Consider the following 60,015-nt stretch of genomic DNA (forward strand, 5'->3'; position numbering starts at 1 on the left):
GCCACGAGCCATATTAAGCTCGCAATCGATAAGAATCATCCGCTACGCCGGTATTCTTGAAAAACAATGTTTATATGATGACATCATGAGCATAATTTTGTTGCCACGTATATTTATACTCGTCGCATGAGCGCGTGCATTTTTCGCAGCTCGAAAATTCGCGCCGGTATTTTTGGTTCGATGATATAATCCACAATTATATCCCAGGCTGGTGCAATATTTCAACATCCTTTCGTTGCTGCTTGTAAGTTTGGGTAAAGCCGTTACGCGTGGAAGATTAATGATCATAATATACGATCGAATCAAGGATCTTTAAAAAGATTTCCGACATAAAATCTTGAAAAATGTTTGCAAGCTACAAGAAATAAATATTTTAAAAATGTATAAAATATACATATGATATAAACTCAACGCGATATAAGAGTATAATATAAAATGAGAAAGATATAAAAGTTATCTGCACATAATGATAATAATAATAAAACTTGCATTTAATTGACGAATCAGAATAAAATGGCGATGCTGTCGATAAAAATCCGGTTATTCGGATTCAACATGGGTTACATTACATTCCGCTTAAAATATCAAATAAATCATATCATTATAAATTATATTATATCTTTTGGCAAGCGATGTAGCAATAAATAAATAGCAATAAATCGTTGCAACGTACGTTACTCTTCAGTGATTTTTTTCGATAAATATTTTGCGATAAATGTGATGTTATTAAGTACATGTAATTTTATTCGTGTCGCGCGCGCGCGTTATGCCACCTCTCCCTCCTACTGTTGTAATTTATGGACTTTTGTCCTAGTTTGGACACAATGCCGAACGCTTTGTTCTTCGTCGCCATTTTGAAACGTCTGCAGTTTACTTTCTCTTTCTTCCTTTATGTGACCCTTCCCTCCACTTGTTTCTTTCTTTTTATCTCGATAAATAAATGTTATTATACCTGACTTGACATTTCCGTTAAAATGCGTCTCGCAAACGGCTTTTTGATGCGCCATACGCAGAATCTCGGATTTCACGTGTGTTGTAACGCGAAGCGTATTCTTGTTCAAACATCGACCGAACGTAGCCGATAATTTCATTTCACAAACTTGTTCATAAACGTCACATTTAGCTTGATTCACATAAGCAATCGCGTAAACGACGCAGTTATTTTTTCTTACCTTCTTTCCTAGGGTCGTTGAAAAGACATTAAATTCACGTTCAAGAAAAAACTGGAGAATATATTTCGCAGTTCAAGGAGACCTTTTATTTGGAACCTTCTCCGCGATCACGGTACACAAGTTTCGCAGCGAGCGTCAGCCAATGGGAGCGCGGGATGTGCGAGCGCGCGTGCGCCACCTGGGACGCGTTCGCTCAGCACGTCGGGAGAGTCGCTGATGTTCGATGCGTGTACAGTAGCGCTGTTTATTTACCTCGTCACTGGTACCTCCGATTAATTGATCGCGAATTCGCGCATATCCGCCGAGAGTGTCTCGAAATCGACGCGACGCATCGTGTTCCTCGTCGTGGGATCCCGAGGGGGAGGGGTCAGTTTACGCTCGACACTGTCGGGTGTGATAACACAGACTCACGTGAAATCGTCGAGGAATCCACTGTACATGCGTACACTGTGCGTGCGTCGTTATTGCGGACGTCGCGCGATCGTACCGTCGTCGTCGTCGTCATCGCCGTAACCATCGAGCTCCGCGGAGCGTTCTAACCTATCCGCTGCGTATCTGCGTGACATCGCCAGCTCGTAGCCGCGCGCGTATCGCCTCGGATTCGCAACGGCGCGGCTATCGATGTGATGATCTGGCACGATTCCGTGCTGTCGCTGATGACAACCCGCAGCGAGACCACGAGCATGGCCGAGGAAGACGACGTGTTGCCGGCGCGCCTGCGGAGGCTCGAGATTGATCGTCGCTCGACCAGCTGCCCGCAGTAAGTTCGCGCTCGTCCCTGCGTCGTTCGGCGGGTCTTGGAACCGCGCTGCTGATGCTGCAGCGCCGAAAAACGGCCGAGCACCCGTCGCTGCGAAACGTTTCGCGAAAACGGCGCCTGTGTTTATACTCGTGACCATCGGACGCGACGAGCGCCCCGAGCAATGCGCGTCGCAGTTCTTGCAACTTCGGAGATTTTTGACGAGACCGCCTTCGTCGATTTCCTTCCCTTCTCGCTTTCCTCCCTTTTCGATCCTTTTCCTCCATCCGTTTTGCGTCCAGCCTCGATCGTGTGACGAAATGGCCCTCGCCGACGTCTCGATGTGCTCGCGACACATGTGTGTTGTTTGTGACTGTGACGCGAAAGTGAGGTGAACGGTTCGATAATTGTTGCTCGATAATTTGCGATTCCGTGCGAAAATCCGTCGAGCAAAATTTTCTTTTGCTGTCAGAGCGACAGCAACACACGTTCGTGTCTCTTGTATCTCGATTGGCAGAGATTCGCATATTAATGAGTGAAGTTGTTACGTTTTTTATCTTGTGAAGTCAGGCAACGCGTCGCAAATTAATTGCTACTCAGTCGATAAACGTCGGTCTTGGAGATGTCAAGGTGATGACGAAATTGGTCTTTTTCGGCGCAAAAGATTTCTCAAGATACATTGTTGCTTGATGCTGCACTGGCAGTACTAAGTGTAGCAATACAACGCAATGTATGACGCAATCGAAGTCGGCAACACGTGTGCGTTGTTGCACGCGTTTGTATCTCTGTCAAGTATTTGTGTCGCAAAGTGTAGACCCTGGTGGAGATGACACTGATGGACGGGGATTGGATGTAGACGACAAAGTGACAATCAGTCCTCTAACTTTTTTTATAAATCTTTGCTTCTGTTGACTAATCGATTAATGGAAACAGCTATGTATTCTTTGTAATCACTGACACGAATCACTGGATCAAACATTTGGTCCAGAAGGTGAAGACATTAGACACTAGACACTCGAATGCAACAAGGAAACAAGTAGCAATTTTTTAACAGTCAAAATATATAATCTGGAGACTTCTTGGCGATAATCAACAATTGAAAAGAGTCACAGGCTTACGATTGCACCTTGTCGCTCAATTTGTATCAGATGTCAGCTTGAAAATTCTACCAAAAAGCAACACGAATGCTTGACCTACTTACATACATCGTCGTTCTTCGTAATCGCGGTCAAGGACTGCCAAAGCGACAGAGCAATTGCGACATATCACACACGCGTTTCACTTGTCGAAAATTGTCAGCAACATGCCAGATCTTCGATAGAATCGATGGGAAATCCAGTTCGATTCTGTCGAGGCAATACGCTTCCGTAAATCTTTAATTAACGCTTCTAATGTACTCACATGGCGCAACGTGTATTCTTACGAGATGACGTTTCGTTTTTTTCAGTATCGCAACGACAGACAAATCGAAACCGAATCTATTCAGGATATTCGGCGCAAGCTCCGACAGCAGCTGCTTATTCCGGAGAAGATCCGTGCCCAATAGGCCTACCATGTTCTCGCTCAATTCGAGGGGCATCAAGAGTACAACGAACTTCAAGCCGTCTAAGAACGAGAGAGCGGTCGAGAAGACCAAGCGCAGCGTCCTTAGAGAGGCTATTCTAAAGTTAAGCGCGCCCAGCACCGGCGGCCTTAGTGATAGCTCGGTGGACACGTTGTTCAGCAGCACGTGTAAGCTCAGTATTTCCAGTAAAAGTCCCAAGATGCTCGATCACAAGTCGGTCATGAAGGATCTCAAGGCGCTAAAGATTGGCAGGGACTGCAGGCATGCTAAGGACGACACTAGCATCCAGGACGACGACCTCGAGGCGGCCGGTACGTTTCAGCGCGCTCGCAGTAACACGATGCCGAACCTGAAGAGAGGTCCGGGTCCCGGTGGCGGTGCGGAGCAACGGACGGCAACAGGCAGTAGCGGACAGTCGGACGCGAGCGGAGGTATGACGGGGCAACAGCAAACGTCCAGCTCGCCGAACACTTGTTCGATACAGGCACGGATATCGCCACCGTCCTCGAGCGACGTGACAATCGGCGAACTCGCCGGCTACTTCGAGGAGTTTGTCCATATTCCAAAGAAGATGTCGCACATGGCGGAGATGATGTACACTTAATGATAATTGTAAAGTATCGAGTACGAGTCGCGGATATACATACATCCATACACCGGACATGCAGAGATCTTTCTTCGTACACAGCTGTCCCAGGCTGTGTATATATATATACATACAGGGTGTTTCCTAAGTAAGTAGACAAACTGAAGGAGGATATTCCTTGGCTTATTTTAAGAAGAAAAGGTCATATAAACATATGTCCTAAACTGCTTTGTTTTCCAAAAAAAGTACATCACTGTTTTCGTTCACTTTTCGGATAGCGTGCTTTTGCAGTACGAGTCAACAAATTTCAACAGATCTCAGAAATCGCATAATAGATGGATGTGAAAGAATACGTAACACTCCAGGTATTTTTGAGCGTGTACGTTAATCAATGGAAAGGAGAGTTGAGGCGTGTATCATGGCTGCAGGTGGACATTTTTCAGCAGTTACTGTGATGTTATTATTTTTCTCTTTAGTTACTATTTTCTTTTTCGTTATAATTTTTCTTTTTGGTTACTATTGTTTTTCATTTGTTTCATTTGCAATAACACAAACTGTTCTATAATAAACGAAAAGTGAACGAAAACAGTGATGTACTTTTTTTTGGAAAACAAAGCAGTTTAGGACATATGTTTATATGACTTTTTCTTCTTAAAATAAGCCAAGGAATATCCTCCTTCAGTTTGTCTACTTACTTAGGAAACACCCTGTGTATATATATATATATATATATATATATATATATATATACTTTCCTTTCCGCAACGGTAACGTGTATCTGTTTGTTATGTGCCTAATTTAATTCGCTAAATTATTTTTTGGTATTATGTGAAAAGAACGGACATTGGCAATAGGGGGATGTGGAAGTTCTTTCCTCGAAAGTGGTAGTCTTGAAATTATTGAATTAATTCACACGAACGTACGGGAATGTAGTAACGAGGTCGATAATGTATTTTTCCTTCTGTATTTCTTTCTTCTCCTTCTTTTTTATCGTCTGTTTCAGCGTCTGTCTGGTTTCCGTAGTGTATAAAAGGGAAAATGGAATATCTGTATTTAAAAGAACTTTTGTATTACGAGAAGAGTAATTGGTTTTAGAATAAATCGCATGAATTGAAAATTGCGTTAAAGTATATTTTCATGTTCATTCGAGCGTTAGAACGCACCCTTTTGTGGGTGCGTTTATACATCTTTGTGTATTATCATTGACATAAGAATGTATGGACGGAGCACATACTGCGAACTTAGGCAAGGGAGGATTACTGATAAATCAAGCGATTTCGTTCTCGATATCGTTTGGGTCCAGCATATCGAGTCTCTAACTTTTAATGACAATATCGTTATCGTTACGTGTCGTTGCGCAACAACGACACGTCAAGGCATGAGTGTAATGCAATATTGTAACTGATTTAACAAAAGCTCTTTTATTTAATAATGTAGTTACAATTTTCATCAATTGATGTATTTATTAATAATAATATATGCGATATATTTTATAGATATTTCGATAAATTATTTTTAAATTATCAGTAAATTATGCGTTATGTCTATAAGAATATGTGCTTCACGCTTTAGTTAGATGTCACTGCGAAGCCGAACACATCCGTCGAAATTACACGACGTGCCAGTACTCTCCCCTCGCCACTAAACTTGGCTTCCCCTCATAAAAGGCTCCGTTTATATATTCTTATGTCAATGGTATATTATATCATGTGGTAATAATATAAGAGGATATGAACTGGATATTTTTTAAATTTCCATAGACAGGTCTCTATGTTATCGACATCTTAGGACGCAGGAGTGCTTTCGTAATATATAAGCTTGTTTAAATAATATAAGTGTTAATAATACATGTTTATTTATTCAGAAATTTATATGACAAATGTACAAATATTTTTGTACACAATTCTAATTATTGCTATCAATTTAATTGCCTGATTGCAGCGTAATCTTGCCTTATTCTTCAGGTGAAACAATTTATCAACAAAAACTAATTTCTCAGTCGAGCATTTTCACTCTTTCCATTTTTCGATAACTGTTTCCCTCGATAACAGATGTATTAGCGTACCGATTTAGGAGCAGAGAGAATCCGTACTTACGCGGGGGATTAGTCACCCCCGACTAGTGTCTGCGTGCGGCTCCAGATGACGCTAAGGGTAGCTCGTGGCGTGGCGCGTCAAGGAACGCATGCCGGAGCACGCGCGTGCCACGGTCACGCGTGCACTCTCCCTAGGACAGTCGGCGACCAGTCAGCAACGGATCGGCGGAGGGAGAAGACAGGGTGGTAGGGAGCAGTGGAGGGAGGCTGGTTTTGACTGCCTTGGCAGGCTGGCTGGCGAAGTAGCGAGGGTTTTACCGTGCCGCGCAGCCACACCGGCCACTGCGACGGCCGCGGCAGCGGAGCGGGCGCGCTTGTTCCTCCCTTGTTCATACGTTTGCTTCTGCGCGCTATCCTGGACGGCATCGCGATGTGAGGACACGCGGAGAAACGCGACAATCCTTGCCGACGATCGCATATAATCGGATCGCGGGATCCGGCGCGCGAAGCGACGAGTCGCGATTAATTGCCAACAGGGGTGAGTCGATAGCTCGCGCTCTATAGGGGAAGAGGAAGAGGGAGATAGTAGGGCGGAAGAGGAAGCTAGAGGGAGAGAGAGAGAAAGAGAGAACGTACGGAAGGCTCACGTGACACGCAAGGGGTGCGAACTGTCTGACAGTCTACGTTGAGCGTCTACTACCACTTGCCGTAGTCGGTTGTTGTGACTGTGACAGCGACGGCAGCGGTGGCGGTGGCGGCGGCGGCGACGGTGGTGGTTAGTGGAAGTGATCGCGGCGGTGGTGACAGCGAGGATCACGAGGCTCGACCAAGGGTAGTGGCGGTGCTGTTGTCCGGAGAGTAGCACTGCGCTCTTGCCATCAGCGCCGGAAGGGTAGGAAAGTGGCCCTCGAGGTTACGAGGCCAGAGGAGAAAGTGGGTGTTGCCGGAGCAGCGGTGGCGGTGGCGGTGGCAACGACGACGACGGCGGGAGAAACGCCCGGGTCCTGCGGGACGTCGCCGGAAGTCCGGGGTGCTTCTCGTGACAAGGAGGCAAAGCGGGAGGAAAACACGACCGGAAGGATGCTGGTCGGTTGTCGATCCTGGTGTCGATGTTGTCAGCTCGTTGCTGGCCTCGTTCTCATCGACGACCTCGTGCCTCGTAAGTAACGTGTGTCGAGTGTTCCCTTCCGCTTCCACGGTTGTGCAATGCATGTCGTACGCTTCCTCGTCATCGTGTACACGTACATGGGTCACATGTACGCGAACCTACAAGTTCACCCCGCAAATGAATCATCCAACAGCGTACTTTCAGTACGGAATTATCCTCTTAAAAGTACTTAGGCAGGGAAGAGGAAGGGGAGGAGTTTTGATGTCTGCGTGACATCATTCTTGAAACGTTTACGTTTCCTTCATAATAGTTGTTTCCTCCACGTCGTTCGCTCTCGTGCGACGAGATCGTTTTGGACATTATGTCCCGGATCTTTTCGCGTTTCCTGAACGATATTGTTCGCCGATGTAATGAAAAAGCGCACTTGCGCAGCCTTGCGCTTGAAACCGCGGGGAAATAGAGGTCGGATGCAAATTATTGTACGTCGAGCATGAACGGGGGGAGGCAGTACGCGCCGGGCACGGTAATTGGGGCGAGGGGACGCCTGCGACGACGGGCACGCTCGGCGCGGGTGCGAGAGGGTCGGTCGCGGTAGGATATTGCCATCTCTCGTTTCCCTCGTGATTTCTCTCCCTCGCGCGCACCCCTCCGTCCCTCCTCCTTTCCCGTCAGCAATTCTCCGCCATCCGCAATCTCATCCCTTTGTCTCCTTCTCTCTCTCCCCTTTTCCTCTCCCTGTCATCTTTTCGCTCTCTTGCTTGCTTTCCAGTAAACCCGAATCGTCGGTGCGTGAAGCTTCTTCCTTGTACGAGTATAGCGAAGAGTTCCACTAGTCAGCGACGAGGAAAGGGGTCATTGTGCATGATGCGTATGCACGCGTCCTTTGCTCCTTCTGCACCCTCCTTCGCGTAACCCCTTGGTCGTCATACGCGAATATCGGGAGTAATATTCGAGGCTCGTCGACCCCTCGAGAGTCTTTCTCCTCTTTTATCATCTCCCTCTTTCGTCCCTGCCTCTACGTATGCGCTGGCCTCGATTAGTCATCGTTTAAGAGAGCTGTTATCGGATTATTCTCTTCTCTCTTTCTTTTGCTTTTCTCCTTTTTCCCCTGAGATTTTTCTGTCGATTTTTCTTCCTCTCATTTTCAGAAGGATGGAAGACCAACTATGTCATCGTGTGATGTCCCATCCTGAATTACGGCTTTTTAAAATTGATCCCTCCCCTCTCTCCCCGTTCGCCTTTTCGCTCTCTCTCTTGCTGTTATACAGCAAGAGCAGTCACTATTTCCGACAGAGTCGTTTTCTCTACGCGCGCACGTGGTTCGCTAAATTTCAGTTTGTTTAAACCACGGACCACCACGCGCGCGGACCGATTCAATCAACTTTCCTCTAACGCTTCATTCTCGACAGTACGTTTAGCGTTACCCCGGTTACACTCGTACCTACTCCTACGCATTGTCTTGGAAATGGGAGAGGTTTTACTCGTTATAAATCTGATATTTCCGTCACCACCTTCGATCGCTCCGCAAGACAAGAATAACTGCGAATCTGGATCATTACTCCCTGACATTTCCAACGTCTCGCTGTACCGAATTTGCTCTCCTCCTTCCCTTCGTCTGAAAGAGCTTGAAAGGGATTGAAAAGTTCGATTTCTGTCCGCCTTCTTTCATCTTGCTGCTCTTTTATTTTTTTTTCTTTTTTTAGGGAAGGGAGAAAATCTGCCTTGCTTCGATCGCGCCATCAGTGAGTCTAGACTCGTCTATAGGATTTCTGCTACGTCGGTTTTACACGAGCCGGAAAAGTATGTCCCGCGAAATTGCTCATGACCACGGCATGGAAGGCGTCTAGTATGCTCGTTTCATAATTTAGCAAGGTTACGGCAGCTGCCGACACGGTCGGTCCCGGTAAAACCACCGGTGTGTGGTTAAGGCCTGTAAGAAATGATCGATCATGCGATTCAACGATGCAACCGCGAGAGGCACGAGCATAAGATAATATCCTACTCTCGATGCTTCGCTTATCAATAATCTCCTTCTCGCGTGCGTGCCGCTACGATAATCGAAACCGATTGTACGGCTGCGGCATTCCGAGTACTTAATAAAATATGTAGACACAGCCTATGCTGGCATAACTATTTATGCCAACAAGAACAAGTTCTTAACGTAGAATTACGTAGGAGCTGTAGATGCTGCTTGCAAATCGGGTGCTGCAATAACTTTTTATTTCAATTGTGAGAATAACTGTATAATGTATTTGTTAATATACCTATTTAAGATTTATGCACTTTTGGAGTATATGTTTTAAAGTCTAATTTGAATTCAGAATGATTATCCGATGAAAACATTTTTAATATGACGCAGAATGATGACTCTTTGTGTAAACTGAGTGTCGTATAGTCTTGGTAATCTTGTTTTTTAAATTGAAATTGTTCAGAAGTTTCTGCGTTCACAAGTTTCAACGATAATGTCTCTTACAGTTAGTTTTGTACAGTTTCAAAGTACATGATAAAGTTTAACGAAAATCACATATTTAACGTACTAAAGTGCATATATAATATCTGATATATTATCATAACTTTATATATATATGCACACCCATACACAAATAATACAATTTAAATTTAATTGAAGAAATTTAAAGAAATTTGAAAAATTGAATAAATTTTAATTAATGTAATTAAAAATTCTAATTTTTGTATTATATTAATATGTATTTTGTGAAATAAGACAAATGACGAGGAATCTTTAAAAACAAATTTGAAATCAGAAATATAGTATTTATATTGGCATAATTAAAGCCTTATTTATTGCGATTGCTCCGAAAGCATTATTCATTTTGCGAATTACAGTCGTGAGAAGATCTAACAATAAATGACAAATTTGTAATAATCATGGAATTGTAAAACAATCGCAAAGGTCACCGGTTAAATGGATTTATGTTGATGGATCGTAACTTGTTTGATGGACTTAGTTTCGCAATTTACGTAGGTTTTCGGTATTATTTTCAAACATGCGTGGGCATTTCCGTTTGGTCACGTAATAATATGCATTGTGGATCGCGTTAATTTACTATTCACATTATTGCGATCGCAAATTCGGCTTCTATATATTTTCCATAAATTCGGAGTGTCAACAAATTCGTTGTATGACGTGTATGACATTATAACATCATATTATTCAATAATGCTCGCTATATTCGTGTCGAGAAGCTTAATTCAACGTAATGAAATTCCGCTTTCTTTTTAGGACTAGAATATCGTTGAATATTCGCTTTTAACACTTTCGAGTGAAAATAAATAATTAAATTAAAAGTACCAATATAGCGTCATGATACATCACCATCTCTAGTAATATCTCTTTGAAGTCGCAAGGAGCAGATTCCTATTAAAATTCATTTTCACGTCGGTATCATAACTCCATTAATAATTTCAAATATAAACTACTCGGCAAATGAGAAATATATTCTCGTAAGGAATAAACGAAGTCGAGACACGAGTGTCAACCTTTTGATCGATCTTTATTAAATCGTGCCTCCGTCGAAACGGACTTTCACATTTCACGTCTCCGACTGTGATCCTTTGGTGCCATTTGCTATTCCATTATCGATTATACTGCTGTTTGACCAGTAGCCGCATTCAATTAGCGGAAACGAGCGGGATAAAGGGCACGGAACCAATCTCTAGGAAAATTCCATCTCGTTCCCGTCCCCTTCATCGCCGCTCTCGCATCCCGCCCCCTCCTACGATCGGTCGCGCGCGGTGCGATGACTTGAATGGCGTAACAGATGTGTCGCCCGAAGTTTGTAGCCGCGGATAGTGGGAGCCTGACATTTGCGAAACGCCACCGTTTTCAGGAAAAGGTCAATCGATACGGAGCAACGCTCCAACGATGAGCAAGGACCGCGAGTGAGTTCAGGCCGCGTATCAAGTTTTCGAACGGCGCTACCTTCCACAACCCCCGCCATCCCTTTGCCAGTAATACAATACAATTTGTAATTTGTATAAGTGTATTAGTATTCGTATAATTTGTATAATTGACAAAAAATGATGTATAATACTTGTATAATTCTATTTATCATTCCTCAGGTAACTATTTAAGCAGTTATATCTTGAGAAGATAAAGATTTTACTGTAATGTACTTTATTCCTATAACCCATTTTAATCCAAGTTGTGTGAGTTATATAAGTAAGCACACCAAAAGCAAGAAAGTTTTAGTTACTCGTTGGCATCTCTTGCGTCTCTGTTTGCGTCCGGCGTTCTGACGTTACAATTAAGAACTCGACTTCAAATTAATTCAGAGAGCTGTAATCAAGATTAAAGCTGAAGGTTTTGGCGCATCGTGCGCCTCGCCTCGAAAAACGAATTTTTGTTCGCCAAGCGAGCTCTGTCCCTCTGTTCCTCTCGTCGCGACAGGTATTTCGGTGCCAACGCGCTCGTATTGTTGCCAAAATGTCTCGGTAGCTGCTCTTGCAATCTTCTTTCCGGAAACCTCGCTCCCGCGAGTTACAACTTTCCTGTTCTCTCATTGTCTTGCCCTACTTCCGGTCTTAGCAGCAATCAGTCGGAGTGCTCTATCCGACCTGAAATCTCATCTCGGGGGAAAAAAGCCCGGGTTCTCGTGTCATTTTCAATCTTTGATTGGGGATGGTCATTGAACCGACGTTGCTAATGCTCGCGAGAGAATATCAGAATGCAACGATGTCGAGGTGGTGGGGATGAGCGATGCGCTGACCGGGAAATGTTACATTTCTGCTGCACAAGATAGGCTGCGCAACAATCGCGCGCGAAGGATATCTCGCGTATACATGTATCAGAGTACAGAGTCACGTAATACTAAGGATTTCGTAATTGACTATTTGCATTATTAAGTAATCAACGTTCCGTCATGCAAGGAACATCGCGATTATTCAATCGCAATTATTGACCGTTGAAATATTTCATCTTTAATGAAAAGGTTAGTCTACTCAGTAGAACTCGGTAGTCTACCGACTTCTACTGATGAATAATAGATGCTCTCTTCGATTAAGTATGATTGCCAAGGACTTTTTGTCTTCTCTGCATTTATTTTTTATAATTGCGTTTGCGAGGATTACATAAATAGAACGAAACCATTATAATTTTATGAATTTAATTTCGTTATTATATATTTATAATAAAAGAGGAAAATGATTAGTAACAACAAATTATTAATAAGAGCATAAAATATAATAATTAAGAATAATATAATAATTACATTAATAATAAAATTTATTATTATTAATCTAATACTGTTATAATTATTGGGCATAGATGTATTCTGTTGTTATTAAAAATAGATATTAATCGAAATAAATTAACAAGTACATGAACATACGAATTTCATTCCATTTATTTGATAATAACAAAAGAATAATAAAATTATTATCAATAATAATAAAAGTAAGTAAACTATCAGATAAACAGATGCATCATTAATAATTTGTATCAACACATTAATTAATATTAATAAAAATAAGAAATATTTAATAATATATTATATATTAGTTATTTTTGATAACGCGTGGCATTTGCTCTGGAAACAAGAGCGATTGCAACAGTTAGGAATTGACAGACCCTCTCCAGGTTAGGGGTGTATTGATCTCGGCAATTCGAATCGCGGGCACCGATAGATCGCGACGCGTCAGCAAATCGACGTGGGCCATGACTCGCTCGACGAGCAGCAGCCCGGGAAATAATGAGCGGCAATGCGGTTTAGAGGAGTAACCCGGGCCACGATGTAGTAAATCCTTGGCTCGTTGCACCGCGGTGATTAGCGAGCAAATTGCGCCGGAGCTCGGCTCGGCCCGAACAATTTCGCTTGGAAATGGGATCCGGACGCGTGCGGGATTGCGATCGTCGTGAGGAAAGAATCGCGACTCGATCTGATGCGTCCATTTGTATGCGCGATTTCGTGCATTACGTTTGCGCGGAGTGTTCCCCGGATCCCCGGTCGAAATTTTCATTTCAAGAGCGAGCACTCTTATGTATCCACGCATGCACAGTCGCTCGACCGATGGCGACTTAAATATCGAAAGAAATAGAATTCTAATTGAGCAATATGGTCTCTTGTTCTTCATCTACACTCTGGAATTTTAAGTAGAAAAACATTTTGATTTCACTTCGAATAAGCTGACATTTCTCAAGAAGAATTTCAGTTGCAAAGTGGAATTGAAATCTCAAAGAGATTCAAAGGCGGGCTTCCGGTCAGAAGCGCACGAAGGTGTACGAGGTGTGCACTTCCTTGCGAGACGCCTTGTGATTTACGTCGTCTGGCCTGCGATACTTAAAACTTACAACCTCGATTATTAAAATGAATTACTCGTAAGATTTAGCCGTAAGCGACCGGAAGGGCGCGGGATTTACCGCCACCCTTTATCGTTATGCACGCAAAAAAAAAGAAAAAGAGAGAGAAAAAGCGATATGCGTGTACGAAGCTTACCCCGATCATTATCACAGACCTTCGATACGTTCGCGACCTGGCTGGCTCAAGGGGCAGGTGGCGGGAGGGAAAAGAGTTCCGATTTGCTCGCGACAATAAAGACTGCTTTATCGTCTTGCCGGGGTGAAATTTCTCGAGCACGCTCGCGTGGTTGTTGAACCATCACGGTAGCTTTATCGGTATGGGGAAAGGGTTGCGACTGGAAAACACGTGCACGCGGATATACGAGCGCACATGTATGTTACATGAGCGTGAGCGTTACATGGGGTGCCCAGCTAGACTCTAAACTGGGCGCCGTGTGTAGCACAACATCTTGTTTTATGGCTTCAAGTCCCAGAACATCATGTTTGCATGAAGCGTGGTTTACGGCTCCCCACAGGAGATTTAAAAATTTCAAGGTCATTAAAACCGTTAACCCTTTGGTTGCTATCGGTGCCTGCAGGTGCTCGACAATGATGGTCACCATGCACGATAAGTGCTCTGTGGTAATCGCACGCTGCGTATTATCAGCGCCTTAACTTCTTGCCTGACAATTTTTTCGAGCGCGAGCCAAAGTTGGCTGTTTCATTTGCGTGTTCGGATAAGCGGCTTGGTAATTTCGCTTAATTTTGTCAATTTATCAGATTCATATATTCTTTTTTTTTACAAGAAAAGAGAATTAAAAGAAGTGTAATATTATGTAGAATTTAATAAAAATAAAGAAAATTAAAAGAAAATAAGAACTTATTAGCACTCAAAAATTCTTTTGACTGATGTCACATAATCCATAAATTACCCGCATAACTCATGAAAGCACTTTTTACATCATGATGACTGTCAGCTCATTGTCAGCCGTATACAGTGAGCATAGTTTCGCGCGAATGGCACGCAATCGAAAGATTAATAAAATTTGCAATGTGCTTCAGAATTATGGAACGGATTTGATTGGTCTTCGAAGCTCCACGAAACACGCAATGGATTGTTCGTACCTATATTGGTGAGCCTCAGTGTGAACACGATGTATCGCTTTTATAACGATTACCAGAGATTTCCGTCGACAATTTACGTACATTTATTCGCTCGCCGAAGAGACGAGAAATTCTCGACGAAAAACGAAAGGTGCAGCAAAAAGGCACTATCCTTCGAACGGCTCGGACAGAACGGGAGAAAAAAAGAAGAATTCTTCCAGCCAATCGATTGCGAAGCAAGCGATTTTTTCGCTTGCTGGAGATCCTATGTATAATCCATTTACATTTGTGAAAGGCGGTTCAAAGAGAGAGAATTACGGTATTCTTTGAATATCTGTAGATATATTAAAATTGATAAGTGATTAGATGATTGTATCAGTGACGTAATTGCACTGAAAATAATTTATTTGTGTTTAAGTAAAATAGATAGATGTATGTATATGCGATAATATTATTAAATAACATTTCTTAGAATGAAAACAGAAAAATATAGTAAAATTTTGATAATTTATCAATGCAAAAAAGGGACATCTATTTTATAATTATTATGTTAAATATAAAATTATATAAAATTAATAGTTATATTAATTTATCAAAAATGCATCACTAACCCAAAAGAGAAATTGTTGCATTTTCTCATCTCAGGAACTCTGGTCGTATTAAGCCGCCATTTATTAAAGTGCACCGGATTTTTGGTGGCGGCTGTATTTTACTGGCGAAATACGCGACGATGAAATCTCCTCCAGCACTACCGGGTAAATGGATTTAACGTTTATCGCGCTAACTCGGCACAATTCGCATTTTTGCGCGGCGAAGTGGCAGAGATTGTTACTAGAGACTTTTTTGCAATAGCGTGTCTTGGATGTGGCAAATGCTAAAGTCACGTTTACAACGGGCCCTAATGTAAATCCAAGATGCAAATGAGAAGGTTTTTGCGATATCGTATACGGTAGACGCCGGTGTGCTCTGTGGACGAAGCAGCATGCTAATTTGCATCTTGAATTTACATTACACTGGATAACAATCTTTTTGCAATGGGAATCGGACATGATGCTTTTTATACGAAACGCCACTGGTTTCGCATCTGTTTCTCTTCTTATCTTATCGCGTACAAAATTATCATCCTTTTTTGCGACCTCTGATTTGTTAATCAATATTGTGTAGGTCAGATTAAAACGAAGCCTTCCCATTAAGTGCTACTAAACATTAAAATCTATAAATAAATTTTACAAAGCTAGTGCTGAAAATAATCGAATCGAGCACGATTTCTTCTCAACTTCTAATTCAGTAACAACTTTATTAGAATCTCGAACTTAAGAAACTCGATATAGCAAATGTGTGTCTGCACTGATAAACAATTTATAGCAGCTCTTTCGCTGCTTTTAGTTTAAATCACCAAGTTGTTTTTCGTTACATTAATACGACAATAATGTACGGTTCTCTATCGTTTTCTTGAGAGATGTTCCCTGAGATGTTTCTCCGCAATCTTACTTTATTACGTAATTTCAGCACGTTAGAAAATTCAGGATCGCAAACGACATAACAAAGTACGGTGTTTACCGTATTACGAGGAAGAATACCGTGTAAACGCGGCAAATTGAATGCATAAGTGTCAAGTAAATCCTCGCGATCAGTGGATAGAATTCGGTCTTGCTGCAAGGAATTTGCGGTTCCCGTTTCCTCAGTGGGCTACACACACCTACCTCTCGAGCACCCCGCGATATTTATTGCCGTAATAAGTGGTGCCGGTCGGTCGCAGGAGCCTGCGGTTCGGAGCGGACAGGGTCTTGAGATTACGGGGGTTCGATTCGACGCTGCGAGATGAGAAGATAAGAAATACTCGCTGATTACACGAGGAGGCCTCTTTTGGAAGACCGCTGCTTTATTGGATAGGAACCGTCTAGACGTCTATCCAAATATATCCACAGCTTCTACCAACGAAAACAGCAATCATTCGGACGACTGAGAGAATTTTCGGAGATTGCACGCAACCCTTCGAGGATTAACGCCCTATTTAGATTCTTTACGCGGTTTTTATGTTACATGAGTACCCCCTGTAATGCGGAAAATGATTCTGGCAAGATGACGACTTTTGGCACGCACATCTGTCGTGTTATTTAGATCTTGTCTGCTTTCTATAAAAATTTGCATTTGAATTTGATTTTTCTGGTTGGTTAGATATATTGTGGCGGTTTCCAGAGATTTTTGTAATAAATAATTTAATGGTCTGATCATGTCTAGTAATGGTTAAAGTAACTTTTGCCATGTAAATTTCTTAACAGTCAGAATTTTTTAAATTTCATTATCATTGAATGAAAATCTCAAATTTTTATGTGATTTTTTAATAGGTGTATTTACTCTGTATACATGTTCATTTCTCAAAATTATTCAGTGTGATTCGATATTAGAGAGAGAGAAACCTTATATTATTTTTAAATGTGTTGTATTGTAATAAAATTGAAACGCAAAACTTTGTAGGAATTAATTACGCTTGACTTTTGACTAAAACCATTTGCATATAGTTTTCATCTCAGTATATACATTTCTCATTTATAATTATTTTTACTAACAAGGCAAGAGTTTCGTAATATACAATATTAATATCGTATATGCGAAAACTGTTCTATAGCATTTCCCAAAAACAACTTTGCAATACTTTACAAAACTTATTTTTGTGGATTTAATATAAGAAAACTCTTCGTATGAGAATTATATATGTTTAAAAATGTCTAATTAACTATAATAATAATAGTTTTTCTTCTATACTGTTTCACTGAGATGCTTTGCAGCAGATCAGTGCAATTTACAAGTTTTATGCTTGTATGTTGCTTTACTTTACTTTACGAGCAATAAAATTAAGCTCTCATTAATGAGCGATGAAATCCCTCGGAGTCCACTTCTCGTAGCTTACCGACGAAATTGACCATCGAAAACCGTTCGCATTTCCTTTGTGTACCTCTCTGATTGCGCTTGATATTCGCTCTCTCGTTAATTCACTTTATACATGTATTTACACTAGGAATGCTCTCACGTGATATTCTTTTTGGAACGAATTTATGGTTAACGCTTTTCAAGCTTCTAACTGCGGCGCTTCTGGTAAACAGAACCATCTGCTATATATTTATATAATGTGTGACGCGTGTTCGTATAATCATTGAAAAATCCGAAATATTATATTAAATATTTTTACTTTTAAGATTATAATTTTAATTTTATACTAAATATTCTTTGTAATTCTTTGTAATTTTAGTTTGCAATATTTTAATTTAACAGGTGTCTTTGAGTTTCATACTGTAAAGAGACGTACACAGATTTAGCAAAGTTGCGAGTTTGCCTTCCAGCCGATCCTATTTAGCCCGAATTGGATTCTCCGGTGCCGCGAAACCTACAATAGTTTTGGAAAACACTTGTTCAGCACTGTGAAACTTATTGCGCTCGCGATAATGATAACACATGATACATGGAACGACGATTCGCAGTGCTGCTCGAATTCATTGCACGAACTCTAATCCCTTTAAACGACAAAGCGATGTTCCGTGCACCGCAACAATTCAGAGCGTCGCATGCAAAATTATTTCTGCGCCGGAAAATGTGCGATGTTCAGTAAAACGCATTCGTATGCGATTGATACTTTAATGTAAAATTCGAATAAACAATAAAAACGAGAAAAACTACTTCCCATTACAAGGATCGTTCAATTCGGCGATCAGTGTACAATTTCACGTTCTCAAATGTAAAATGTTCGGCTAATTATTTATACATCTACATTGGTGAAAAGATCAAAGCGCGATACGGGATAATAGTCTCGTATTCATGTTTATTCAAGGAATAATTATCACCCATGATCGCCACAGTAAAATAATCATTTTTCATTCGTATTCCTGATAGCTTCGATTTCTATTTTGAATTTTGATATCTCAATCCGAATAATAAAAACAATATAAATACTAAAATTAATCAAATGAAGTAAAAGTAATAGCTTGCCTTTTATCTTTATATCAGTTTTTCATTTTGCAAATTCGATTTGTGATAACACTCGATTCCAGAGTAGAACGAGAGGTGAATGCATTTTGCAAAATATCCTGCCTGAAGCGTCCGCGCTTTCTTGCGCCTGCCTATTGATCCCGGCGGTGCAATCCGAGTCAATCTTTAAATTTGCAACACTCATACGCCGTGGGCACAAGCAGTCCCATAAAATATCCAAACCTCCCTCGTCGAAAGGGGCGCGAGAGCGCGAGGGTCAAAGGGGAAACGTGAATATATCCATCGCGGGGAGAAATTTCCATTTATACGAAATTTCTTCGCCGCCTGGACTCGCCCTCGTCCCTGCCCTTCCTTCCACCCTCCACTCTCCACCGTTAAGATCATGCGGATTTCCCAGGAAGGACGACAGATTACGGTTTAATATCTTAAAGGCGAGTGCGCAGGCGGACGCGCGCAAATCTAGCGCGATAGTGCCACTATTTCAAGAGTAGAGAGAAAGAGAGAGGAAGGAAGTTGGATAAAAAATTCATCAGCGCGAGTATATAGGCTTTCGTGTCTTTGCAGCAGTGTTTGTCGAAGTTACTCCTGAGCGGCAGATATAAATATCGATGTGGAGATAAAAATACATGAGCGTCGCGACTCAGAAATCAGAATTGGACGCGATTTTATTTAAATGACGAATATCGCCAGGCTGAAAACCAGATCATTCGTTCGGCTTAAAATAGCGTGTTTGATACTAATAGGAACTAACGACGATGTCGATTTAGCATGAATGAATTCTTGCATGAATTGCGCGCTGACGAATCGTTATTACCCGAACAATTAATTGCGACAGAATAATTGGCCGGATAATTATTTATATAATTAATACAGAGAAGGGGGAGCGCGTCAGTTGCTTTCGGTACCAGATCGGATTTTGAGAACGGGTCAGAGGACGGAAAAGCGACGCTTTCCTTCTCGCGGAAAATTCATGCGGTCGGCGCATCGCGGGACGAACTTCGAGATTTTGAGATCTTGTCCAATAAAAGCCGCCCAAAACCCGGAATTGCTGGTTCGCCGTTAGCTTTGGATTTCCGCGCGGAAGCGACCTTCGAGGCCCTCATGTTTGAAATCGCTTTTCCGGAAACTGTGTGCCTACCCGGGGGAACGAGGTTTAATAATACAGGGATGTGCACGGGGGTCGACTAAATACAAAAAAAATACAAGCAGCCAATCCGAAAAAGGTCGGGGGTTAAACGTTCCGGGAGAAACGATCGACGGAAGGGTCAGAGACGCGTGGGGAGATCAGGAGGCGCCAAGTCGAGGTATCGAGGTGCTCTCGTTCGATCCCCGTTTGCGCGACAAAATGATTAATCTGCCATTTCCCGCAAAGTCACGGAACTCGGCGAATCCTCCGGTTACATTTTTACGAGCAACTCCCGTGCGCCTCGTAAGAGAAGCCGAATTGCGATCGATCGCACGTCGAGTGCAGTAGAGTGCAGCGAGATTGGGACGGATAGTGTTTTAAGAGAGCCGTTGAATAAATAAAATTAATAGTTCAATCTAGTAAACGAGTCTTGTTACGGTAACTAAATAAACAGATCTTATTATGTTATACGAGACACGTAAATATAAAGTGCACTGTTCTTCAAGAAGCGGAAGATTTTAAAAATATTTAAATCATACATTCTTTTATTCTTTTATTATTTTATTCTTTTATCATATCATAATTATATGACAATATGACTAAAGATTTTCCGTTAGATCATTTTAAAAATCCTTCACTCCATATAGGCCTTCTATCCTTTCTTTTCCTTTTTTTAAATCGTTTAATAAAATATACACTTAAATCGCATAATATAATCTTTTGATATTTCTGCATTATTATTTCTGCATTATATTATATTTGATATTTCTGCATTATTATTTCTGCATTATATTATATTACATATTGTATTCTATTATTTGTATTATATCACATCACACATTATTTTTATACTGAAGAGGAAGTGGAACGTGCGGTCACGAAGAGTGACGGTGCTGCAAAGTAGAAAATGTTCGATCCTGCCCGACCGAAGGGGCGGCGGTCGACCGATGGGTAGACGACCGATAGATGGTAGGCGACAGGGAGAGTCCGTGCCGCATGGAGATTCGTCGTGGAGTGGTGTGCTAATCGATACATTTCAATCTTCCTCGTTAGAGCTGGCTTCCTCTGTCGCGACCAACACACTGTGCGGCAACGCCGGATAATAAGTCTTGGTCTTCGTTCGATCGTGAAATCGCACGGGCGGCCGTCGGACGAAGAAGGCAGAACATTGAATCATCCGGCTTATTAGCCCTTCGAGTTTGCTTGTTCGTTCGACGATAAGATCCTTTGGCCTTCTCGAGCGTCTCTCATGGCGCTCAAAGAGCTGCTCTCTCAGAGACAAAAACTGTGCCTTCCGGGAATTTCAGAAAATTTTGCCCGATAATACACTCAAGATATCAATATTATCGCATATTACTTTTGTAAATTATTTTTATGATTATTATTATATACAATTATTATTTATAATTATTATTATTACTGTCCACTTTGTAACGTGATAAATAATTACTTAAACTTAAGATGAACTAAACTAATTGAAAAAATTGTGCAAAGTTTTTTGTTTTGTACAACATGATAATTAAATTAGATATTTTAATAAATTTAGTTTACGTATGTTTCTTCACATCATATTGCGCAGTATACAAGAAATGTTATAGAACTCGTATCGCAAAATCGTATTTATATTCTGGTACAAAAACAAACTGCTTAAATTACACGTCGCTATTTGTGCGTTATGTGAGACCCCAATGGCGATGATTATACGTCGCAGGAAAGCCTCTTTGACATTCATCTGATGAAAGCTTGTTGACGAAGCGAATTCAAAATTACCCGCCGTGTCCCAAGCGGATTATAACAAAAGAAAGTACAGACGTCCATAAAATTATGTTACGCACGCAAATGGCAATTTTACAAATTATAATATTATTTCACAACACGCGATGATAAAGTCATTTAATTCATACAGCTGAATGAAAACATTTATTTGTGCACATGAAACATTTCTCGCCGATTTCCATATTTTCATTATTTTGGAAAAATGATATCTCATAATTCTTTGTTTTTTGCGCCAGTTGTAGAACGGATAAACTTTGATATATAAGAAGTAATCCGTGGCAGTGTATTTATAGCTTCATATATTTAATTTAACCTACAAAGTCTATCGGGAAGAAAATCAATTTTACAGAAAGAACATCGCCGGAAAAATGTTACACAACAATCGGCGCTAACACGCGACCAGGAAGTTTTTGCTCCGTTGCGAACGTCGCAACTGCCAGCTGCATCTATTTTCAGTACGGTTCGCTGTTTTTCGTCTTACCATTTAAAAAGTAACTTTACGAAGAATTCAGGCGCGACCAAATTAAATTATGCATTGCATTCACGGTCAAAATAAAAGAAGAAACATTGCACAAACAGGAAACAGCGGAAATGCGCGAGGAGTAACTCAACTTTCAGTAATTTAAAGTTTGCGCTATATAAGATATACGGAGTGTGCATTTTCAATTTTAAAATGAATTTTACTTTTATTGGATCGTAAGATTTTGTGTTAACAATGAATCTTTTTTGAGAGTTACAAAATTCAAGAAATTCGGGATTAACTTCACAAATGTGCGGCACTTTGCATTCCGCGCGTGCTTCATATCTCGCGGGTGTTTCCGCGCACGAGAAGTTAAGTGCGCGCCGGGCGTCAGCCGTCGCGTCGTCGTCGCCGCCCGCATGTACGTAAATACGCATCGGTCGATGTAGGCCGGCATCGCCCAGAGGCATTAAACTGGGCCATGGTGCGTCGGCCTCGCCGCTAGAAATATCGCCAACACACACACAAGGCGTGTGCGAGAGACCACCCGAGCATGACCAACCCTCGTGTGATTCTGAAATGTGTTCGACATACATTAGTATGTACACGAGCGACTTGATCGCGTCTCGTAAATTGTCGCCAAATGACGCAGCTTTCTTCTCATGCTCGATAACGGAGCAAGCAGCGAGTTTGATTAAACGAACCCGGATTTGCAATTAAAAGTTTATAGCGTGGCGCTTAGTTTGATCTCTCGTATGCGTGCATAACTATCCTTAAAACAATTTCTTTTGTGTGATAAATTTTATTGGAGTTTTTCTAAATCGTACGATAATTTGATATTACTCTATGTAAATAAAAATTAATTTTAATGAAATTTTTGTTAAATCTTTGTTAAAGTTTTTAAAGTTTTGTTAAATTTTGTTTACATAAATTATTTTAATTGGCGCGTACAAGAGTGGTACAAAAATGATGACTTACTCATGCGCATGTTGAGGGAAACCTAGGCGCGCCTGAAGGCATAACTTCCAAGGCCCTCCCAGAACCGGGGCCTGTACATCCTGCAAGACTTTTCGAAACCTGCTGCTCTTGCGGGCCTATTCCAAATACAGAGAGGTGGGGTCATCCCTCCGTAACTTCCGATGTTTTGAAGGATTTTCAATCGGGAATCGGCTCCCCAGAATCAGGCCCAGCTCACCCTTGCCCTGAGGTATGGGTAAGTGGTATCGCGCCTTTACTCGTTGTCATTTAACACATCAAAAGTTTAATTAGAATCTAAGATGATGTAAATATTATATTTACATATATTCATACCATGGGTTAAGCCTTAACCGTTAAGGGATAAACGCTCGCGACACAGGTTGCACTCTCGCAGGATTACGAATATATGTATAGACCAAATGAAACGCATATGACTTATAAAACACATCAAAGCAATGGACTCATGCTGGCAACTCACCGAGAACGAAGTATTTTTCATTAGTAATGCAATCGGCATGAAAAAATGATAGTAATAAGAGAGAATGTATGATGCCGTTTATAAAAGATGCATCAAGCTGTCTCGTTGCTCCAATAGTAATTTAAAAGTTTATGAAAATCGGTGTGTCGTAGTTTATAAGATTACATCATAATATAAATAATTTATAAATGCAATAACATTTTATTTTTAACACATTCGTCGCCATGACAGTCACCCGTGACCGACACTGAACTTTCAGCTAATGTTTTGTCGGTCACCGGTGACCAATATGCAATGAATATTGTTATATTATATGTAAAAAAAATATAAAATGCAATTATTTACATCTGTAGGTTAGTGTTTGTTTAATAAACAGAAAGAGTTAATAACAGAAATAAAAATAACAGAAAAGTTGAAAATAGCAGACAAAGCGCGGTCGTAAATAAATTGGTATTTTTATTCATTAAAACTTAAAAAATAATTGTACCTTATATCTTATGATGAATCTGAATAATCCAGTTCCTGTAAGAATAAAAAATTATTATAGCGATAAATCGCGCGAGAGAGGGGGAGGAAAGGAAGCAATTCTACGGAATCCTCTTCATGATGTCCACGAAAAAACACGTTCTGTTAGATGTATTATCGAGTTTAATACCTAATCGTCGCTTTCGGCTGAGAGATGAACATTGCTGAAGATAGGATGAATCTGGAAGCACTTCCGGAATGCACGGTGCGTCGCCCGACCATTTCTCAACGGTTACACACACACACACACACACACACACACGTGCACGTAAACGGATTACGCGAAGCTAAGTTAAAAGTGGCAGCGCACAGCTGCCTGCTAGAAGCAGTCGGCGTTCGTTTCTCTCTTCTTCCTGTTCCGCGTGTCACGCTTTCAGGAAAATCCGGTCCTTTAAATTATTGCGCGAACTTTACGGAAAGTATGGAGACTCGAAGTAACCTGCGGACTTTCCTGTGGTTTATAGGAAAAAGGAAAACGCGGATTCTCGCGCATATTTCAGTATGTGGCGAATGATAAATCTCAAGCCATACTTTTTCGATTCCGAAGGCCATGCAACTTTGACTACAGTCACAGTGGACCGTAATTTTGATCAGAAAACGTTTTCTGTTTTATTATTTTATTTTATTTCTTAATGCGTAAAGTTTTGCGCTTGAAGTTTGCTAAAAAAATCCGTTCGGGCTTTCCGGTCAATCCAATATTTCAACAAGAATTATTTTTGAGTTCCATGAATAAAAATCTACTTCAATTTTTGTTAAACGAGATTGTCAATAAAAATCTATTTTTTATGGGAAAAGTCGACTCTGATTTCCGTCAAAAAGTTATTAAACGAACATTGTTTTCGTTAACCAAATCAATTTGTACATTGACAAAGTAAGCTACAAGTATATTTCCAGCGTGATAACTCGCACGATGATTCCAACGATAATCACTCTCTTCCTAGATGACGATAATGATGTTCACTATGACAAGCGCCATCATAGCGACGCCCCTTACGTCCTGCCCCGTTGGCCAGGGTCGTTGATCTTCGTTCGGGGTGGATAAACGTGCTGGAAAAGCCAGGCTTTCGAGCTATGCCCGGCCTTCGAGCGGCCTTGGCAGTGATGCGAGCGACGATGAGAGTTTGAGATATTAATCGCGCGCGTTAAAGCCTTCCTAAAGCTTCATCAAAGTTGGCTGACGACTGAAAATATTAATATTTGCGATGATCACGATAATTGACGTAATTGCGCGTAACGAAGCGAGCCAGTGACTCCGTTTCTGGCGCAAAAAATGTTTGAATTTTAATTTTACGCTATTTAACTCTTTAAATGACTATTTATAACTTTTACATGTATCCGTCAGATTTTCGTATAAAATTACTCATCCGGTGATTTAACATAAGATCACTCGCTTTTCAACATCTTCATTTGCGCAGCGAAAACACGAGCCTATGTCTAGGTAACTGCACGTTTTCCCGCGCCCAAAAAAGGACTGCAAAGAGCTTCACCAATTTCAGTGTACTAAGAGGGTGTCGTCCGTTTTTTTACTTGAAAAGCGCTAGAGGAAAAAAGAAAAAAAAGAGGGAAAGAAAGAATGAGAGAGAGAGAAGCGGCCGAGTGCACGCAGGCCTTTGAGCTAGCCTTGGCAATGGAGTGCGTTCGCCAAGAAGCACTTTCCGGCATCGTGAGCATCGTCGTGCACTCGCCGAGAAAATACACCGGCCTTGGGAATATCGACGAGCGTAAATTAAGAAAGTTTCCCCTAAGCGCATTTCAGAACGGCTTCCCGCGCCGGAGATTATCGCGTTCGAACGATCGCTCGTGTATAATATCTCTATCGATGAGAAGCGTAATGGAGGCGTGTAAGATTCATAATGAGATTGCGTGAACTCGGATTATACCATTCTGTCGGGTTCAATTAACTTATCGAGAATCACTCTATAACTTCGTTGCGACTCCGATTGTCTACTAGGATCATCACGCAGGGCAGTGTCGCAAAGCTAGTCTTTATTTTGATTATTATTTTTAAAGACTAATTGTGGACCGGATTACTCACGGTATGCAATTATTATACACGTGGCTCTCTGTGCAAAATCGTTCGACCGCGGCTGCGTCAAGTTTTAATACGCAGTTTTTCTCAATACAATCGATCGCACACTGCCCGAAGGCAATAAACTGTAGCGCGTTTTGTAATCAACGAAAGATAGAATAACAAAAGCGCACGGTCGGTATAAACAGCGGTAAACAATTTGCGATACAGTAACTACATAATCTTAAGCAAGATGTGAACATACAGAATATCGTTTCACAAGATTTCCCAATATTTTCAATATTTTGTTGTTGTTGACATAAAAGATCCCAATTAACGTTTCAAATGGAATTAATAAATTCAAGTGGAACTTCCATTAAAGTAGATTCCTCTTAGGGTGAAATGCAAAGCTGTACTTGTATTTTGTTATTTGTGCTTCTGCAAAAGTCCATCCGGGAAATGTGGAAATCCCGCGTACGCTTGGGGCTTTTATTAAAGTTTTGCTTAGACGTTTATCAGCCCTCGAGTGCGCTTTAACCCCTTGCCTTAGAATTCCTCGTGTCATTGTAGCACACGCGCGCTTGCATTTTATCTACTAATGTCAATTGATCAAATTCAATGTACGTGTATATTTTAACCGAAAAAGGATGAAGAAATAGTATTATATAAAAGTTAAATAAGCAAAAATGGTTTTAGCACATTACTAGTTAAAGAGGTTTTATTCTATCAATAATAAAAATTATATGGGGAAACAGAATCTGAGATATAATTTTGATTAAATATTGTTTAGCATAGGTCAATTGATACTCAATAGGTGAATGTAGCGCCGACAGCAACCGCGAATCTCACTTTCCAGATTTGCTCTTGATTTTAGCATCGCATGACAGTATTATAAATAACTCGTTATCTTAAGATCTAATATTGATATAATATTGAGTCAAAGTTAAAGAAGAAAAATAAAAATATATTTAACAATAGCATATATAGAGAGAGATCAATCAATACACAACAATTGAATGTAACGTCGCAGTAACCGTGAGTCTCACTCGCTTTCCAGGTTTGCCCTTGATCTGCAGTACCAGTATCACTCTTTATTGTAAAGCAAGAAATTCATCATTGAGAAAATGATCAAAATTAAAGAAAAGAAATAAAAATATTTTTTAATATTGGGTCGTCCGGAAAGTTCGTGCCGATTTTTAATAGATGGCGTTGGAACATGTCTGAATATATCAATGCTATTGAAAACATACGAGTTATATACATATGCTTAAAGGTGACATTTCAACGCATCTTTAGGAAAAAAGTTGTTTCAGATAAATTGATTCGTGTCAGTTTTGTACTCTTTTGAAGATGGAAGAAAACAAAGAACATTTTAGACACTTGATGCTTTTCTATTACCGGAAAGGCAAAAATGCCTCACAAGCAACAAATTCGATATGTTCTGTTTACGGAGAAGGCGCTTTAGCTGAAAGAACCGTGCGTAAGTGGTTCGCTAAGTTTAGAGCTGGTGATTTTAACCTTAAAGACCAAGAACGCTCGGGCAGACCCTCTACTACTGATGATGACCAAATCAAGACACTGATCGAGAATAACCCGCGCTACACGACACGTGAATTAGCAGAGATACTGAAAATATCGAAAACCACTGTCCACGATCATGTAGTGAAGCTTGGTTACGTAAGTCGCTATGATGTATGGGTTCCGCATAATTTGGCCGAAAAAAATTTAATGGATCGCATTTCCATCTGCGACTCGCTGTACAAGCGCAACGAAAACGTACCATTTTTGAAGCAATTAGTGACGGATGACGAAAAATGGATCATTTACAACAATGTAGAACGAAAAAGATCCTGGGGTAAGCGAAATGAACCAGCATTAACCACTCCGAAAGCCGGCCTTCATCCAAAAAAAGTCATGCTCTGTGTCTGGTGGGATTGGAAAGGAATCCTATATTATGAGCTCCCTACCACACAACCAAACGATAAATGCAGATAAGTACTGCTCGCAACTGGACGAATTAAAGGCAGCGATTCAGGAAAAACGTCCAGAATTAGCTAATAGGAAGGGCGTCGTGTTCCATCAGGACAATGCCAGACCTCATGTTTCTTTGACTACCCGACAAAAATTGTTGGAGTTTGGCTGGGATGTGCCACCTCACCCACCGTATTCACCAGACATTGCACCTTCAGACTTTCACTTATTTAGGTCTTTACAAAATTCTCTTAGCGGCAAGAACTTCAACTCTTTGATCGACATAAAAAACCACCTTGAGGAGTTTTTCGCCGAGAAACCTAAGAAGTTCTGGGAGAATGGAATCTTCCAGTTGCGTGAAAGATGGACAAAGGTTGTGAAACAAAACGGTGCATACATAAGTCAATAAATATTTATTGACATAAAAAAATGTTGCCTTTGAATTTTCCTTCAAAATCGGCACGAACTTTCCGGACGACCCAATATATATTTTTTAATATTATAATTTTTAATATCTCAATAGAGCATAGATCAACCAATAGGCAACAGTTGAATATATCTCTGACAGTGACCGCCAGTCTCACTCGTGCTTTCCAAGTTTACCCTTGATCTATCACCAGTGTCACTCGTTATCGCAAGGCAAAGGGGTTAAGAAAATCGAGTTACGTACGAGCACGGGCCATTGATCCTCTCCCCGCGGACGACGACAGGCAGGCAAATGGACGGGAATAATTGCACTCGCGTGTGCACGCTTTTGACCGTCCTTGACAGTGAAAAGAGGCTCGCCGTGAAATACTTTCCGCAGTTACACACAAGCACCACGTTACACGTTACATCAAAGCGATGGACTACCTCGGCCTTCGGTATATCGATTCGTGCACGCAAAAAGAACCGCTCATTCGAAGCCGCTTCCTGTTCCCGCTCCGCGTTCTTTGTGCAGTATCACAATACACGCGGAGGCACATCCGGCCGTTGTTCTTGCGCGAGTACTTGCACTTGTCGCCGCGGATCTCGCGGGTCTCTCGATGTAACTGGGTCGCAGGCAGGTCCCTATATCTGGGAATTAATTGGCCAACCGACTAAGTTTGTTGCCGAACTAAATTCGGGCCACGACGGGGGTTGCTCGTCGCCGATTTATTTATGGTCACGCAAACGTGGAGGAGCCTCTGCCTGCCTCAATGTTTTTATCATGGCGCGGTGAATATCGCGCAGGTAACGGTGAAACTTTAACGAGATGGTTACGACCTCGACTATTTCAAGCGTGTGTCCTGAAATATGGATCGCGTCTTCCGGGTTATCCTCGAGTGCCCTTAACGATGAGCTATCAAATATTTTGCAGCACCGCGCGCGTCTCGTATCAATATTGGAGCACCGGCATGTCGAGATACGCTGTTATCGGTATAACCGTCAGTCCAGCCGTGACTTTATTTTGCTTATCTCCGTCGCATTGTGTAACAGTGGACTTAACCGTCGCACTAGTGCAACAGCAATTCGTCATTTTAAAAACGCACATAATTTTATCTTCGCTGTTTTTCTACCGCTGCAGATATTCGTATTTGTCGATCTGAGCTGAGAATTGCGTTATTGAGAATCCGTCATCCGTCACGTAACAATTCATTTCAGAAATGCGTATGACTTTATTCTGCATATATTTAATGTCTCCACTTTCGTAATCTTCGCTTTCTGTCCCTGTAAATTTTAGTTTTATTATTGGAAGTAGAGTTGTTTGTCGACCTATATTCATTGTTCATTTCAGAGGACTTTCGGCGCTGAGGTTCCTCCTCAGGATGGCAGGAGCGAGCCGAGAGGATCGGCGAGACCCTGAAGATTTCGTGCTCGTGTGTCGCGTTAGGCGAAGCTGGTCTTCGCTCGATTAGGGGGCAGTGCGAGAGTAGCGCGGGACGCGGGGGTGGTTCCTTCCATCGCGAGGATCGAGATGAGCGATCTACAGGCCACCCTCGAGTTCTCCCTCGAGCTCTGCAAGTTCTACAATGTCGACCTCTTCCAGCGCGGGTGAGAATAACGCTCGTTTCTAAACTTTTCCATCTTTTAAACTTTAAATCGGCGTCTGTGTGACGTTGCATCACTTTATGCGGAAAGTACATAGCGCCCGGTTGCCGGAAAGATCAGACTGGCCTGCAAAAATACGTCAATACTTTTCGTGCTTACAGATATTACCAAATCCGAACTGCTCTCAGAGTGTCGCCGAAGATACCGGTCAAGGTGGAAATCAACCAACCACGAAGCCGTAAGCACTTCGATAATCAAAGTACAATAAATTTTTTCTGATATCAACATTTTATTTCACAGAATGTTTTCCATTAAATGCTCCAGCTGCACCAATATGTTTTATGAGTAGAGATACGTAACATTTTTCTCTTATCTCAACTCATAGAATATATATCAGCACAGTTTGATCATTTAAATGGAAAGAGAAACGCCCTGATACGTTATTTAAATATTTATATATAAACTCTACGTCGCGCCTAGCGAACTTCACGATGGCAAAATTTTTCCCAAATAAACACGATTCGCGAATTCTTCAATGTAATCTCCTCGTATGAAAAATTCATTTTGAAGACTTTAACATAGCCCAACACATTTCAGGACATCTCTCTTCAGTACTTTACGTTTTAACATGCCTACATTTCTCACGCGAGCGTCGCGTGAGTGTCGTGAATGTTTCTTTCACTGTTCAATTTTCGCTTCTAAATTTCATCACGCGATGGAGTACTTGCTGAATTCGTTCGACCGATTTGTTGATTGCGTTCTCGGGTCGCCAAAAATCGATTGGACGTGCTAGACGCATCGTCGTGTTACAGACCCTCTGGAGGCGCCTGGCAGGAGCAAACTCTTTCAGATCCTCTACAGGAATGAGGAGGTGACACTTGGTACTTCCGTGTTGTTCCGGGCGCACGTGCTCGTGCACAGTCACAAGATCGAGGAGGCTCTGTCGCGCACCCACTTCAACTTGGGTGTCGAGCTATGGTTCAGCGAGCCGACGCAGCCGGGCAACATGGCTTGCGTGTCCTCGAGGTGAGCATTCGACGCCAACCTGACACAGTTTTTTCCCCGGCAGCCACACGCAATCGTGGACTATAAACTGTAAGCGATCTGGTAATTAGTCAACCGCATTCTTGTGTTCTTTTTGACATATTACATGTTAGGATTGAGACCAAAAATAACATTTCTTTAAAGACATAGTTCCTTAAGCAGGACTTAAAGTCTTATGATATTTTTACGGCACTCTGACAATCTGTAATATTTATATTAATTGATTGCAAAAACCTTAAAATATTCAGAAAATCACATTTTCAGCTTTGGAAAATGAATAATCGCTCTGTTCAATTTCTGACACTCGAAGACACGTGAAAGGTGGTCTTTGCGATTTCCGCTCTTTTAGGACATCCGTTCGATGTTTGTCCAGAAATTGCAGCGAAACTGATCGATAGTGGTTTTCACCGGCGATGAGACTCGCCATCGACGAGCCTGTGATCGATAGGTGATTTGATGGTTAGGTGATGGACGGTTCTTTTTCAGGGCGTTGCAGCTGAACTTCACACCCACGAAGGGCCTTCACTACCATCTGCCGGTGCTCTTCGATTACTTTCACCTCGCCGCGGTGTCCATCACGATCCACGCCTGCCTCGTGGCACTTCATCAACCCTACATCAAGTCAGTATCGCTCGATCGCGCTCGCGCGTTTCACAACTCTTCTACAAGTACTGCTCGATTTATAATCGATGTTGTCCCTCACGAGAGTCCTTCTTTCTGTTTCATGGTCGCACACTTTCAACTCTCGGCGAATGCAGGAAGAGCATACTGCATGTAGTGCAGAGCTGGTGAGTTCTCCAGAGAGGCTCAAAGACATCACAAACGCTTAGGATCGCTTAAATTCTTGCGCAAGTAATTGCGCAACTCATTCGCAGTCTTGCTTGCTAAAAATTAACTGCATTTACAAATATACCTTATCATTTACATTCAATCACTATTGCAGCGCACCACGAGGAGGAAAACCATGGTTACAGTTTAAGCAATCCGCGGCGAATGGCGACAACAATACGAATGCCTTTGGGAATATCGTGAGTTTGTTCGTAACGATCATTGCGTCGATCATTATGCAGTGAATCTAAGATCGTGAATCGTTTTAGGAGACCACCACGAGATGCGTCGGGTCGACGACGAGGGTACAGCACGCGAGGCTGGTCCAGCAGGAAGTCACCAGGTTGCTCCTGGCCGCGAGGGAGTCCTTGCTTAATGATCTGTCCGACCTGGCACGGCTACTTCCCTCTTGGCAACAAAGAGCACTCGAGCTCGCACAGAACACGCACAAAGAGATCACGAAGGTTCGAATTCTCGCGCTGCGCCAGTCGCTCTTTAAAATTGTCGGACAATCTTTGAGATCGTGGGGTTCTTCTGTTGCAGCTGATGGATTCCGAGGAAACTGACATAGCCCAACTCTGCGCACAAAATATCGTCCTCTGGCAGCACTTCTTGGAGGCATTCTCCGGCCGAGAAGCAGTCCATCAGCATTTAGCGCGAGTTCATCATCAATTGAGAGTGAGGACATTGACAAATTAATAATTAAGCCAACAATTCAGGATATATTAGAATATTTGCAAATTAATTCAATGTGCAAAATTAAACAAATTTTTTAGAAATATATTATAAATTTTTCTAAATAAATGCGAAATTTATTTGTAAGAAAGTAAAACAATTTCAGTTATATTATTGAGTTTTTGTTTAGTTATTATTAATATTACGTCGTGTTGTATGGTATTTTATAAACAATATCAACGTAATATCAATTTTAACGTAAATAAATTCTACGCAAATACATTTACAAATAAATTTGCAAACAACGAGAAAAATATTTCTCGAATAAACCCGTAACATATTGAACTAATTTGCAGACAAAACAGCAATAAAGTTATATATCGATATTATATATTAATTACTAATTATTTAATTTAAGTACTAATATTAAATAAAATAAAAATATCTGCATCAAACAGTACTTTAGCTATTTAATAATCTAATTTTAATTAATTTATAGGTAAAGCGATTCGCGGAGGGTTTCTTCGTATTAGAGAATCCGAGAACTTCGGCAGCGGGCTGTTACGACGCGAATTATCAGTCCTATCAAGCAGTGAGCGAGGCTGCTCGAAGATCGCGTTACCTCGCGTCGTTGCCGCCTTTACCTGTCCATTGTCCAGAACTGGATGGTGATCTCCATTCGTTACCTTTGATCTTTGAGGATCAATACGCTGACATGCAGCAGAGGCACAGAAACAGTGGTAGGTCTGTCGCGCTGCGCTTGAATACGCTCACTCCAATATGTAACTTAAAACAATGTTTTTATTTACGCTTTAGCTTATATTTCCTATTAGGTTTTATATTCCTTAGATTTTTTCTGAAAATATATGAGTATAAAGTTTTAAATCCTTTACATACATCAATATTCTCTTCATATATTCTTTCTAAATATTCTTCTCAGTTCCCAGCATGGACGACTGCAGCTGCGGGATAGCAGCGATACTGGAGTCGCGATCTCTGGGCATCTGGTCGCCCAGGAGCGAAGGTGCGGCTCAGGATATTGGGTCGATTCAAGCCCGCCTGATGCTGACACCTTCCACGCTCCCGGCGAGACACAGCAAGTCCCTCGATCAGCTTGGTCCCGAGCTGACAGTGCCCCTGCAGCCCAGAATGTCGCCAAAGACCCTGCCTAGGTCTGTGTCGACTCAGCTGTTCCCGCGGGGGCAGCGTGGCAGCGGTCGCAACGTCACTCCACCCGCGACGGTGCCCTCCAGAGGGAGACCCAGGTCGACAGTACCGTCCAGTAGCACTCTTTTTCCACCATCGGGCCAGCAGGCCTGCTCCGCGCCAAACCCATCTCTTAGCTCCACGCCGGTGATCACCTTGCCACGAGCCAAGTCCACGCAGATGCTGGTGCCAAACAGACAACAGCAGCAATCCGATCACCAATCCACTTCCATTACCTCATTGCTGGCAGCGATATTCCCTGAGTTGCCTCCAGGTGGACACCTGCCCGGTTATCGACCGTCGTCCAAATCCTGCGACCAGAATCTCACTGTGCCAAGCTGCGTGGGTGCTCTGGACCTCAGTCAGCTGCCAGACTGCTTGACGGAAAGCAAGTCGGTGAATCTAGTGGAAGGTAGATATCTCAGATAAAGAATCTCTCAGATTTAAAACTACTACTAGATAAGATTGATAAGATATTACATTGAAAAAGATTTGTCGTATTTATCATAGAAAGAATAAAATTATAAATAATAAATTATAAATCTTGGTGACGATTAATATATTGTTTCCCACGTGTGTTTTTTTGTGATGCAGACTACCATTCTCTCGATACCAGAAGAATCCGGCTGGAGCCGCGAAGCCATCGTTTGGGGACACGCCAACCGCTGCCACCGACCACAAACGACCAAAGTAGTTTTCTGTCCACCAAGGCGAACGTAAATGGCGGCGATAATTTTCTGCAGGATCATCAGCCGCTGCACACGGCGACACTGGACAGGGTCACTTATCGAGGAAATTCCAGAAAGTCTGGCCACCAGACGGGTGGCAAGTACAGTCAGAGCAATGGTATCGAATGTCGCAGGTATCACACTCTCGGCAAAACATCGATGACGCAGGCGCAGAGGAGTCGCCTGGACATGTCGGATATCATGAACGGGAGCGCTCTAAGCAGTAGCCACTCTGTCTTGACGACCCCGAAGAGATCCAACTACTATGCGATCACAGACTCATTCTTCTATCGCACGAACGGCAGCAGCACCAGCGGAAGGACCCGCGAAGAGATGGATAAGCCAAAGAGGCCGAAGAGCACGGAACGCCTAGTCGACGAGGTAGAGCGCAACGAGTGCTGCGACTTCCGGCGAGACCGACCAATTCGCAGGAGAGTCGAGCGATCGGTCAAGTCACCCCGTAACGGGGTGAATCAGAATTATAGCGAGGAGAAGCATCGACGTTGCGGCCAAACGGAGAAGAAGAACGTGGAGACGCCGCAGGAGCCGATTTACGAAGTGATAGCCACGAAACCGGAACCGAAGAGAGAGTCGCGTGTCGAGAGGAGGAGAGACAAGCACAGCAGAAGACCGCACTCCGCGCCCGTTCTCGATACGGATCACCCAGTAGATGAAAGCAATCACCGGAACGAGAAGAAATGCAGTCACAGAAACAGAAAGCCGGCGCCGCCACCTCCGGCGTACCAGGATCCCGCTGTTGCCCCTCTGCCCAAGTATCGTCATCCCCCTCCGCCTGCGACGAGTGTGCTTGAAGTGGAGAACAATAACAAAATTATTCTAAAGGTAAAATATCGAAAAATAAAAAAAATATTATCTGTTATAATAAAAATATTAATATCAACGGATAATGCAATATACTTCATCTCGCTGCTCAGATAGAACCCATAAAGTCACCCATGGAGGCGCCGAAGACCAACGGCACGACGCCATCGGACACGTCGAGCGTCGCGGCGCCATTGCCAAACGTAAAGAGGCTGCGATGCGCCAGCGTGCCGGTCGCTCAAAACAAGGTGGTGGTTCCGCGTAGCGCGGTCTCGCTTCCCTGCATGCCAATTCGCGACAGCAAAGACAGTCTGAGCAACAACGTGCCGGTTATCCCGAACCTCCTCAGTCCACCGTCCACCAGGCCCAGCAGTCCCACGCCGAGCTCAAGTTCCAGCAACCTCACGTCTGAGTGCTCGGGCTGGGTCAGCAGTGGAGATACTTCCAGCTCGGAGCAGCGTCGCAACCAGGCAAAGTTGTCCAGCGAACAGCTGCGCCAGAAGCTGTCGAAGATCGTGCCACGCAAGGATCGCCCTACCGCCGCGAAGGAGAACATGGAGGAGCATTCGTACGAGGAGGTGCGGCTGCCGCCGCCGAAAATGTTTCAGGATGAGCCTCCACCGCCCGAGGAGTTCCGTGACCCGCCCGCACCGATCGACAATCCGCTCTACCACGTGTACGAAACGGTGAAGCAGACCAGGAGCCCGAAACAGAACAAGACGGCGCCCTGCAGCCCGCAACGAAACCGGGATAGGGATACCATTTATGGCATCAGAGACATCTGCCTAGATTGTTACCAGGAGGGCAAGGAGCTGTTGCAATCCACGCAGGACGACTTTATCAACTTTAAAAAGTGCAAGGAGGAGTTCAAGCGACAGATGAACTTTTCCGGCAAGATCTACAGGTACGCTGAGTCCTCTTGTAATCGCGCGGTTAGCCCTCCCGATAGCAATTGCTTCCTTTAAGCTCAATATTCCTGGAGACTGATTCGAAGTTGTGACATAATCGATTAGATATCGATTATTCAACTAATCCATTTAATTAGACAAATATTGACGTCTGATTGACAAAACAACATGCTTGAAGAGCATTATTAAACTATTTTCTCTGAGAGTCTGTTAATTTATATATTTATATATTTAATATAGTTAATTTATATATTTTTAAATTTCATAATTTAAAATCAACTTCGAATTGCGTTCCATGGGCACTAGAATTTGATTTGTCGAAACTATAGCTACGCTTCTCCTTCTTTTTAAGCATATCATTCTTGATAAACGATGCTACTAACAATGCTTCTTGAGATTTCATCACTGCTATAGGTGCTCTCTTGCGTTTCGCTTTCGCGTTTCGCGGTTTCGTCTGTCTTTCCGTTTGTAGTTAAGTTCTCTCTTCTCTGTCTACCTTACCCCTCTCTAGAGAACTCGAGGAAGCACAGTTGCGTTTACACAAAAGTGCCCATTCCCTCGGATACGGTGACCTTCTCAACTCCTCGCCGTCGGTTCATCCATTAAGATCCAATGTGCCTCTTAGTGACTATCCGACCTTGGCCTCGACCCTGCCGTACTTCCATATCAGCGACGAGTACCGGCTCTTTTCGCCGGAAGGGGCACATCTCATCATTTGCGTTCACGGTCTCGATGGCAATGCTGCTGATCTCCGTCTCGTCAAGACTTACCTGGAACTGGGTCTGCCTGGCGCGCACCTGGACTTCCTCATGTCCGAGAGAAATCAGGTGAATATCTACGCGACGTCCAGAAATTCTTGTATTCACGCAAGTGCAAGTTTCAATTGTTCTCAATTAAATTATTTTTTTATTTTCCTGATTAATGCTAAAATTCTAAAATCTTATTGTGGGTTTGTTAAAAACATTAATTGTAGCAAAAGATTAATGTTTCAATACTTTTTATGCAAATATGAATTTACATCTTTGTCGATATTATAAGAAAAAAAATAACGAAATGCTTGCGTATGACAGGGTGACACCTTTTCCGACTTCGATACGATGACCGACCGGTTAGTGGCCGAAATTCTCTACCACATTGAGTCATCGGGGCTGAATCCAACGAAGGTGAGCTTCATCGGGCATTCCCTTGGGACCATAATCATCCGGAGTGCCCTGACGCGACCGCAACTGCGTCCACTTTTGCCCCGCTTGCACACATTCCTCAGCTTGAGCGGGCCGCATTTAGGCACCCTTTATAACACGAGCGGTTTGGTGAACGCAGGTGAGTCTAATAATAAATACTCGATGCTCTCCACGTCTCCCAATATTGCGAGAACCTCTCGGTTGGATTATATCTTCATCGATTCGCGCAGGTATGTGGTTCATGCAGAAGTGGAAGAAGTCCGGATCTCTACTGCAATTGGCCATGAAGGACGCGCCGGACGTGAGGCGTTCCTTTATGTTCCGCTTAAGCCAGAAGAGCAATCTGCAGAAGTTCAAACACGTTCTACTGTGTGGTAGCGCTCAAGATCGATATGTGCCATTGCACTCTGCCCGTATCGAGCTCTGCAAAGCTGCCGTGCGAGATCCGACCGACCAAGGTATCACATTTCAACGTATTATATTACCACGTTTCTTTCGTATTTTGTAAGTTTATGATAATGCGAAGGAAATCCGAATTCCACGATCGCAGTTATTCCTCGAACGAAATTGCACACGTGTCTGAAAAATTCATTTTCATAAGTTTTATTTTAGAAGAAACAAGTAAAGGAAGTTTTAATAATTGTCAATTTTTATCATTTTATTATTTAATTATAAAAATAAAAATAATTAACCGAACACGTGAAATCTGAATTACTGTCGATTGTTCCAGGTGCCGCGTATCGCGAGATGGTGCACAACATCCTTTACCCCGTGATGTCGGCGCCCGGCGTCAGCCTCGTCCGCTACGACGTGCATCATGCCCTACCGCCGACGGCGAACGCCCTGATAGGCCGAGCCGCGCACATCGCCGTCCTCGACTCCGAGCTTTTCATTGAGAAGTTCCTGCTAGTGGCGGGACTCAAGTACTTCAGATAAGGAAGGGACTGTCTAGCGCGCGAATCGATGGAACTAATTAAACTGTAGTTTATCAAAGAAAAGTAAGGGCACTCGAAGATTGCCGCTCCCCGCGACGATATCCGGCGACGATCGCGTAATTAGCATAATTAGCGTAATTTATAGGCGCCCTAATGGGCGTTGCCCCGCCTCCTTCCCTTCGTTCGTCCTGGGAGAAACGAATTGGAATCTAGGGACGGGGCAGTCCGAGCTTTTTTTACACTGAACGCGGCGCACGTCGTCTTCGATCTCAACGTTGGTCGTCGTTACGTTCCCGGATGCCATCTCCATCACGCGTCGTCGACCGCGGAAGGATTGCGGCGAGATACGCATACACCTTTGCGACGCTCGTTCCATCCGAATCGAATGGATCTCTAGCTGGTCGTGAAACGGACCTATCGTCCAATGGTGATTGTGCTGGTGGTGATGGTGATGGTGGTGATGGTGGTAGTAGTAGTAGTAGTGCTCTCTGATCAGAAGGGTAAAAAGAAGAAGCTGCAAGATAACGCGGATTATTAAATACACAGATACGTTTAGCGTTTCCCGCGTATCGTCGCACCGTGCGAGCGACCGGACGTGTTCCAGCCTCGAAGATCGCAACGACCGGAAGAAGGGCGGATTAGCACGTTTGGCGGCCTAGTGCAGAAGAGGAAGCGAAGCCACGAGGAGATGCGCGGTGCTCGTCGAGCAGGTCGTCCACGCCAACGTCGTAGAGGAAGAAGCAAAGTTATTCGACGACGCGAAACGATGAGAAACGGAAATCGAGACTCTCCAGCGAGCGAGGGCCCTGTCGCCAGGCGATTTATTTTCCGCGATGTACAGCTATGTACGCGAGTCAAGGGTGAAATAATAACGATAACGTAATAACGATAAAAATAACAATAAGGCAATGCAACGATACATTGTCTAGTCGCATAGGAAAGTTACGAAACGTATGTCAATTGTTATCCTCAGATTAAGTGTGAGTGTTGAATGCGGTGAGTGCGCAGAATGAGAGAGGCGAGTACGACTCTGAGCGTGCGCGAGCAGAAGATTACAATTAATCGGCGAGATCACTGTCTCGCGAAGCGAGATTATCGAGGACGAAGGGACGCCGAGGAGAACGCACGATCGCGTTGACGTTGACGAAGTCAAGAGGCCGACGAGGGGACCCAGGGAAGACAGTGCGATAATGCGTTTCATCAGTGTCTCGAACGGAGTCACAATCAGTGCGCTGAAACAGGAACTCGCGCCCTGAAACGCGGCAGGAAAGTATCCGAGGCGCGAAATGGACGCGGCGAGCGCGACGGGAGTGATTAATGTTTCAGGTATATGAAATCCCTCCAATACTAGATCTCAATTGCTCACACCGAACATCGCTGTCGACGATGAACAAAGGAGAAGTCAACAGGAAATTATATTAATCGTAATCGTGCGGCGGAGCGTCGCGCGCGCCCCGCGAGTGCCAGGTCTGTTAAGATCGCCGTGGAACGAACTTGCAAAAACTCGATTCCTGTCGGTCTCATCTAGAGGTCTACATAGTTTCAGAACCGATCTTAATTTTAATAACGAATTCTCGTTTTATATTGCAATCAAAAGATAAAAGTAGCTTTTTGTTTAACATTACATGTGTTGAATTTTTTGGGGGACTTGCTCTTTTTACTCTCAACTCGATTTTATTTATTTAGATTTTTACACGAGCACTTTGTTTCTTAAATTTTCCAAATTAAATCTTGCAATTTAATCCCAGGTTCAATTTCAATCTCACCTCGCATTGAAAAGCGATTAAATTATATCAAGTAAATGCGGCAATTAATGGGTATTCTTTCTTCTTCTTGTAAGAAAAATTCGAGATCATGGATTCGCGCCAGATTTTGTCATTAAAATGCAAAAGTTCCTGATACTCTGTACGCCAAGAGGTGTGACCGTAGCAAATCGGCGCGAAAGCGACGCCTCGTACTTCGATGGCCACGCAAAAATAGAAAAAGCATTTCTTTGTGCAGGCATCAAAATGCCAAAGTCAAATGGACGAGTGTTAGGTGTTCGTACCGTGCGTTATGTTCCCGCGAGTGTCCGTTTAACATTTTGAACGCGACACGTCGACTGCGTACCCCTATTTATATATAAGCGATGTGTGTAAAACGATATAAATAACCCGGTGTTCTCCGTGTAAACAATAATCGCGACTGTACATGTGTATATCCATAAATCGCAGTTGTTAGCAATTTTTGAATTGCAAGCCGAGGTACGAGGCGTCTCCACGTTGTCACTGTCATCAAACAAATATGGAATGGGAATAAGGGCCCATCTTTCGAAGCGAGAAATTCCCGCGGACGCCATTATGGCTTCCGACGTTTTTAAGGTTTTTTTATGGGCACCCGTGGATCTGCGAATTTTCATTTCATCACCGTGCGCACGTTTCGGTGGGATGATGGACGGCACCCCCTGATCTTCCACCTCATAATTTCTTGCGCTACAAATCCGCGTCGGCCCGCGCTGTTCCGAGCGCGAACGCGCGCGTGGACAGTAACGATTTTTACAGCGATTCTGCAACTATAATCCTGCAAAAAAGGGAAGAAAACGCGAATCATGCGTTAGTCTCCCGATGCGAGTGCAAGAGATGTCCGCCGCGCGACTAAATCCGTATCACTCATATCTGTATATCATCCGGTGTAATCCGTTTATCTGCGTGCATAACTGCGTGCGTCTGCACATGTTGGCGTAAATCGATCATTTACAGGCGTTGTGGATCTCTATATCGCGATTGTGTATATCACTGTAACCGCGAGCTCGATAATCGCGAGTTGCGAGATGAAAAATTGCGCGTCAAGTGCAGCTTACAGTCGCACTTGAGGGAACGCGTCCGTGAAATATACGCAAAAACAGTCGAAAGCAATTCTCTGCCCACACAAAAATTTGATCAGATTTTTCTTTTCTCTTTAATCTCGTTCTTTTAATATGGAGTCGATAAATTTTTATGTATATTTATTTATAGTTTATTTATTTATTATAAATTTGTATATTTTATATTTATTTATATTGTATGAAATATAAATAAGTCATCAGCATTTTATTTCAGAAATATTTTACAAAGTTAAAATGAAAGTAGGATGAAATAGCAATTTGCAAATCTAAGTTTTTACCTCGTTTGTACTGTTCTTCTAAAGCGAAACAATTGTCGTCCTAAATAATAAATAAAATATTCTTGAGAGATTCCATTTTAATTTGTGTCAAAGTTACTTCTTTCTGGAGTGATGCAAAATGTATTTTAAAGTTACGAGTTTTTTTAGTACGATATACAAGATCATGTATTATAATATTTTGCTGTAAACTTATTTTATATGGTATAATATCACGAGTGTGCCACTTTATCGAGCTCGCCGGCAGTAATTGTCTTCATTGTCCCGAAAAGATCCTGAATATTTGATAGTTGTCCATAAAAAATCGGATTTCAAGTATAAAGTCTACATATTGACGCATTTCTCTATCGTTTTATTATATTTATTATAGTTCGCGCTTAGTTTAATACGACCATTGAGATGGGCTATTTATCTGATAAACATGGTGGATTTTCTGAATAATATGATTAATAATTTCGTATATTCGTTGAGCAATCAACTCGGTCCTTTACATTTGTTGAATAATAAAATTTGACAAATTTCAGCTGTTTATAAATATTCCATTTATAAATATTTTATAAATATTCCATTCATTTATTTCATTATTCAGATTAAATTGGATGACTTTCATGTAAAAGGGTCCAAGCGTTTGTTTTAAATAATCTGAGATAAACATTGATTTATCAGTTGAAATTTTAAAAACCCTTGTACATTGGAAAGACACATTTATATAAAAAAATGATTAAATAATATAAAAAAAATTTCTACACGTATCTCATCGTAATAAATAATTAGGAAATATCACGCGCACTCAAACTTTTTATATAAACAGATAATTTTATACATCATATACTATCACAAATACAAATGCATAAAATGCATTAAGCCATTAATATTCCGTAAAATGTTCAATATTACGATAGAAAATCTTATCATGAAAATTTTTTGCAGGAGAAACTTTAGAAGACTGTTTTTAACTACCCCAAAAATGTGCTCGGCTTCTTTTATATCAGAGAAACTTTTATCACTCTCTCAGTAATCGCAATTAATTGGTCAGTTGTCTCGCGAAGCCAAATACGCGATATTAATCACAATTTAGGATCAAAGTAACATTCGTCCATTTATCGGTTATTCGGAGATTCGAGATGATTGCGCGTCATCAATGAACGTATGACGAATGCATGCGTGAATGGGAATTCTCTGTCCCTTTAACACATTTATCGGTGACTGACGTGCAACAAATATGTTTCTACACATCAATAATATCATCACATGCAATTACTTACATTTGCAAGATAATGGCTGTCCAATATCAAGAGAAAAGCACAATAAAGTGTACCAGTGTATAAACAACCGAATCTTTTCATTTCTTAAAATGATGGAAACGATTACATGGATTATTATTCAAATTGGCGAGTCTTAACAATCCAGTCAAACGGAAAGCCAGCTAAATCATGCTTGGTGGTAAATATATTACTGAAATTTTCATTCTGCAACGCGGCACGCGTTTATCAGATAAATAGCCGGTGTGTAGCCGCGCGTATGCGCTATTATTCTCTTGACTACGAAATCTCGCCGATGAGACGTTTATATACGCGTCATCGATCGATCGTAGCGGGCGGTCTCCTCTCTTTGTCCGCCGTCAGCGAGTCGTCACAAATCGTGCGCGAAAAGGAGATTACGGACGAATGAACGCACGGTGGGAAGATGGGCGGGGAGAAGCTGAAGCTTCGGGGATTCGAGAACATTCGAGAAGCTTTCCAATTTGCCCGTCGCGCGGGGAACACGGATCAAGATAAATTTTCATTACTGTTCTATTGTTTGCTCAACCGTCTCGTCGTATTGTATGACACATTGTACTCTTGGCGGTGCAGATCGACCGTGCACGCCGCAGCCGCGAACACCGTTCACTTTGTACTGTCTCGTCTCATCGTCGTGTAAGTTTAAGTTCTCGCCTTGCCACGTGAGGTGAGGCAAGTTTTTAGGAATTTTCTGGCGGACGCGATCGAATCGCATCGTTCTCCATATTCCGTTTCCCGATGCGTTCTTCCGAGGGATCGCTTCCGGCTCGGATTAGCGCAGGGAAAGAAAAGGTCGCTTATGCGTCTCTCCTGCAGATGCATTATGCACTGCGTTATCCGCGACTCGTGTGTCTGTATCCAATTCCCTTTTTCATCCTGTGGCGTCTCCTGGCTGGACGATCGGATATACGGCGAGTTTTCCGTTATAAATTGGAATAATCCCTCGAGAGATTAATAAAAAAGATCAGACCAAGAACATTTTTATAATTGTGCAATCTTATTTGTATCGAACTGGTCAGGATCTCCTAGAGTCCTTATGGGAAAGTTTTTGCAAGAAATAAATTAATAATTACACACGTAACAAATTAATAATTAATATATTGCTGTATGGGATATCTATTATGTGCTTCCGATTAGATAAAATCTTGGATAAAATATAAATTTTATCATTAATTCTATATAATGTTAATTTTTTTATTAATATAATATAATTAATTATGGAATCTTCTTGTATCAAGTTTTAGCAAATTATAATAATCTGGATACGAAATTAGATACTTTCAATTTCACGCCAGAACTTCTATGAAAAATTTTCTCTTTCAGTAACGCGCATCCGCAAATAATGCGGACATCATTATATGACTCAAACACTTGTGCTTTTTTGAAGAAAGTCCAACTCGCGTTTTACTGTTTCAAGTTTTCGCATTGCCTCTGCCATGTCTAACTTCTTTCATCTCGCCGTCTCCTCTGATAATAAAACAAATCAAAAAGTCGTATCCTGAAATGACATGGAGTTTCCAAGTGGCTCCCAAAAGTCGACGGGAAACTATGATAATATATCTGGTACCAGTTTGATACGACACCCTTTACCACCTTCGCCGAGACGTTCATTGACACTCGGAAAGGAGAACTGGCTATTGCATTCCGCTCGTGTGGCGACTATCGAACACGCCGTTCAGCCGGGTCCGACTAAATAGAGACACCACGTAATCGTCGATCGAACTATCGGAAGCGAAAGCGAGAGAGCGATAGAGTGTGTGTGTGTGTGTGTGTGTGTGTGTGTGTGTGGTGTGTGGTGTGTGGTGTGTGTGCGTGTTTCAGAGAGTGACAGGGCAAAAAGGAGAGAAAGAAAGGAAGACCATATGCAAGAGTACGTGCGAGCACAGATTTCAACGGAAGACTCAGTCATCGTGAAAAAAGGAACACCAATGAAGAAGTAACAATGTATACACTATACATAATGTACGAGTACGTATGGAAAAAAAGTGAATAAATCTACACATATACATAAACGAGAGATAGTAGATTAATAAAAAATCTCAAGCCGTTATGCACACATGTCATTATTATTATTATTATTGTTATTATTATATTTAGTAAAGAACCTGCGAGCGCGTTCACCTCATCTGATAATCATGATCGTGATCATGATGTGCTCGATTGGGAGTTCAGGATTAATGTAATCTGCCCCTTTTGTCCCTTCCTCTGCCCGCTCTCTCCCCCTTTTTTCTTGCGAGTACCTGTAAAGCTAAAGAGATACACTGAAAGAACAGCATTTGTAGAGAAAGCGATTTAATCAGCTTAATATAATAAAACAGTGGTATGCATACGAAGTCGCGAACGGAAATTGCGATCGTCGACGATCGCAACATCGCGCGTGCGAAAAGGGACGGGAAAACGTTTACATAAAAAATAACAAAGTCGGCTATGGGTTAGGGTTAAAACGCGCCGTATCGTTTCCCTATCTGCCGTATTAATCGCGCAAATAATCGCTCGTCGAGCATAAAATCTAGCAATTTGCGATCGCACAGATCAACTGCCGCACGCATACGCGTGCGATTTCTCATCGCGTTACGCACGTACACATATAAACTCTCGTCGTTGCGAGTCTCGCGGATCAAAAGTAGACTTGTAAAAAAAAGAAAAAAAAACATGGTAAAAAGTGACGTGAAAAAAATATAAATCTAGAAAAAGGTGGTTGTAAAATCGAGGATATGCCGTCTCTTGCGTGTCGCTGCAGCTCTGTTAATTTGCGCCCATTAAAAGTTTTCTGTTACGGCTAATCGTAAAAAAAACACGAAAATGACTTACAAAAATTCGCTAGAAAAAAGAATGCGTAACGCCATTTAACCGCGAGCCCATTCATTTTCTCTCTCTCTCTTTCTCCCCTCGCTTATTAATTTTGTGTCGTCGATGTTTGCTCGCTTCGCCACTGGCGAATTAAATTTCGCTATACAACCTAAGAGATCCATTTGGACTAATTGTTGAGTGATATAACAATTAAAATGTTTGCTTTTTTTCTGCCCATGGATGTGATTGGATGTGGTTTCACTTCTCTTTTTAAATATGTTTTCGCAATGTGTTTTTCCACAGCGGTCCTCCGCACAATTTTGAACAATTGAAAGTTCGGTTAGGACGTTGCTGTGTTTTTTCAAACCTTTGAAAATGTTGCAATAAAACAAAATACTTTGTCTCTGCTTTTGTCAGCTAAATAATTTTTATATGGACTATTGTTAAAACCAGATTATACTTTTACGCATTACATGGAGTAAGTTTACATGGTGTATTATTTTGTTTTATAGAAAAAGTATATTCTATAAAAAATGCTACTCATAAACAGATATAATATGCGTTACATATATTTATGAGTAATGTTACTTACAAAATATACCTTCTATATACAGGGTGTCTGACATAAGGCGAAAAACCTTTCGTCCACAGGTAGATCTCGTCAAACTGAATTAAACAGTCCTCTACCATTTTGCAATTAACCGCATATATTTCGAGTAATTAAGTAAAGAAAGTTCGCTCATTCAGCGGACGCGATTGGCAGCGAGGGAAGTAGGCATGAATGACGCAAAAAACGGCTAGCCGCGTCCGCTGAATTAGCGAACTTTCTTTACTTAATTACTCGAAATTTTACGTGGTTGTTTGCAAAATGGTACAGGACTTTTTAATTCAGTTTGACGAGATCTACCTGTGGGCGAGAGGTTTTTCACCTTATGTAGAAAAAAATAATACTTTACGTAAAGTATTAATTTCGATGCAATTTGTTTGTAATTACGACACTGGTTTGTTATAATTTCTACACTACCTGCCAATAAGGCCTATGTACTCATCAAACAATCCACAAATCCGCAAAATGTAGCACAGCGTCGTACTAACCGACATTTCAATATTTAATAATGCTTAATCGAACTCCCTTAGAACGTACACCGATCCGTCCTCCATTTCCTTCTCGTTATTAGCGTTTTCCTCCTCGTAGAAATTTTCACTACCGTCAGGTATACTCTCAGTGGGATCCGCAACGTGGACTGGCTCGCTTACGTCGATCTGCCCATCAGCCTGCATGACGTTCGTTTCGGTGGAGCCTTCGCCAGCCTGATCGGACTTTCGTAAATTTTTTAACGTCGCTTGCCCTGAAAAAGGTCACATCACATTTATTATGCATATTTAATCCGTCAGAATTTTCCCTGCAAGCGGAAAGGTGAAAAGTTGCAGTGAACATATCGCGCTTAGAGAAAACTGAATGCACGTAATGTGTGGGTGCATATTTCGAGAATTATCATTTAGATGCTCGCTCGCAGGCTTTTCACTCAGAATTTCCTCAGACTTTATTTGATTCGAATTACTTTTTTAATTATATAATTATATGTATATTTTGCAATTATAGTAATTATTATGTATATAATTGAATTAATTATATACTTTTTCTTTATTTATTATATAATAATTTATATATATTAATGTGTATAATAATATATAATATATTATACAGGGTGAGGCACCTAAAACAGGCCACCTGAATATCTCGGCTGTTATTGGTGATAGAAAAAAATGTGTCAGACCAAACTTGCATGGTTTCGAGGGACACATAATTTGTTCTAAATAGTTTTTTATTAGGTGGACGCGTAGAGATCATATGAAAGTCAACTTCGTTTTTTTAAATGGTATATGTTTTTTTACGTACCATCTAGTAAAGCGTTTGAAGATGCGCACATTGATCTACGGGTCAAAATCATTCAAGCCTGTTTTAGGTGCCTCACCCTGTATACATAACTGTTGACCATTCACATTTAATCATTTATTAATTCTTTCTACAAAAGTTTGTCTAACTCTAAACTTCGCGAAAACTGCGCAGATTTCTGGGGCTGTAACGCTCTCTTAAAATGAGCAACATAAAAAATCACATGGGAAGGGTTGCTTATGAAGTGTAAATTCACCGCATTTACGCGTATCGTGAATATGCATAAGGGTGTAAATATGGGCGTGCCGAGTGCGCGCGTATAGTCAAACGTTTCATTATCCCCTTTGAGGTCTGAAGTGACAAAGCCTATTCGAGGCTGGATATTGCACTGACCTTGGCCGAGATCTCGCGCTTTGCCCAGATACGAATACTCGCGGACGTTCGGCAAACCTGCTATCACACAGGCGCTGAGGGCACTGCGACTTAGATTCATGGGGGATGCGTCGTACCATTCGTTGCAATCCACGTCGTAGCATTCGACGTACGCGATTGTACTCAATCCTGGAAGCAAAGTTATATCCCGTTTACAATCGTGGCCTACTTATTTCGCACGAGATGAAATTGCATGCCGGAGCTGCCTTCCGGAAGCTGCGCAGGAATCTGCGATATTTACGAGATACGTTCGCAATATGGTTTTGGTCGTACGTTTTGGTATTACATCATTATGTTGCATTACATTATGCGAATTAACTGGATACTTTTTTCAAAATGAAATTAACGTTGAGTTTTGTTAATTATGTTAATAAAATTATTCGATTCGCTGTGACATATGTGGCATTTTGTTGATGGCGGCAATACTCAAAAGAATATTTAACCTGAAAGGTATTATTTCTGTGGATGAAACTCGAGGCATTGATTTACATATAAATTACATATTTTGTTCTTTTAAAAACAAAATGCAAATAAAATTCCTAAAAAAACCTTTTTCAGTATTTGTATATAGATTAAATTAATATCTACCACATGTTTTAGGTATATTTTATTTTTCTCGTTATATGTGTAAAAAGTTATTAAAAGAAAATATTTTCTAAAAATTACGTTGATATATATAATAATTAAAAAAACAAAAAAACTAGCTTTTTTGCAATATATACATATACAGAGTCCAATAATAAAGATATCAATGATCGTGAGAAGATATTGTAGGAGTAAGTTAAATCGGAAAGTCCTGTATCGTTTTGTGATTTTTGCAATAGTTATCCAGAAATTAATTAAAGAAGATCCTTTCTTATTCTCGGTATGTGGTACATACCGTTGTAACCGCCAATGACGAAAATCATATCGTCCAGTATAACCGTGGAAAAATTACTGCGTGGGCTGAACATCTCCGAGATCTCGTGCCATTGATCTGAATGATTTGGCGTGTAACGCTCCCCTGAAAAGTAAAACGTTTATATTTTTCGATAATATTAATATTTTATAATATATTATAATAATATATAATATATTAATAATATTTCGATAATATTTGATAATACCATATTGTATCAGACCATATTTTACGGAACCTTTTTTTCAGTCATATCCGTGAAAAACCTCGACACCCGCTGCCATATGCTTTACAGGTATCGACAAAGACTATTTACACGTTCATGCAATGATATACAGTCTCGATCTTGCGTCATCGATATAAGCTCAATGAAGTACCTATGTACATTGGCAGCATGAACGAGACTACATTACTCTGTATGAACGAAACTATATTGGCTGCAGCACATACGTTTCAACATGAAACTAAATTCCGCGTACGGAATATCTGCGGAATTTACCGCTACTAATTACTTACTAACGCATACGTGACGTCATACGAGTACGTGCTATGGATTTACGTAGGTATTTGTATACGCGTGCAGTAACTGCATACTTACTGTTTATATGCGCACGTGGAGATAATTATCTACACGTTTGCGATTTACATAAATTTAAAATACGTCTCGAGTAAATATTATTATATATAATAATATATTATTAACAAATTTATTTCTTAATACTACTACATAAGAATTTTTCTAGTTCAGCAAATCCATTTGCTTCTTTTCCATGCATTGTCAGATTACAATTAATCGCAATGAGCGAAACAATTAGCAAATGAACACTCTACCCCCATCTGCTGCAACGCTAATACGCGAATCCGCAACTTGGAAACTCCGTCGTGGAAGTAACCGGAGACAGAGGAGAATACGGCCTGACGTGTAACTTCGCGAAGTACCACCGACGTAATAACAAGCAACGTAACAGACTAACCGGAACTCAGTCTAGTGATGCCGCTGAAGCCGCCGAGGGCGTACAGACTGTCGCGGAACGCGACGAGGGAGACGCCGGACCGCGGGCTGATCATTGATTGGATGATGCTCCACTGGTTGGTCTCCACGTCGAACACCTCCACCGAGTCGAACACCTCCTGGCCGTTGAAGCCGCCCACGATGTAGATCTTGTTGTGCAGTGCAGCCGCGCTCGCGTCCGAGCGTTGCCGATGCATGGACGGTATCATCTCCCATTGGTTCCTTTGGGGGTCGTAGCGCTCGCCGGAATTCAGCCTGGTGCGGCCATTGTACCCGCCGAGCGCGTAAATCTTGCCACCTTGAACGGAAGACGTAGGAAACAATGCGCGATAACAGGACAATGGAAACTGGCAAATGGATGATAGCCGAAAGAATGATTATTGGTTGTGGGTGGTTACCGAAAAGTGATCTGTTTTCCCGCGAGTGGCCGCGTGAAATAAACTAACTGCATTTTTCTTACGCGGAGAAAGTGGCGGCAAGCAGATCTGCTAAATTAGACAAATTTCTAGCTGTATTAAAATGACTTGTTTTTATATTTGTTATTATTAAAGAGATTTGTTAATAGTTAGGAGTGTTTCTGTTTTAGCAAATCTATTTGCCGTCTCTCTTTCCATGAATTTCAAGCGCCCATTTTATTTCTTTCTTTGCAAGTGATCATTTGTTCTTGATACACGCTTTAAGTTTCGAAACATCGCCGGTTGTTAATGGCTTGCTTGATCATTTAATGTAATTTAAAAAATATTTTTGTTAAATAATTCAATTGAACAATGCTTTAATAATTTAATTAATAATTCTGCTGCCGGGTAATATCTACAATCTTTTTTAATTTTTATAATATTACAAAGAATATTATAAAAGTAGATAAAAATAAGAGCTGCCTGCTTCCGAACTCTTTGAATTCTGTTTAGCATCAGGACGACGTTTTACGTTAAATTAAAAAATAGATAAAGCTCCGTTCAAAAAAAGAAGCCAAGCCTTTGTCTTGACATAAAAAAAAGACTCACCGTGAGTGCAGACGCTAACGTAACACCTGGCATGGTACATGCAGGCTCGTTCCTGCCACTTTTTCGTCACCGGATCGAAACAGCGCACGCTATTGAAATGCTCATGACCATCAAATCCGCCAATCATGTAGATGAGGTTGTTCAGGGCGCACAATCCGTGATAAGCCCTCGGTGTTACGTCCGTGTTCACTGATAGAAACCATCTGTCAGCTCTGGAATTCACATTTAGACACGTTACACAACTCTCGAGGCGTCAATGTCTTTCTAAAGCGCCGCTTGTGCAAGTTTGATCTCCCCTCCGTGACGTCAGAGTGACGTCAGTTGCATCAATACATTTTCTTTAATTACTCCTTTTTTTCATTTGCGATAGAGTACATGATGAGGTTTTAATATCTCAGAGATCTAATTCTCGATCACAGTTTCTTTAATTAGTTTTCAAAGTGAATCTTTAATTAATTTTTAAAGTGAACTTTTAATTAATTTCTCTCTTTTTCTTTCAAAAGTCGCAGAGATACTTATGTGATAATTTACTTTTATTATCTTTTGATAAATAGTGTGAAGTAATTGAACTGCATTGATATTGATAATAACTAATAAATATAAAAATGTTTTCTAAAATTAGCCGATTTCATTTATTATTTACTAAAGAAGCTCTCTCTTTTTCTTCTCCGTTTGTATAAAATATTTATACAAACATTTATTCATTTGTATTTGAAAGCAGAACTTGAATCCTGTATGTACACTGCTATTTTTGGGCTGTCGTAAATTTCGATTTCTATGGAAATTTTGATGATATTATATTATTTCGATATTAAGGTGTACCTTGTGTCGTAAGTTTCCACAAAGCTGGTGGGTGAACCGGCGCTCCAACCGCCAATTGCAAAGAGAATGTCGTATGGGACTCGAGGTCTCGCAAGAGGATTTTTTAAATCGATCTCTGCGACATTCTGTTTCGAGTTTTGCTCGGCTAGATAAGCAATCACAGGGAGCAACATTTGCTTGCACGTCTTGAAAAATGCAAAAAAATTTAACGTGATTATTATCGCGTAGAGATAAAAATCTAGAACGAAATATTAAATATATATTAAATATAGACATATATTAAATAAGGAAATATATTATTATTCGTGAAGATTTTGATTAGGGGTGAGCAGTGAGCACGAAGATGACTTGCTACTTACCTCATCCTCTTCGATGAGTTTGCAGTTGAGAATATTATTAATGAAATACTTGTGACTGATGAGACCGAAGCGTACACAATCCAGCAATCTCGGTAGATAAACCCGTCTGTCTTCGAGTTTGGCTTCGATCCACGTTTTAACGGCGTTAAATACGATCTCCTCATTTTTAACATTGAGCTCGTCGTAGCGCAATATTGCTTCCAGTTCATCGCAGAGGAGATCCTTAAACTCCGCGCTCTCCTGTAATATTTGCTTGAAGTGGTGCTGTATGTACTTCCAGCCTTGCCTCTCCAGGTCGTGGCAGAAATAGTGGCGTGCGAATTTGAAGATACCTGTAATCATGTTAATTTGCTAGTTACCGCGCAAATTGTTTCCAAGACAAACCCGACGATTCGTGTTGATCTCAAAACGGTTCTCAAGAATCAACATCAGTTTTGCGTGAGTATATCGTTTAAATGATGGAGAGAAATTTAACTTCCGGAACTGATGTTACGTTCGATACACAAATCAAACTTTTTTCGCAGCTAAGAAAAACATTTAATTCCGATAATTTTTAATGATCTATATTATTTATAATTAATGCACAGAATTCCGAGGTTTAAAGTCGCGCTTCGCATCATATATCTTACAATTAAAATTTTCTTTGCATTTATGTATTTTATGTGTTATATTTATTACATTTATTATTCATTTATTATTTATTATTTATTTACAGTTTTATATACTTCTTTATATATTTATTATAAATATTTATATATTTACTATTATTATTAATGTATTTTATATTTTGTTACAGTTTACCTAAGCAATTATTCGGTTGCAGCTCCTGTAGCAGGAACTGACAACAGAGCTGGACGACTCCGAGGACCTCGAACTGGTCGGCATATGGCAGCAGTTGTTCGACATTGTCAGCATTAACGTTGCACGTGCCCGTATAGGCATAGTCAAGGATCAGACTGAAGATTTCCCCGGGCACAGTGTTAATGACGACTTCTGCGATCTCAGTTTTCCCGCCTTTCAGACTATTAGTAAAGACAGCCTTGAAATACGGGCTCACTGCGGATAATATGACGCGATGGATTGGGAAGACTTGATTGTCCTTCGAACATCTTATGACCCCGTCGCACAGCTGCTGGTTAGCCCTGAAGCCGATAAACCCAATAGAAGTCGACAGATTATAGTTCTGAGGACGGTGCATTTGTGAAACTTATAGATTATAAAATTTACATAAAATTTCTACAAAACTCAAAAAGCAAGAAACACGAAAATAGTGAAACTGGAAATTTGCATATTCCGAAACAGAGCGAGATATTCGGCCACACACGTGTGAAGAAATCTAAATAAGAATTAAATTAAATTAGTGTTAAAATATTAAATACAATTAGTATTATAATAGTTTATTGATTCAGTATATTTTCGTGGATTTTGTAGCGTGCTAAAATTAATTTTAGCCACATGCTTCATGCGGAACGCGTCGTAGCAGAGCTAATTTATGCAATCGCACTTTTGCCTTCCCTTTTTAAACGTATTATATCTCCACGAGAGAGGATGCAAAATAAATATTTACAGACATAAATTTCATGCAAGGCAGTCGTATGAGTAATCACGCAGACTGGCTAATTCTGCAAAAGCTGTTAAACAACTCGCAAACTCGTGCAATTTCGTCCGGAAACCACACGTCGTCTCACTCCTCGAGAGGAAGAGAGCAGAGAAGCGAGAGAAAGAGAGAGCCAGAGAAGAGACAGAGAGTAGATAATCCCCACGTGGGGAAGACCTTAATTACGACAATGGCCGATTACTGACCTGAGCTCGGACCAAACGACGGGGAACTTGACAACGGCGTAATTCGACGGCAGACACATGCATTTCCTGATTCTCGCGGAAGACTGCTTCCGCCTAGATTGCTTGAGGAACCTTATGTCAGGAGCAACACGTGACACTCGACTGTGGGATGATTTTTTGAAGTTTATTACTCCACCGTCCATGCCCGCGCAGGTAGGGGCGGGGTACACGTGGATCCGGTGCACTAGCGCCAAGCAGGTCACGTGCGCCCCCCAAATTTCCCACCGCCTGTTCTGCTTCCGTTAGGAGCAGACGACACCACTTGCGTTGGCAAAATACGAGTGTTGATTCACTCTCTGGGCAGACGTGGCTCCGAATACGTCGAGATACGCAGCCATGACAGATGAAGACCAAAAATTGTGACCCCCTCTCTCTCTCTCTCTCTCTCTCCCCCGATCCGATCGTTTCTCTCTTTCTTTCTTTTGTGTCTCATGGTCGCATCTCGAAAATCATCGATCCATCGAGCCATCGAGCGAGATGTGATATGCACGACGCGTTTCTGTTCCTGTCAAACGTTTGTCACGTCATACGTGCGCGTAATATGCTGATAATATGCTTATACGCCTGATCATGTGTTGCATAATTATCGCTTTGCATGTATAATGACGCTTATACAGTAATATGCGCAAAGCGACGCAATTATGTTTTCTCAAGAATAGAAAGCGAACTTGATCTTAATATAATGGTATAATATAAACCACGTTTATATTAGACAAAGTTGCGTGGTTAAAATATTTAAACTTTTGCGCAGGAATTTTTATGTTAATTGCGCATTTTCAAGATTGATAAATGATGTTCATTAAACAGATCTTTTTTCCTAGCCTTTAGATTTGTTTCTTCCGAAACAAGTACGTCTTTTCGATTTAGTGTTTTGCTCATTAAATTTACATTAATGATAAAAAGAATGTAACTGAAAGCTATTCCGCGAACATTTCCATGCACATTATTTTTCCATAGATTTCTCATCGGAACTATCAGAACTTTCTTAGAAATACTTCAGCATATCTGGCTAAAGTATCTTTCTAAGAAAATTCTGCTACAAGTAACGTCTTCCTTCGCGAATAAAGTTTTTCTCCAGTCATTTATGGTCTCAGGGTGATAAATAAAAAATCAAATATGTAGGCGCGATAACATAAATTATAAATATTTTAGATAGGACGATGTTTAAAATTATGTTTAAAAAGTTATTAAATCAGCACATACATGTCTTGAATAAATAAATGAATGATTAATATTCTGTATTCCATCACAAATATCCTTTAAAAAAAAATAATATAATGCATAACAGAAGCGAAGCGTGGCATAGACAGCGCACTAATCTATAAAGCCGAAGATTTAACATTCTACGTTCTAAAAGCTAAACTAAAAAAGGGCGGTGTGTATTTTCTGTCTGCTTTTACCGGCTTTGGCCAAAGAATCGATAGATTATTTATTATTGAAAGAATCAATAAGAAATTGGTCGTTACAAATGGAAAGATTCAGGAGAAGCTTCAGGTAGCTGTAAGGGACATTCTTTGTGCGCGTCTTCTATTCAACTGATAATATGTTCGGATAAAGACGTAGGGCAAAAACGAACAGACGCGATTACAGAGCAAGATAGCTTACTGCTAGGGCTGACACGAACGTCGCCCTAAAGAATATTGATTACGAGAGAATGGGACTGTGTTCTTCTCTCGCTAGATGGACGCAACATCTCTTTCTTCCATGAATTAGCAACGAGCTTTCCCGGAAACTTTCCAAGAACTCGACACTTTTATCATGTATTACATTGATTATTTATTTTACGTTTTTAAAGGATACGAGTCTGTTTAATTTTAACTTTTAAAAAATATTGAAATAAAATGCGAAGTATCAATCGTTTATTTATTCTGTAAATTGATTATGCGTACATACACATGAATCAGCAACGGGATTTTCCGGAAAAGCTTTTTCTAAGAGCTCGATACTTTTGTTATGCATTATATTGATTATTTATTTTTAAAGGATATTTGTGATGGAATGCAGAATATTAATCATTTATTCAAGACATATTATATGTGCTGATTTAATAATTTTTTAAATATAATATATTGAAATAAAATGCAAAATATTAGTTTATTTATGCACATAAATGAAATGTGCATATATATATATATGCACATTTCATTCACAAATATTCAACAACGAATATTTTGTATTTGTATTTTATTATATATATATATATATATATATATATATATATATATATACGTGAATCGTTAATGACTTTTTTAGAAACTCGGTATTTTCAAGAATTCGTCACTTTTATCATGAATTATATTGATTATTTATTTTTAAAGAATATTTATAATGGAATACAGAATATTATTAATTGTTTATTTAATCAAGCCATATTATACATATCAGTTTCCACTTTTGAAAGATATTGAAATAAAATACAAAATATTCGTTGTTTATGTAACCAAAAACGTGCACATACAGTCTATTTAATTATAAAAAATATGACAGAATACTGTTATATATAATAATATAATTGAATACTACAGAATACAAAATGCTCTCTATTCATCCAAGATACGTCCTGTGCATTTAATTATGTATGTACTTTTGAAATATATCGAAACAGAATAAAACACCATGTATTTAAGATGCACGTCACGCGTATTTAACAATTCATCGATTAAAAAAAATGCTGAAACAGAATGCAAAATACCAACCGCCTAGTTATCAAAGATGCAATATGCAGTTTTAATTATCCATTTTTAAACACACGATGTGTTGGATATATTAATAATTGCATTATGCATTTTTAATTATACATTTTATAACACACGATGGTGCTGGATATATTAATAATTACAATAAAATGCAATTATTATTGTGTGACAAAATATTAACTCCTTATTAATCTTAAAATGCAGCACACCTATCTGATCATGTTCTCGCAGCTAATTATAATAATTATAAATTATAATACTTTCAAGCTAAATTATAATACTTTCAAGAAACAAATTTTAATGGCTAGAACTTTTTCATTTCTAAATCTAAAGGATTTTCAATCGTCGAGACCTCTTCGCAATATGCCAAATAACAATATAAATAGCACAGAACTCCTCGGAAAAAGAAAAAAATTTTAATGGCTAGAACTTTTTCATTTATTGTTTTAACGAATTTTGAATCATCGAGAACTCTAGGCAATATGCCAATTAACAATATAAATAGCACAGAACTCCTCGGAAAAGAAAAAAATTTTAATGGCTAGAACTTTTTCATTTCTGAGTTTACGGTATTTTCAATAGCAGAGAACTCTAGGTAATATGCCAATCAACAATGTAAGCATCTCAGAACTACCTGGAAAAAGAAAAAACTTCTAAGGGTTAGAACTTTTTCATTTCTGAGTTTACGGTATTTTCAATAGCAGAGAACTCTAGGCAATATAAACAATAATGATATCAACAACTTAGAACTTCTCGGAAAAGAAAAAATTTCTAAGGGTTAGAACTTTTTCATTTCTAAATTTATGGTATTTTCAATAGCAGAGAACTCTAGGCAATATAAAAAATAATGATATCATCAACTCAGAACTTCTCGGAAAAAGAAAAAATGTCTAATGACTAGAACTTTTTCATTTCTGAATTTACGGTATTTTCAATAGCAGAGAACTCTAGACAATATAAAAAATAATGATATCATCAACTCAGAACTTCTCGGAAAAAGAAAAAATGTCTAATGACTAGAACTTTTTCATTTCTGAATTTACGGTATTTTCAATAGCAGAGAACTCTAGACAATATAAAAAATAATGATATCATCAACTCAGAACTTCTCGGAAAAAGAAAAAATGTCTAATGATTAGAACTTTTTCATTTCTGAATTTACGGTATTTTCAATAGCAGAGAACTCTAGGCAATATAAAAAATAATGATATCAACAACGCAGAACTTCACGGAAAAGAAAAAATGTCTAAGAGCTAGCACTTTTTCATTTGCGTGTTTAAAAGGATTATTAAAGGATTATTAAAGGATTTTTAATAGTCGAGGACTCTAGGCAATATGCGCGCGCCTGTGTTGTACTAGTAATTATGAATTATAATAATTCCAAGCGCTAATAACTTTCATATGCCTCGTATATCTCCGAAAAATATAACAGTCCTTTCTTGATAGCACTTTCCAGCTCGACAGCACGAGGCATTTTTCACATCACCCGGGAAATAATTCTGCTCATACTTCCGGTATATCTTCTCTTTCTCCTCCTTTTCCTCTCGAAACTCTCTTAAATTGAATCAGTAATGATCCGAGGGCTGTTAGGCAATTTTTTATCCCTCATATTGTCACGACAAAACACTCCATCATCCGCTTTTGAAACAGATGCGGTCCGGTTGTAAAACAATTTGACAATGACTCTACTTTTCGTCTGAGCATTAAAAAAGCGTACGACTGTCCACGGTGGACGTAATTAACCTTTCGAGAGTCTCCTATTGAAAAAGCTCAAGGGGTTCATTGTGTGTTTTCCTCCTTTTTTGCACTCTACGCGCCGGGACTTTTCTTTCATCCATTCCTTGTCTTGATCAACGTCGACTTTAATTATTTTACGCTTTATCTCTTTCATCATAAATTTCGAGCGTCCTGCAAAAACATTTGCGTACTGAGAAGAAAATTAAACGCAAAACTTTTCCCCTTTCCGATTTCTTATTGCCAGTAGTGCAAATGAGGAAGTGTCTAGTTTTCTTTCTTTTTGTCTATCTACTTTTCTGGGTTACTTATTTCCTCTTGCTTTTTCTCTCTTTCTTCCTTTCTCTTTTATTTTTCAATTCTCTTTTTGGCTCTTTTTGATGAGTTTCAACGTGAAAGCTCTAATCACGTCATTAGCGTATGAATCTATGAATTCGGCTTTGTAGACCGTTACGTACATATGTGAGAATGTTTACATCTGTCGATTTAACTCGTTTATATGCAGAAAGCGCACATAAATTTTGTACATACGATAATACATTTGCACTGTGTACTCTGGACAAAGAAATTAATGTAATGCCTCGTGCAGATTACTTTGTAAAAGTAGTTTCTAAACTAGCTTAAATTTCGTCCTGGAACATCTTTCGAATTTGTTGCTCCCGAAATATCCAAGTTAGAATTTATTGCTTGTAAAATAAGTTTAATCAATAGCGCAAAACACTCAGCGTGCAAGGATACCCATGTCACAAGAAAGAAACTTTTTAGATAATTTATATACATTTTCGAAACAATGTAATGTTACCGTTAAGTTAATCCAACACGAAATGAAATATAAAATAAATAGTGTTACAAATAGTGTATCAACGATTCTAAAAAATAAATTACATAATTATAATATATAATAAAAGATACAAACATAAGAGAATTTTCCACGTGTCAATAATATTTTCTCGCGTGACATTGATTAGTCACTGTTAATGGATGAATCACTGGTAATGTTATTAGTTACTAGTCCAGCGTTAATTAAAAGATTGAAAGTAATATTATTCAAATTTAATGTACCTATATATGTGTATGTACGAACATATGTGTATGTATTCAAACTTGATTTAAAACACTTTTAAAATTACGGAAATATGCGTAAAAAGCTTTCTGCAGATTTTAATTTACAACTGCGAGATACGTATGGAAATTCCCGCAGAAAAACTCCCGCATAGATTCACGTCATGCACGTATACCCGTAATCTAGCATGCACATACACATGCTTATGACTGCGTGTGGTGTATTATTATTATTGTATTATTATTCTTAGCCGTTATAATTGCAGACGCGAAGGATTATGATAATGATACTGAGGATTATAACAACTAAAAATATAAAAATAGAGCATCGAGCTGAATACAAAAATATGTACAAACATTTATTCGGCACAACATAAAATCCGGATAAAATCAATTCCTTTAATGACTTTAATTATAAAATTCTTTCAACTTTGAATCCGATCTCGATAGATCCCGACACAGTTTATTTTATACTTGGAAAATTTTCTTTGTTTAAAATGTACGTTTACATATTTTGTTATACATTATATGTAATAAATCGTTACATTAAACAATTTCATCTATACTTGGAAACGTCATCAACATTCAAATAAATCTGTACTAAACCAATTAAATATCAAGATAAGCAACAATAAGGATCGAGGGCAAATCCGAAATACTCTTTCGGCGGACAAAGAGACTCGTTAATCCGAGATCTCGCACAATAGACAGCTCCGACCTTATATAATCTTAGTAGCGATTCCGACCCATATAATGCAAAGGAAAATTTTTAACGTCACAGCCACGAACTTAGCGTACGT

At 40.5% G+C, this 60,015-nt stretch overlaps 3 protein-coding genes and 1 long non-coding RNA gene across 6 annotated transcripts; 2 read left to right on the forward strand and 2 right to left on the reverse strand.

The window, feature by feature from the left end:
- Positions 1 to 1,760: 1,760 nt before the first annotated feature.
- LOC105276613 (oxidative stress-responsive serine-rich protein 1) lies at positions 1,761 to 4,134 on the forward strand. The gene is made up of 2 exons (XM_011334389.3): positions 1,761 to 1,932; positions 3,359 to 4,134. Exons 1-2 carry the CDS (start codon positions 1,799 to 1,801, stop codon positions 4,077 to 4,079), a joined length of 855 nt encoding a protein of 284 aa, XP_011332691.1. The 5' UTR covers positions 1,761 to 1,798; the 3' UTR covers positions 4,080 to 4,134.
- Positions 4,135 to 4,739: 605 nt separating this feature from the next.
- Positions 4,740 to 44,717, forward strand: LOC105277768. 3 transcript variants are annotated; one of them, XM_011336375.3, is made up of 17 exons: positions 4,740 to 7,255; positions 29,669 to 29,925; positions 30,084 to 30,181; positions 30,735 to 30,948; positions 31,453 to 31,587; positions 31,725 to 31,754; positions 31,910 to 31,994; positions 32,064 to 32,258; positions 32,338 to 32,472; positions 32,969 to 33,209; positions 33,410 to 34,087; positions 34,270 to 35,246; positions 35,339 to 36,129; positions 36,645 to 36,960; positions 37,204 to 37,453; positions 37,545 to 37,772; positions 38,045 to 44,717. In XM_011336375.3, exons 2-17 carry the CDS (start codon positions 29,849 to 29,851, stop codon positions 38,248 to 38,250), a joined length of 4,656 nt encoding a protein of 1,551 aa, XP_011334677.2. In that variant the 5' UTR covers positions 4,740 to 7,255; positions 29,669 to 29,848; the 3' UTR covers positions 38,251 to 44,717. The 3 variants fall into 3 exon arrangements, with proteins under 3 accessions (XP_011334677.2, XP_011334681.2, XP_011334680.2); XM_011336379.3 differs by having other exon boundaries at positions 36,759 to 36,960; XM_011336378.3 differs by having other exon boundaries at positions 30,084 to 30,160.
- Positions 21,482 to 27,107, reverse strand: LOC105277767. Its single transcript, XR_893676.3, has 2 exons — positions 22,931 to 27,107; positions 21,482 to 22,526 (listed from the first exon to the last, which is right to left on the reverse strand). It is a non-coding gene; the product is annotated as an uncharacterized LOC105277767 (long non-coding RNA).
- Positions 44,718 to 46,361: 1,644 nt separating the features above from the next.
- Positions 46,362 to 54,853, reverse strand: LOC105277765 (kelch-like protein 10). The gene is made up of 9 exons (XM_026974267.1): positions 53,685 to 54,853; positions 52,683 to 53,023; positions 51,882 to 52,213; positions 51,523 to 51,707; positions 50,701 to 50,912; positions 49,659 to 49,994; positions 48,667 to 48,789; positions 47,748 to 47,915; positions 46,362 to 46,806 (listed from the first exon to the last, which is right to left on the reverse strand). The coding sequence occupies exons 1-9, from the start codon at positions 53,864 to 53,866 to the stop codon at positions 46,577 to 46,579; spliced, it is 2,109 nt and encodes a 702-aa protein (XP_026830068.1). The 5' UTR covers positions 53,867 to 54,853; the 3' UTR covers positions 46,362 to 46,576.
- Positions 54,854 to 60,015: the final 5,162 nt, after the last annotated feature.

This window comes from Ooceraea biroi, chromosome 12 (genome assembly GCF_003672135.1).
Source record: "Ooceraea biroi isolate clonal line C1 chromosome 12, Obir_v5.4, whole genome shotgun sequence".
NCBI classification, from domain to species: Eukaryota; Metazoa; Arthropoda; class Insecta; order Hymenoptera; family Formicidae; genus Ooceraea; species Ooceraea biroi.

What these genes read in the sequence shown, in the direction of transcription:
- LOC105276613 (XM_011334389.3), top strand. Translation starts at nt 1,799, where the DNA reads ATGATCTGGCACGATTCCGTGCTGTCGCTGATGACAACCCGCAGCGAG. An exon ending in CGCTCGACCAGCTGCCCGCA is followed by an intron (nt 1,933 to 3,358) that starts GTAAGTTCGCGC and finishes CGTTTTTTTCAG; the next exon opens with TATCGCAACGACAGACAAAT.
- LOC105277768 (XM_011336375.3), top strand. Translation starts at nt 29,849, where the DNA reads ATGAGCGATCTACAGGCCACCCTCGAGTTCTCCCTCGAGCTCTGCAAG. An exon ending in TAAGCACTTCGATAATCAAA is followed by an intron (nt 30,182 to 30,734) that starts GTACAATAAATT and finishes GTCGTGTTACAG; the next exon opens with ACCCTCTGGAGGCGCCTGGC. An exon ending in GTCGGTGAATCTAGTGGAAG is followed by an intron (nt 34,088 to 34,269) that starts GTAGATATCTCA and finishes TTTGTGATGCAG; the next exon opens with ACTACCATTCTCTCGATACC.
- LOC105277765 (XM_026974267.1), bottom strand. Translation starts at nt 53,866, where the DNA reads ATGGACGGTGGAGTAATAAACTTCAAAAAATCATCCCACAGTCGAGTG. An exon ending in AACTCATCGAAGAGGATGAG is followed by an intron (nt 51,708 to 51,881) that starts GTAAGTAGCAAG and finishes GCATTTTTCAAG; the next exon opens with ACGTGCAAGCAAATGTTGCT. An exon ending in CGTTAGCGTCTGCACTCACG is followed by an intron (nt 49,995 to 50,700) that starts GTGAGTCTTTTT and finishes CTTCCGTTCAAG; the next exon opens with GTGGCAAGATTTACGCGCTC.